This window comes from Strongylocentrotus purpuratus, unplaced genomic scaffold (assembly GCF_000002235.5).
Source record: "Strongylocentrotus purpuratus isolate Spur 01 unplaced genomic scaffold, Spur_5.0 spur5_scaffold_8, whole genome shotgun sequence".
NCBI lineage: Eukaryota > Metazoa > Echinodermata > Echinoidea > Camarodonta > Strongylocentrotidae > Strongylocentrotus > Strongylocentrotus purpuratus.
Window position 1 is genome coordinate 13,436,053 of NW_022145614.1, and position 72,089 is coordinate 13,508,141.

At 37.3% G+C, this 72,089-nt stretch overlaps 1 protein-coding gene and 1 long non-coding RNA gene across 3 annotated transcripts; one reads left to right on the forward strand and one right to left on the reverse strand.

Annotated features, from left to right (window-relative positions):
• Positions 1-747: 747 nt before the first annotated feature.
• Positions 748-17,374, forward strand: LOC115918362. Of its 2 annotated transcripts, none has more exons than XM_030975175.1 (3): positions 748-1,520; positions 9,257-9,453; positions 12,101-17,374. In XM_030975175.1, the coding sequence occupies exons 2-3, from the start codon at positions 9,295-9,297 to the stop codon at positions 12,824-12,826; spliced, it is 885 nt and encodes a 294-aa protein (XP_030831035.1). In that variant the 5' UTR covers positions 748-1,520; positions 9,257-9,294; the 3' UTR covers positions 12,827-17,374. The 2 variants fall into 2 exon arrangements, with proteins under 2 accessions (XP_030831035.1, XP_030831036.1); XM_030975176.1 differs by lacking the exon at positions 748-1,520 and adding an exon at positions 1,603-1,905.
• A 41,303-nt stretch (positions 17,375-58,677) lies between these two features.
• LOC115920327 lies at positions 58,678-70,810 on the reverse strand. Its single transcript, XR_004062336.1, has 3 exons — positions 70,800-70,810; positions 64,677-64,681; positions 58,678-60,598 (listed from the first exon to the last, which is right to left on the reverse strand). It is a non-coding gene; the product is annotated as an uncharacterized LOC115920327 (long non-coding RNA).
• Between the last annotated feature and the right edge of the window lie 1,279 nt (positions 70,811-72,089).

The following is a 72,089-nucleotide window of genomic DNA, read 5'->3' on the forward strand; positions in this document are numbered from 1 at the left end:
TCAAATGTACGCACTTTTATCTTTTTAAATAGCGAATTCTATTATATGTATAGAATGTTGTCCAAACCTATTAATGAATGAAATATATTATCCAGATGCTTGTAGAAGAGACCTGTAAATAATAAAGATTTAAATCTGCTTTAGAGTAACTTCTGCTCTGAAGATGGAAGCGTGAACCAATTAGTGTTCTGCTTTGATAATACATTCATGTTTTTTTTTGTTTATTTTATATTCTCTGCTGATGCATAATGCAACAAAAATTTCAGGCCTGAACAATTTGTGAATATTAAAATACACTTTGATTGCCTGTTTTAACGTGCCTTTAATGGCCTGCCACGTAGCCGCTACAGGCAGGGGAATTGATAGCATGATTCCTAATAGTTCCTGTTGTCATTTACGGCCAATTAAAATGTCTGACAAGTTGAGGGGACCTTCCCCTTTAGGAGCACAAGAGCATGTCCGCAAAGAGACACTGCACGTATGCATGCACCACACGACACCTTACCACACCACCACCACTCAGACGAAGTTACCCAGTGTGATAAGGTTGATTAAAGGGAAACGTCAGAGACCGACTATAATACAGTTAGGAAGTCAAGTCTGGCGCAATAGGCAGGTATCGCGATTGACTGCACCGCCAATGGCTATGGGAGAACTCTGATCGGCCAATAAAAATCCGTCAAATGGTATTTGCCGGTAAAGGGCGAGTCACGAGGAGAGAGAGAGAGAGAGAGAGGGAATGGTTTGGTAATTGGCCGTGTGCTTGTCACGTCTATAGGAAACCCTATAATATGCCAGCGCAGACATAATCACATTTTTGTGGGTGAGGACATTCGTGTACACAATAAAATACAACTCGTCGGAGTTTGACTCTAGCCCCGAGTCTGTCTGAATGACAGTGTGTACTACTACTGTGTGTATGCGTGTGTGTGAGTGTGCGCTGGTGAGAGAGAGAGAGAGAGAGGGGTATTGCGGAAGGCTTAGTGCACAATCTGTCTGAGCGAGAGGCCAGTAGAAATAAAGGAGAGAGAGGGGGAGAGAGGATCGCTGTATATAGGAGTGTACACAGAAGGGAGACGGACGAGTACACATTTAGCAGACAGACATACATAGAGCACAGCAGGGATTGACAATCGTTCGCAGCAGGAGGAGGGTACGTGTGCGGTGAAGGGGTTCAGCTCAGTAGCAGCTAGCTCGGTCGGTCTGGTCTCGCTCACTGCCTTTCTACATACATAGCTTCGTTCTTCCCCTAATGACACAACACATACGCGGCGACGGCAGACATTCTATCGGAGACTGTGATATCTATCTCTACAGTGGTGCTGCTACCTACCGTTGGTTGTCACTGCTGCCATCGCTAGTGCTAGGACTATCACAGACGGACTCTACCACCGCTGCCTTCACCAATAACCCGTGGATCGCTCTGCGACTACCTTCCACGGCCGGGCACATCCACTCATCATCATAGCCGTCTTTGCAATTGTCTCTTCCAGCCATCCCCGGCTTAACGCACAAACTATGTACGTATGTCGCGACGAGTATTGAATATCATGTTCCTGTCTGCTAGCTGCTTTTCCCTTTTTACTGGCCATCAGCCGACATAGGAGATAATGGTGCAATTTGTGTGTAGGATCGCGGTAGGATATAGTGCCTTCTGTGATAATATTTGGAAATCTGTATGATCTACATTTGCTATTCTTGGTTGAAACCTTGTGCCATGAATTCGGCTGGAAATATCTCTAGCAGACGACGGCGTATATATATATGTGTGCAGCCTGTGTTTCAGGATTGTTATGTCGGGCCCCTCTTTTTCTTTAATTTGCTCGTTTGTTTGGTGGTGCTTCTTTACACGTGCCAGGATATTGTCTAGTTGTTGATTTAATGTCCATACTTGTGGCAGACAAGGTATGTTTCACCCTTTATGTATCAGAATCTTTTTTTCTTCTCTCATTGTAAACGATAGATTGATAGAACCAACTTTGTGCATGATGTAGGTGCCACGAAACCATGCAAGTTGTTGATTATATGCAACCTTTACAGTACCGCGGTATTGGGATTAATTCATTAATTACAAAAAAAAAGTTCAGTCGCAGTTGGGCAGCGAAATATGTAAATTACGCAGGTGGAAGCATTCAAATTGCTGCATTCATCGGGGAAAATAACATGCAGTAGGCATACTAACTTGAAGCATGAAAAACATATTCAGATAGAAAGGTACAGTTCCTAGTAAGCCATGGCTTGACCTGTAGGTTAATTAGATTCAAGTTTGCTTGCTTCAGGCAACAATTCTTTGAAATATTATTTGCTCATTACCAGGAATAATCTTGTTGTTGACATGACTGACAAGATGTTAAGGGAGACTGGGATAAAGACTAATTAGTCAAGAACCTGAGAAAGAATTAAGAGTTTGGATTATGCCAGACTAATACTGCTGAACTTTATGCTTTGATTTGTTAAAATGCACCGCGGTTGGTTGGCTGGCTTGTGTAGGTACTTGAAATCCAACCCATGATATTATTGTGTCTGGCGAGGAGCGCTCACCCCCATTAGCTCCAGCAGACTTTGTGCATCTTATCAATTAGAGCAAATATTTGGTCTCCAGTCTCTACAATGGCATAAAAGCAGATAAAAAAAAAGAAGGAAAGAAGAAGAAAAAAGCATTTTCAGTCTACTGATGAACTCAATGTCCAGACTGATCTACTTGTGATCTGCAGGCCTAAAATAGCATTAGAACAAAGTCCAGATAGTTATAGATCATTGGAACATTTTTCCCCATTCTCCTTCATTCAGCAGATATGGATTTGAAATAGAAACAAGCGCATGTATAGGGCTTTTACCCCAAAATATCAGTGGATTGGTGTAAAAATGTAGACCTTCCTGTATGAAGGAAGTCATGTTGTTTCGCGTGTTTACAAAATGATTGATCTCAATCAGAAGCTCGTAAGAAAGTCGTAATTATAGGAGTGTCGTTTATATAGTCGCTGTTTTCAGTGCCGGTAGTGAAAAAAAATTGCATTCACGTTGCGTTACGATTTTCCTCACTACCGTTACTTCGTGAAAATAGGGACGATATAAGCAGGGTATTTTCAAAGTAGAGCATAGTTTGCTACCTATAGGCCTGTACAAGTATATTTAGATCTTTGAGTGGACCCAGTGGAACATATTATGTGCCAGACATGATGAGGGCCTTTGAAACTGGGGCAGTGTAACTGATCATATTTTGTCATAAATAAATATCGGTGTCATTCTGCAGGTCAACATTTATAATGCCAAGAAGTAAAGGGCCTATAATATATATATAAATATATACATTGGATTAATACTCTCTGACATGTTTTTATGATATTCTTCATTTAACTTGCACTTTATGAAGATTAATATTATTAGTTAGTATAGATGATATAGAAACTTAAGTTATGTAATAGAAGGTCGTGTCCTGTGTACTATAAAATGCCATGACATTCATGAGAAAGGACACTGTCTGCTAGCTAGCAAACTCATTAGTAGTATAAACAACATTTCTCTCTCTCTCTCTCTCCCCCAACCCCTTTTCTTCCATCCTCTTCTCCTCTCATCTTTCTCTTTTCTTTTCCTCTCCTCTCTGCTCTGCTCTTCTTTCTCCTCCTCTCCGCTCTGCTCTTCTCTCTCTCTCTCTCTCTCTCTCTCTCTCTCTCTCTCTCTCTCTCTCTCTCTCTCAGCTCAGACAGACTGGTATGGTATTCACTGCACTAGCGTAGCCAGACGGACATATTGTGACCATGAACTGTCTGTGCGTGCATACACAAAACAGTACCATCCCCTCTCTCGCTCTCTCTCTCTCTCTCTTTCTCTATCTCCCTCTCTCTCTCTGTCTCCTCACTCAAACTCTCAGATTTTTACATTCTTAGTTGACTGGTTATAAACCTGTTTACTTTTCTAGCTGTTAAGTCTACACTCTCTTTTCTATCTGTTTTTCATGTTCATGTATATGTTTAGGCCTACAGTACATGCATCTAACATAATTAAGTGTCACTTTCAGTCTTCTGTGCCAATTTACCATTTCTAATCTTTTACTCTCCATATACATTGCATTTGCCCAATTTTCACTCTCCCCTCCTCTCTTTCTCACTCTTTCTCTCCCTCTCTCTCTCTCTCTCTCTCTCTCTCTCTCTCTCTCTCTCTCCTCCCTCTCTCTCTATCTCCCTCTCTTTCTGGTTTTCCCTTCGTTTTTCTATCCTTTTCCTTCCTGTCATGTGACAAACAGAACTCGAGTCGATCCATGAATGTTTCTCAATATTGTGGCTTTCATATTTATTGTTGCTTTCATATTTATTGTTGCTTCATATTTATTATACAGTCGTTAATTGTGATATTCCATAGTACTAGTAGTAGTAGTTCATCTGGAGTTCACCGACACAGTTGAGTTTGGATGGAAGACTATCACACAGCTGCATTGACAGTGTACTATCAAATCAAATTGGGCTAAAACTCAAGTAATAATTTAGCCTTCTAATTCCCATTTTTTAGGCAAGATGATTCTCACTAAATACAGTATTAATTTTTTAAAAATAGAAATGTACACATTTTATCACAGTGACAGTTTGCTTCTCTATTTCAAATTATTTTGTTTTGTTTCGATTCTTTGAACCTTATTGAATATTGTTATTGCAACATGTTAATAATGAGCAGTGCATCTATTACTGCTAGTATTAAATTAAGACTCAGCAATCAAAGTCTGTGACTATATTACCTTAGGCCAAGTAATGCAGAATAATTAGTAAAAAGTGTTGATTTTGACCAAATTTCCCATTAAAGAGATGTAGTTTTTTTACCATCAGTGAACACAAGATGTACTAGTTATCAAAATGTGCACCATGGAGGATAATAACACCTTTTTTTTATAGCAACATGTGTACAGAAGAGTGACGTAACACGGTGTAAAAATGCTGGTTACTTCATACTTCAAGTTCGGAGAAGACTAAAGTCCTGCTTACGTGATTGTCTGCATCATATAGTTTTATTGTTTTTATATCAATTACAAACAATCAATAGATTTCCCATTACAGAGGTTTAGTTTTTATACTATCAGTGAACATGAGATGTACTAGTAATCAATATGTGTGCACCATGGAGGTTAATAACACACTCAGAAGAATTACCTAACCATGTGTGAAAATGCTGGTTATTTCAGACTACACGTCGCAGAACACAAAGTCCCGCCTACGTGATCGTCTGCATCATATAATTGTATTGTTTTCAAATCAAATCAATTACGAACAATCAATAGATGGGCCAAAAGTAGGTTGCATCGAATATAGATTTCAAAAGTTTGCCTCTGAACTGGATGTAGGTCATTGTCTGTATAAAGTACTTGAAGTTCTTGTTATCAAAGAGTGCCTGTAAACTTCAGATTATTCTGGGGTGTACGCATCTGTCTGCATGATTGGGCAAATCAAACAAGCAGAGAAAAAAGATACTCCCCCCCCCCCCCTGTTATTCTTTTCAAACATGTTCTTAGAAGCATTAGCGTGCAACAATAAGAGGCTCAAGTGCTTCGTTATGTCAAAATATAGATACTTGATGTTCTTATTCGTGATCAACAATATGAGTTGATGCGCGGAGACTTGTTGATAGCTTGCAGACTTATTTCGAAAAATCCCTGCCAGGAAATCTGATATTTTGCACACTAACATCATAGTTGGATAGGTGGGTTAGGTCTGCCAAGTGAATTGTGCACAATGGGAGCCTGTATTGATATCATAATGTTAATCTATGTTAAATGCCTTTTGAGCTTGTCTGTGTCTCTCTCTTCCTCACTCTCTAGACCCAGACAGGCCAGGGTAGTCTTGTCCGTGCAGACTTTTTCTTCCTTCCCCTTTCGATAATGCATCTCGTGGGTAGAAAAATGCCGTTTGAAGAAAATGTCAAACTGGTTATATTCAAGTCAAAGACTCATAGTGGAACATTTGTGACATTATTCACCGCTCTTTGTTGGTCGAAATCGGTCGTGCTAGAGTCCTGTGCCATGGCGTAGGCAAAAGAGGAAAGTGTCTGGTAAACAAGACAGTTGGAAAGTCAGACAGCTAGGGTTCTCTTCTTACTCGGTTTCACTTCACAATGATAGTTCCGGGTTGGGATCATATTTTCTTGATTCATAGAAGATCACAGCGGGGAGTACATCATGTTCTTCTACATCCCTTTATGTCCCCTTTGGCTTATCTTTCCTTCTCTTCCCCCCTCTCTCTCTCTCTCTCTCTCTCTCTCTCTCTCTCTCTCTCTCTCTCTCTCTATCTCACACTTTCTCTCCTCTCTTTTCTTTTGTTAGCCCTGCTTAGTTCGAAGTAGAGCCTTTCAAACATCCCTCCTTTCATTCCATTTCGTTGAAACCAGTATCAGTGACTGATATTAGTCAGAAATGTTATTCGTGAAAGCAGCATTGGTACATTTTCATGATTAGAATATCAAAAGGGTCTCTCCATGCTGTGTAGAAGTGCATTAAAAAAACAATTTAGGGGGGGGGGATTGTAAATTTTGTAATGTATGTGTTGGCCATGTTATTTATATTGTATGTTGTTGGAAGCAGAGGGAGACATATTTTCTCTCTAGTTTGGGGGAGGGTGTAGTTGGGCATTTTGAAGTTGAGGGGTATAGCCCCAAGTTTTATAGAATGATGCATGCTTTGCACTGGGCTTTGACACATGAATTTTAGCCGAACGTAAACATCAATCACGGACGGGCAGACATGTTATGTCTACGGAGGAGCATAAAGTCAATGTTTAATTATGTGAAAACGCACTCCGCAAATGTGGGCACGGGCGTTGGAAGAAATACCACCGGTTCTGCACGTAGAAGAATGAAAATAGCTTAACTGCTGCCAGCATGTTTCCAAGTGGATAGAACGTCTGAAATCTAAACCCAATAATTAGAATATGATTGATGGGTCTGTGTGCCTAACTCGTGCCTAACTGTGTGAATATTTATCAAGGGATTTTCTATGGTGGACTTTGCTTCGGAAGTAAGAACAAAATAATTGAAAAACCCTGGCCGCAAGATTCCTTTTTGAATGGCTGAAGGAAGTGGTTGTAAGCTAAGTTTCAGTTTTCACTTCTGCACTCATCTCTGTGTGTTTCTCGAGTAGAAGGTGCTCGTCGTAATGGATATTTTGTCTGGCTATTTTTGTGTCTCGTGACTAAACGTACTTGATAACAACAATGTAAGAGGATGGCCTTCAATCAAAAAAGGTTGTTTGGGGTTTAGTTTTCAAGAGGTTTCAGGTTTAGATAGCATATATCTACACGAGACAAGGGAAGATTTGAGTTTTTCATTTCTTTCACTTTAAGTGCTTCTTATAAAGCACCTTGACTGTGCCCAATTATACCCAAAACTATTAAGGGTATGAAATGAAGAGGCAATCTTATGACGATCGGGAAGTGGTGAATATAATGATATGTGAGCCATGAAATTGATGTCGCTGATTACATCCAACATGCCTAATTTGGCGACTTTGACACACAGTTTGTCGATAAAACTCACCAGCATTGACTTGCCATAGGCTGTTGTACAAGCACTTCATTGCGTCTGACTTTATGAAGTGCTGTTTGCATTCTGGCATCTGGCGATGAAAACGTGTGGATGGGACTACATGCGAGCGAGTGTGGGGAGCTGTGTTTGTGTGAGCCTTGCTCGTTCATGTGATGTTGAAGCCCAGACATGGACATACATACATGTACGAAACCACAGGGAGACCTCGACTTGATGTAATCTAAACCACATCATTCTTTAATCTCTCTCTCTCTCTCTTTCATTCTCGTTCCCTCTTTCTTGATCTTTCTCTATCTCTCCCTTTCCCTCTCCTCTTTCCCTCTCCCTCTATCTCCCTTTCCCTCCCTCTCTCTCTTTCACCATCTCTCCCTCTGTTGATTTCTATTTCTCTCTCTCTCTATATATATGCATGTAACACTCTCTCCATCTTCTCTTTTTTTCTTTCTCTCTCCCTATCTTTATCTCTCTGTATCCCCATTCTCCCCCTTTCTCCCTGCTCTCCCTCTTTCTCTCCCTCTTTCTCCCCCCCCCCCCCCACTCTCCCCCTCTCAATCTGTCTCTCTGCCTCCCCCCTCCCTCTCCCCTCCCTCCCTCTCTCTCCCCTCCCTCTCCTCCCTCTCTCTCTCTCTCTCTCTCTCTCTCCCTCTCTCTCCCCCTCTCTCTCTCTCTTCAACTCTTTAGTCATGTTTCTTGAACATGACCATCTGGTCTTGGGAGAGCGTTGTCACATGCTGTTAGCTGGAATCTTTCTCTCAGAATCCAAAACTATGATTCATAGTAATGTGGCATTGTCTGCGTCTTAATCCAGTTAAATTCCATCCTCGGTAGACTTTTGCCCTAAAAAACGAGGTATCACGTTCTTCTTTCCAGCCATAGTCGACAGTCTTCATTATTTGATGCATTGGCTTCTATGTTAGTGCATCAGTCATATGAAATGTATGCTCTTATCACATTGTAATGGTGACACATTCGATTAGAGATGCACTTGGTTATGATAAAAAAAGCATCAACAGCAACAACAACAATAATAATATCATGTATAATATATGATGCGTAATGCAAATGTTCCTAAGCGCTGTACTATTACATATATTACCCCAGCTTTAACCAAGCTTCTATTTTTGTCCTACCTGTCGATTTGCAATTTCTAGATATTCTGTCTGCTTAGAGCCAGAAGGGCTTTCACTCTTAATGAAATTGCAGTAGTAGTAGTAGAAGTAGTAGAAGTAGTAGTAGATAACGTTCGTGGATAACTTGTTGAACACAAGGCTATTCTGTTGCAAGGTTCTTCAGTTTTCTCAGCAGATGATCTACATTTGTGAGCATTAATTGAACGTTTTTTTCCTTCAGTTTCCTTTTTCCTTGAGTTAAATAGCATGGGAAATGTGGCATACCTCTGAATACCGTTTTATTGTTTTACCGAAAAAAGAAGAAGAACAAAGGTAAAGCCTCAGTCACAAATGCTATTATGAACTGCTACGAATGAGTACGAACAATTTTCAGACAATAGACATTCGGGAAGACAATGGAAAAACAGAGATTGGTACGAAATTATCGTTCGTACAAACCTTTGTGACCGTAGCATTAAATAGCATGGGAAATGTGGCATACTTCTGAATACCATTTCAATGTTTTACCAAAAAAAAAGAAGAACAAAGGTTAGATGAGATACAAATGTAAAAAACAAAAACCCTAACTATTTCTCTTTTCCTTCATTTTATCTCCTGTTCTCCAGGTGCAAGAGAAGATAGCACTAGTAGTGGTGCGTGGCACATGGAATATTTTGTCTTGGTGGTCCTTGCGCCATTGACTGTCGTGTGCTTGTGCTGTGTCATCATGTTTTACTACCGTCGCAGTAGCCGCCTAGCGTCACACTCGTCCTCCTTACCAACGTCTAGTTACTCCATCACCTCCGACAATCCTCCCGTATCGGTAAGTGTCGTGCGATCTTCTCTTCTACGCAAGAGGAACACTGTCTATACAAATATTGAATGATGATTCAGAATTCAGTATAACGGAATATATGCACCGTCAAGTTCAGAATTTTTACCCGAGCCTTGTTATATTTCACAGAGGTTGAAATATACTGGCTTGAGGGAAACTGAGTTTGGTGGTGCATGTATGTTACATTGCACAAGACATGCTTTCAATGTTTGTTATAGAAAATTAAGGGTATTTGTGACCTCGCGTCTCGTCTTTTGGGGGAGTCCCCGCCACTCTCGTTCAGTCTTATGGGTATTATGTGCCCGGTAAAGACGATGCAAACAATGGGTTACGTTCAGGGAAGAGTAAGCTCAGTTTCGCTCACTTTTATATGTGATTTACTGTGCACCCCCAAAAATGTAGTTCACATGTAACATAATGCCAATTGTTCAGTGATAGGTTCTGAGCTAACAGGATGCTGTCCAACAAATGCCTTACTTTATAGAAGCATAGAAAATTAGAAATACATCAATCGCGTTAGAAATCCTTGTTATTCATGTTTACACACATACTTTTATTCTCAAAAGCCAATCTTGAGGTGCGGTTAGTAAATTGGATCCCAATACCATATGGAGACTGTTTACTAGTACACCTAGTTGACAACTAAATTATTTGCAATTTAAGTATTTTGAAAATTTAAATTCCATCTAAAATTACACATTAAAGCTTTCATCTGAAAGTACTAAACAAACGACCTAGACTAATTCAAACAATAAACATTTCATTTATGAGTTAAGAAAGATAACCCCCTCCCCCACCCCCCCCCCCCCTTAAAAAAGACCCCCAAAAAGAATCAAATTTACAAGGAGTACTAATGATTTAGTTGTTAACTACATATTTTAGCCAGAGCTTTCTGATGTTTTTTTTATGACACAACTTATTACAACATTCACACACGCTTTGATAAGGAAATGTGCAGAACATACATGTAGCTACACATTATGTCTAGATCATGAGTACATGAAGAGAATGTCCTCAAATCTCGGCCTAAGGTTGCAAGAACATCTCGGCCTAAGGTTGCAAGAACATCTCTGCCTGCATGTGAGATCATATTGAAAGATAGTGTCCCTGGTTCAGCTCACGCGTTGCACCCCTGCAGTTTGACTGAAGGGGAAAATGAGATCCCCCGAAAGACCAACAACAAAAAATATACATCAAAGTCCATTTCTTTTTGAATTTTTTTATATAGATGCAGGAATGGCTCCGGACCTCCAAGATATTTAATCCAAATGATGCTGTACATTTATGCTGAATTTCCTGGCGTATAAACAAAAGGAGAGATATATAATGCAAGGGGGAATATATTCAAAAGGGCAATGATTTAGAGATCTTCAACATAGTCCTGCTATCAACCCCATGCCTTGTGGTTTTGCCCTGGTGTCGAAAGCACAAGAGGCGTAATCTACCGTCCTCAGACAATATCAAGATCATGAAGAATTCATAGTCTCAATGATCTCTCCCTTTTTGTGTCACAAGCAGGATCCATGTTTCATCCTGATCCTTTGTGCAACGCACCCCCTCTCTCTCATTCTCTCTGGTTGGTTACCCCAGCTCCCCTGGATCCCTGGTGCTGGGGTCAAGAGGTTGGGTCAAGGGTCGGAGTGGGGTACCCTGGAACATTGTCACATTTAATCTGGGGAGAATGTCGAACTCATTAAGGATACAAGCGTTATGAAATATGGCTGGTGATGATAAGCTGGTGCTTGATAGAAAAACAGAACAAAGTGTTGTGGCGCTTTCTAGTCTCTCGTTCTGATATCGTACAAGGTGTAGGAAACTGAACGATATGATGCAGGAAAAAAACTAGTATGTGGCCAGTTATGCTATGGTCAGGCTTGGGGAAAAAGTGGTAGGCAGTTTAGGAGAATTTATTCCATACTATTATTAATATTCGAGCAGCAAAACATTCTACTATCCTCTCTCTCTCTCTCTCTCTCTCTCTCTCTTTTTCCCTTTTCCGCCGCCTCTGTTAATTTTGACTCATGTTTTCGCACACATTACAAAAGATGCAATGGTTCTATAGGCACAAGTATAATCCGTGCCCACCTTTTTCACGCCTTTGGAGAGAAAAAATGGCCAGGGGGCTTGCATGCAATATAATATTTCCTGTTTGATTGACGAGATGATCCCTGTCAACCCACTACTAAACACAATGACACTTTTCTTACTTCAAAAGAATCAACTTCAAATCGTTAACGAAAGTCATGGTAATATTCTGGGAAACTTAAATACTATGCATGAGCTGAGACGTTCATGTCTCAACTAGGGCAATTTTGTTTGGTTATAAATTGGCAATCATGGGAAGTGCCTCCCCCAACTAATTACTTGAAATCTAGAGCTGATTAGGGCTTAACTCTATTCAAGATGGCCCTTTAGATTTCAGGTAGACACCCGAGATTTTTACATTTGTTCAATGAAAAATGATGTATTGCAGGACCCCCTTACCCTCTGGTATCGTTTAAAGTGCCCCCTTTCTTTAAAGGAATGTGTGGAAGTTCTCCAAAGTGTTAAAGTTTTGATAAGATGATTTGTGAATGATATTGCCTTTTCATTTTTCAAGATAGTTCTGGAATGTTTGTCTTTTGTCTCACTGCAGGTAAATCAGTCACCCCTGATAAGCAGCCACAGATTCTCAGCACAGCATCAGCAGGAGAGGCTACGGAAACAACGCGAGATGGTTTGTTCCCACAGCGAGTCGACGGAGAAGTTCCCCACATCAGTATGCCTCCCAGACGAAGACGAACCACCGCACATGCGCGACAACATTAGAATACACCGGGAAGTCATGTCGGAAAACGGCATCAGAGCGCCTCCCAATCGGACTGTATATGACAGCGAGAGGCAAGATTTGATGATACAGTGTCGTAGCAAAACAGAAAACCTTCAACGGCATCCGGTGAGACGGAGTGCGTCGAACGTCTCTCAGTCCAAACGGGGCGGAGGAGGTGGGAGTAGAGGCGGGGTCGGTGGAGGAATTAAAAACGGTGCAACAACGGTGACGACGACGTTACAAGGCGGTGACTTGGAGGCGATCGACAGCGAGACGCGGAGTCCGCTGAATCTAGTTGACTCTGACGCGGAAGGGCCGCCGCCGTACGCGAGCTTGGTCCAGAAAAACAACAATATTATCAATGTGTGTGAGGATAGTACAGTCAGTACATGTAACAGCACAGATGGTCTCCTGCAATCCCAACATCAACAACCATGCACACCACCACCCTCTTGTCAACCGAACACTAATGGAAGATTTCATGCCAGTGCTAGGGGGGCGAATAGGGGCAGTGGAGTCAGACTAAAGCATGAAGGTGCCGACTGTGTCTGACATAGCTTCAAGCGCTCCTTATGGACTCGTTTAACGTTTGTCGGGTTGCGTTAGGGTGCAGAAAAATATGAATCTAGAGTATATTGGGGGCGGGCATGGGGCTTTAAAGGGAAGGGGTAGGTTTCGTCGTCGAAGCACTGTGTAACCTGTCGCCACTTGTAATGACTTGAAACGCAGTCTCAAAAGTGCAAAATGGATAACAACGTGAAAATAACCCTTTCTTGCTTGTTGAATTGTGGAGTGGATATTTTGAAAAAATACAGATCAACGCTTCGCTGCCTTTTATTCGTCTCTCATGACAGTACCTGGTTTTAACCCAAAGTGCATCTTGATCTAGTTCTTGTCATAATGGAAGAAAATTAACGCATCTGGAATGGGGACAAATCTCTTACTGTTCAAAAGCTTTGTGAAATGTGCAAGCAGTTTATGTGCTTAAACCAGTGTACAATCAGCGTCGGAAACGAAGGATGATGGTATACCCACAACTACACACACGCTCACCGTCGTCACACCTAGTTATATGGAGTGATCCAAACTAAAAATACGCCTCTCGATGTTATAGTATATACCCTCGGACAAAGGATCTAGACCATCACCGTCACAGGAAATAAGGAAATGTTTCTCTTCTATGGTGTCTTCAAAGACGCATCAGCATGGAATGCAACATGGGCGTGTGCTGACCAGAGAGGTTTTTTCATCGCTTTTTATTATTGCTCGTCGTCACATCAGAGGGAGGAGTAGAGAAAGGCAACATCAGCTGTAAATCCTTGCTCGGTCTAACCATAACCTATTCATCAAATTGGCTACAACTCTTGAGAGATTGCATCACTTTCTAGCATTAATATCATCTGCCGCATCTTTGCAAAATAACAGATTTTGTCCTTTAAAACAAATATATGTCAACATTGTATTGCTTTTTGGATCCACAACTCCATTACTGTATTCAGTCAAAAATACAAGCATTGATTTTTTTTTGCTCATTAATAAGAATGTCTCAAATTTTTCCCACACAAATCTGAAAATGTCACTCATACAAATCATTGCATATCCTTTATCCACACTGGCATTTAATAGCATGTAAAATTACGAAGCCTTTGAAAACTATATTGAAGAATGAAAGCTGTTCAAATACATTTTTTTTTACGGGTTTATGGATTTAAAAAAAAACATGGAGGATATTTTTAATAAGTCTTGGAGTTGTCTCTGTCAGAAATCTTGGGGTATTAATTATTACTTCCTGAAACTTGCAGTTCTTACAATAACGTTTAAAAAGGCAGCTAAATTTATCACTGGTAGTCAAAACCGTTGCAGTTTAGGACCATTCTCAAATCGTAACCTTGTCCAAAAAAGGGTATTGAAAAATAATCTACCATCATCCACAAACTGTTAAAGGCAAAATCCACCAAGTTACATGCACCTAGAAATGGGAATAATCACTGGTTTAGAAGAAAACAAGATGCCTCATGTGTTTCCATGACAATCCCGAGAACTGTTTACTATTAAACACCTGCATAATACTATTATATTAGTTGTAAAAAATGCCAGAAGAAAGGAATTATTTTTTACTTAAATTTGCTACTTATGACCGAAAGTGAGAGAAAGATCATGTGGAATATTTGAAACTCAAGCAAGCTCTCTCAGAAAGTGCTCTGGAAAATTGATTTGAAATGTAATATGCTCTTATATTTTGGTCAGAGACCACGTGAGGAAGAAGAAGATAAAAGTCAGCAACAGAAAGCCAACTAAACTTAAGTGTGTGAATTTGTATTTTGTAGGATTCCTCTCAACAATGTTATATCTCTTTGTTTTCTTTTGCATTTATCATGCTAGATATTTTGTCTACCAAAGCCTGAAGACCCTAACTTATCTGTTCACGTTTTGTTTTTCTATTTAAAGGAGTTATTAACCCTATTGTGATTGAATCTGGTAGAGATAAGGAGATTATGTTTTCCAAGTTTGGGTGCATCTGGAGTGAAAGAGAGATAGATGAAATGAAACGGAAGCAAGATTATCCTGACAGACGAGCAAATGATTAAAACTGAGAAAATGACACGGCCTGGTTTACCCAAACTGAATATTTATGTGCTTGTAATAAACTGCTCGAAGCAGTATGCAGTCTCAAGTTTGAATCTTCTATTTTCATTCTATTCATTTTGTTAAAATGCCAAGAAGATGAAACATCTTACTTTCTATAGGCTTGTTTTTGCTAGCACCTTACTGAAGGCATGCCAGTATGGTACCCCACCCCTCCCTCTCCAAAGAAGAGAAAATAATTGAGACTGCCATCAAGTTTTACTCTTTGATTTTGTTTTAGGGTTATTTTGCTTATCTCTCTTTTATCTCTCTATCTCTCTCTTGTACTAGGAATTGGAAGATAAATAATTGGAAGAAGAAGATGGATGAATGTACCAGCCAAGAATGTATACTTAATACGTATCGGCCTAAAGAACCGATACGTCGGGAGTTTGCAAGCAGTGGGATGTATTAAACGTAGAGGGGGGGGGGGGGGGGGGGAGGATAGCAGGCTTGTATTGGTTCACTTCACCCTCACTCTGTGTAAGAGCGGGTGAATCTTACGAAAGGAGAAAAATTATCTTTATTTTGATAAAGATTTACATAGAGCAATCTTTCGAAAGTTCCTCACCATTGAGAACTTTTTATGGGCAAGTTTACATTTATTTGAAAGAACATTTTAAAAACTTAGCCCCCAATTTTGTTGTACTCTCGTCTCTCTTCGATACTACAGCTAAGGCTGTGTAATTTGGTGAGAATTCATTTGAAATAAATAAATGAATAAAATAATAAAAAGCACATTTGCATTATTTTAGTTTTATAATAATTAAATGATTTTTTTGTTTAAGTTGTCAGAATGAAATTTCATTTAAAGAGAAATTCCAATAATTACTATTAATTCTTTTTAATTTTCAGGAGAACATTCAAATTGTTCTACCCCTCGGCAATACCCTATTGAATTATGTGACAAATTTTAGTGAGCCTTTTGTTGGGGTGGGTGGTGGGGGGGCAGGGGGGACATCCCATTATTACCTTTGATACATCCCTCCGCTTGCTACTCCTTCCTTGTGCAATCCGTGTATTCTTGAACTGGCTTTAGTTTATTTTTCAATCATTTGTATTTTTTTTCTTCTGTTTTCATTCATTCATCTATCCATGTGGATAGGAAATAACTCTGTATCATGTTTACAATGACGTTGTAAAGTTACAGACGTCGTAGGATTTCTAAGATGAGTTGAATAATCATGATTATTTTTTTGTTTACCATGTGCTCCGGTATATACTACTGCCAAGCAGACAAAACCATGAATCTTAAGGCATGAAATGAATTGCCTGTGTCTTATATGTCATCTTCTACCAAGTGTGTGTTCAGAGAATGAGAAAAGGATGTGACGGTAATGATGTGTTTATAGGCAAGTTAATGTGTTTGAAACAAACATATATGCCCTAGAATCAAATTTATTTTGCATTACTGAAATTAAAAGCTTTTTTTCCTCTTCTTTTGGTTTAAATCTGTGATGGAAGGTATATTTTCATGATGAGCATAAAGCAAAGCAATTTGACTCCCCTCCTCTCAATTCAGTACCCTCGTTTCTTCCTTTTTGATTTTCATCATTAAACTATCGGCATTCACAATTGGGATGTCACTTGTCTAGAAATTGCAGAAATACAAATTTTGTTTTCATTTTTCTACGAGATGATAAGCTTGATGTAAGTCTAGCGACCAAAGAATAACTTTAAAAAGAGGTATAATGATAACCCACCAATTTGTTCATTTTTTATAATGAATCTGCTTTATTATGTCAATAACTGTACATGGCTATACACAGTGAAATTTTGTGTAAGCGCCTTTCCCTTGGTTTTCAGAGCAAAGTCTTCGGATGTTTTATGTGTGAAACGGCTGCAGTTTACGTACGCATGTGGTAAGGTTTCAAACGCGTGATCAAAAAATGCTACAAAAAGAAAAATGTCGGCGGCTCAAAGTTGCTGGAAGATATGTAAATGTTTCTGTTGACTGACACGCATGGTAATCTTATTCTCGGCTTTGTTACAATGGAAAAGAAATGGAAAGATTTTTTTATATTTTGGTCTAAGCCTATCTGTAATGTACAACCTGTTCTGTACTAGCATCAGCAATTGAAGCAAGAGAGAGAGAGAGTAAGTAATGTGGACGCGTCCGTTCTAATGTCATAAACTTTTTTCGTTGTGGAAAGAAGAAATATATGAAGTTATTAATTATCAACGATTAATGTGGTATGTAATTTTTTCTTCAATTTTTTTATTTGTGTATTTATTCATTTTTGCATGCCATGAAAATTGTTCTGTGATGCTGAAAAAATGTTACGGTGATATGACGAAGAAAACCGAAAAAATCTCTAAAAGTCTTGTTTGAGTGTATTACAAGGCTGAATGGCATATAATTATATTGTTGTTTGAGCCGTTGTCTTTAAGGATGAAAAAACAGAGTTTACAGTTAAAAACTGAGCAGCAATTGATGATAAATAAAAAAGAGTAAATATGAAGATGCTTCACGTACATACCTGTGTGCCTCTTGAGATTTTCTTCTTGTAAATTGGCGATATATTGAGTGCAAGAAGGATGTATGATGGGAAGAATGAGTGTGTTGGTCTTGTCGTAGAGCGGAGTGGGTTGAATACGTATGTATCGAGGGGAATGCGTACCGCCTTTCTACTTGTAAAGTGGGGATACATTGAGTGCAAGAAGAATATGTGAAGTGACGTTTAAGTTTATTATCCAAACAAAAAGTACATCAATATAACAATCAAATGTTAAACATTGAAAGGATAAATGGGACCAGAAAATAGTGTTAAATGCTAATCGTGTCTGGTACCACTAACACACAAAAGTATCACACGAATGAATGAGAATGTAATGAATAAATATGAATATGAATAACTTTTGAATAGGTTCTTAAGCTACAAGATATTCTACATCTAGGCTGAAATATGTTCTGTGTTTTAACACAAAGCTTTGGTTTTTCACTGAATAAAAACATAAAGAATTATATAACATAATATTTACAAAAAGGCAAGAACCTCGGTTCAAAGTTCGAAACAATTTTTCTATTAACATTTGTGGTATTAGAGTTCTACGAAAGCAAGACTGATGCTTTCTCCCGTACAGATATGATATGTTTCGATTGGAAGAATGAATGAATGCATGACTTGTGTCTGGGAGTTTGAGTGGATGTTTATTGGCAAGTCTTGGTGTATATAAACCAATGACAGTAAAATGAACAGGCATACAAACAAGAAAATCATTGGTTTAGAAAGTAGTTTACTGCTACGATGATATTGATATCGACAGGGATTGCACTTTGTCGCCAGAGTGTAAGACCAGCTAACAATTTAATGTATGTATATCTCGCACAATTTTAAACGAAAGAAGCCTATTTTAAAAAGAAGCAGTTGTTTGTAGTTTGTCCGGCATGCGAAGTAGGTGTTACATTCAGCTGGTACATACATGCTACGTACATGTTTGTAAAAATACTGTGGTTTGTCTTTCTGGGAAGAAGAAACAAATTCTAATCTCTTGAGCTATATTTAGAACGCTTACCCAGAAGAAAGATTTGTAATGATACACCGGGGACATAGTTTTTTGTGATGAGACTTTGAGAAGAAAGAGAATGAGTGCTTAATTATTAAAGGGCAATCCTACCTTTGTAGTAAGGTGGTTTGTATGAAAGCAGAAAAATAACAAAAAGACTGGCAAAAGTTTGAAATTAATCGGACCAATAGTAAGGAAGTTATGAATGTTTGAAATATGAGATCACTTATTTTATGCAAATCTCAAATTGGTAGTTTGGTCAGTAGATTGTGATAGGACGTGAATAACTCGCCCATTTGCCATGTACAAAATATCATTAGTATCTGTTTTCTCGAAAGTTCCTTCTCCCTTGGGGCACTACTCAAAATATATCTCCTGAGCAATGAATTTTTGAAAAATTTAAATTTTAGTCATATTATAATGTTGGAACAGATAAGAAAGTGGTACGGCACTACAACATTGACATCACATTGACATTACCGCTTCAGCCACTTTAAAATACCCATACGTATAGTGATTACAACTTTCAACATTTCATAACTTTTAAAAATTTATACAGATTTAATTGAAACTTTCATCAGTTTGCTTCTCTGATTTTTCTGCTTTCTTTTATTTTATAGTTGGTCTATTTGGGTTGGATTTCCCTTTAAAACGATGGAAATACAAACAGTAGGAACATGAAACCGAGAATAATAATTGAACATGTAGACGTGGGGGAGGGGGGGGGGTTGAGATGATTGTTATGAAAGAGGGGGGCATTGAATTGAGATGTTATGGAAGAAAGATGGGTTTGGCAGATACAAATTGAATAACGAGAAACATTTTAAAGGCTGAGAATTAGAGGTAGTGTGGTTAGCAGATACATGTTGAGCAAGACATCCATTCAAAAAGGCTGCGCGAGAATGGGAAAGCTTAGCGGAGAGGGAGAGGAGGAGGGGGGGGGGGTGGCACAAATGGATCATTTTGTTTAATGATGAACTGAATCTGAATCCATTTCCCCCATTTTCCAAGGGAAATCGTCGTCTGTTGATATCGGCTGAATGAAACATCACCCGATTGAAATTAAGAGGTTGCGTGTAATTCAAAGCAGAATATTCACATCATAACTTAGGGTATAGGGAAGGTCGAAACGCATTAGGGTAGGCACCCTATCGTAAGCCCACAGGCCTGTCAATAGTAATCTACGGGAAAAGGGACAGTCCCTTGAATGAAATATGACGTCATCTATGACCTAAAGAATGTCAACTTCAGTATCATGATCGAGGGGGCTAGGGCAGGTATAGGGGCTAGGTCAGGTCCCACAGGGCGGGTCTCCCGGGGAGGGACCTTGTATGATTAAGGTACTCTATTAATAGATTGATCAAAACCACGAGTTGTCAGTAAGCTTACGAGGATCTTTGTAGCAAAAAGTGTTTATTAAAAGATAGAGAGTTTATACTTGTAACTTGTACAAGTATAGGTGGTACGCACTCATTCGTAGATTATAATGAATCACTGTCATGTTATGCCATTGTTTTTGTTGTAGTATAATGTAGCACATCGATATTGTTTCCAGGTCATAGGTTAAAGGTACTATGTCCCATTTACAGGCCCCAAAAATGAAAAGATTAAATTCCAACGGCATTTGAAAGATAATACTAATTTAGAACTTCCCTATGAAAAAAGGTGGGGGGGGGGGCTTGAAAATGTCTTTAAGTCGGAAAATGACGACTATTAGTTGTCGAATCGACTTAAGAGCTATAGAGCCAGTAAGTAATAGTCTGATTTTCAGACTATTGAACCGAATGGTCGTCCGTTTTATGCTGTACAAAGATTCAATCAATTTAATTTTGACAAATACAAGAAGTGGGTTTATTGATGTAAAAAAATGCTCATGTACCCTTTACAGCTCAGTTATGTTATTACCAAAGAAGAAGAAAAAAGCCAGTCAGTCATTCAATAGTGTCTGACAGTGAAGTCTAGCAAGTAACGGGTTTCCGTGCATAATTTGAATATTACGACACTGCTAACGTTTGAATTTCACAGATAGGACATACATGACATCTTCATAATTCCTGCAAAGTTCTACAGAATTTGATGTTGGCTGCAAAAGGGACATAGTATCTTTAAAGGGGCCAAAAAAAGAAAAATTTGACTTACTTTACTTACTTTAAATTACTCCAGCAATGCTATAGGACTATGCCTGTTCATCGATCGTAGATGTCTTCGACAGCGGTTATACTTGACTTGTACCTTTAATTCTAAAATTCGACTATGATCCCATTGTCTAAAAGAAAAGTAAATGGACATTTTCTCGTAGCGCAAACTCTCACCTATTACATATCAATATTGGAAGAAAATCGAGTCGAAACAAGTAAGACACTGTCAAAAGTACATTAAGTATATGACGTCATTGTTTAAAACTATAATAATCTTATTTTAAATTGCAGCATGATAACGTCATAGCATCTGTTGAGCAAACATGAAGCATGAATATCACATCTATATACGTTTAAGCCCTTTCAGAAAACACAATTAAAAAGTGGGTCACCTGCCATTCGCTGGAGCTATAAAATATTTAAGTTTTGCAAATTTACCATTTTGTGGGCCAACTTTTTTTCCAAATAGGGTCAATCGGTGAGAATATCGATGAATAATATTAATCAGCACAATCACCCTTTTAAATACATACATGTAGGCCTATATGCACTTACTTCATTAACAAAAAACATACTGTCTTCATGAGCATCCTCTTCCGCGATGGCGTATCCAGGAAAAGGTAAGCTGATGTACGCCCCACCCCCTCTCCGATTTTAAGAAAAAATTAGTATAACTTGCATTGGGTCTATGACAAGCGGGACTAGATATCGCCCCAATCATGTGGATATATTACCACCCCTACTATTCATGAATTTGTGAATGAAAAATTGAGCTCCCCCCCCCCCCCCCACCACCACCCCCTCGCCTCTCTTTGAGTAAGTATTAATGGCATGCCGATATAATAAAGGTTCACACCGCCACTATAACCATGGAAATTAATTTTTGGCAGATATGTAAAAACTTAGAATAATTTTTGTTTTAATCGACAAATGTCAAAGGATATCTATCCTTATCTTTTTTTGTAGTTTACAATTCTTCGCGATACGATTGATCAACACTATAATATAGCGAGCACAGGTCCACAAAAGCAGTTCCTATCATAATATTTGATTGAATTGATTGATTGATTGGTTGATTATATTCATATTCCATTCAAAAATTACAAAGCATAAGACACTTTACAAAACATTGACATATCTTAAAAAAATACATGTACGGAAATAAATAATCCTGAATCATTTAGTAATTAATAACATGAAAGAATGTTCAGGAAATCATGAAACACGGAAATGAAAAGTGAACCTACTTAAAAGCTAGGCTTGTTGCATGTATTGTAGGTTCACTGTATTTTACATGTACAGACAAAAATAACAGAATACACAATCCACTAGACTTAGCCAAAAGATAAATAAAACGAAAGACAACATGTTACGGCTAAAAGTGGTAGAGAAATAGAGGGGGAAAGTGATGTACTATGAACGAAATACTCATGGAAATATCGTGCATTTTCAAGACATTTGGGGGGAAACAAAATGTGTCATTGACGTCACTTTGTGTCGCCTCGTGAACGCTTGAAGACATTTTATTTCTTTTATGTGCCAAGCAATCGTCATGAAAACAAAAACTCGACAAAATTCTGTAACGAGCAGAGCCTTGGAGTGTGAAGAGAAAGGAATTATTCTTCAAACCTCGCGCTTATTCCTTCTTTCTTGTAGAAGGACGTTTCAACCACTGTCTTCTCTTGTCTGCCTTTGCGAAAAAAATAATAGTGGCTTGATCTCTTTTGCCTCGCCTTTTCGATAATGCTGTCTGACTGTTATATCAGTAGACTTTTAGAAAACGAAGGTGAGATGTAAACCGTGATGATAGTAGGCGCGGGGATCAGAAAACAGATGAAAAAGTCGAAAATAATAATTATGCCCGAATCGATTATTTCAGCGCTAATATTTATATATTTATTTATATGAATATTTGAACTACTTACGGATACTTTTTCTCTATTTATAAAAAATGATTATCCAAATGTATTACAACTGTCAGTGTGATTGATGTTTGGTAGGCTGCTAGGCCTACTACGAAAGCCCCTATTAAAATTATGTGCGATATGTCAAAGAGTGTTCTCAAGTAAATGGGTTGAAACTCAACGACTGAATTTCTTCATTTTTCTTCACGCCACTGCTTAATTAATCCAATATTGACATTGAATTTAGATGGCACTCTATACTTGTTCAAATGCGACCAAAAACATGTCGAAATTTCGATTAAAAGTTCACGTTTGACAATTTTTCGTTTCACAAAAATGTTACACGGCACCATTGGGATTGTACTAAATTGGTAAAATTATATTTTTGTGTGGACCTGACTATACTACTGAACGCCTATTTCATGCTTTTCATGTGCCATTTTGATTTAGTCTTCCGTCTTATAAAATTCAAAGATTACAAGTGACTCAAAACTCAGCAGCACGACTCGTAACATGAACAACGAAACATGCAATAATGTCCCCAGTCTTAAAGGTACTATGTCCCTTTTGCAGCCAACCTCAAATTCTGTAGAACTTTGCAGGAATTATGAATATTTCATGTATGTCCTATCTGTGAAATTTAAATGTTAGCAGTGTCCTAATATTCAAATTATGCCAGGAAACCTGTTTACCTGCTAGACTTTACTGTCAGACACTATTGAGTAACTGACTGGCTTTTTTTCTTCTTTGATAATAACATCCATAAAATGAGCTGCAAAGGGTACATGAGCATTTGTCTACATCAATAACCCACTTCTTGTGATGGCCAAAATTAAACTGATTGAATCTTTGCGCAGCATAAAACGTATGACCATTCAGTACAATGGTCTGAAAATCAAGACTATTACTTATTGGCTCTATAGCTCCTAAGTCGATTTGACATCTAATAGTCGTTATTTTCCCACTTGAAGACATTTTCAAGCCCCACCTTTTTTTAGGGAAGTTCTAAGTTAGTATTATCTTTTAAATGCCGTTGGAATTTAACCTTTTCATTTTTTTGGCCTGCAAAAGGGACATAGTACCTTTAAGAGAATGGGTATCTTTGCCTCAGATTCTAAGAAAAAAATCCCGGATTTGCTCATGCTGCAATCATCATCATAAACTTTTAGGTCAGTCAGGACTGAGGAAAATGAGTATGTTAAAAACCGGTCACTCAAAGATTTTTACTTTTTTGAAGCACGTCATGATCATTTTGAAGCGCATTTTTTAGGGCTTCAATATTACACCATATCACAGACACTAATAAAACGTAGGGCCGTGCATCTCAGATATGTAAAACTGGAGACATTGTTAAACAATGCCTTTAATAAAATTTACGTTGGCTTCCTATCCAGTGTCGTATCCAGTTTAAAGTAATTTAATTAACTTATCAATGTTTCCATCAGTTTGCTTTATCATATTTTTTAAATTGAATTTTTTAATATGATATGAACCAGAAAGAACGATATGTTCCGGTAAAAAGCCTATATTTTTATGTCCCACAAACAATGAAAAATCTTCTGGAGAAAGGCTATGTTATGCCTTTGTATAATGCGCTATACAAAAACGTTTAATTATTATCATTATTAGGGACTTTTCAATTTGCACGTCGACACAGTGGACTGCTACGTGTGACGTCATTTTAAGGCACTGCCAGTGCCTTAAAAGGACTGTCTCGAAAAGTTCGTGAGGGTTCTTAATTTCCTCGCGCGGGTCGCAGGGACTTGAATTAAGAATAAATTGTGAACAAAAGGCGACATAACTACGACACTGTGTGACTAATTTCGACAAAAATATCTGCACGACATTCGCACGAATATCTGGTCGCGTGATTATATATGCGAAATCCAGGCGGCGATATACGCAACATTGTGTTGTAAGTATTCCAATTCAGTGTGATTCTAAACGAAAATTGTCACTAATTCGTGTATTTTCCCGAAATTTGGTGTCTCCAATTAGTAGCGATATTGAAAATTGAAAAAGATCTTTCAATTGAATCTCGTTTCTATAATGATGTCGGGGGAGGGGCACCCAACCCTTTTTTTTTCTTCTCTCAGTTGACCTCCAATAAGATCGGTTCAATTGTGGACGTCTCGTTTCGTCTGCGAAGAATAATTACAAGGCTTCTTAAAAGAGAGGAAGACTATATTTTGATGTCGCATGGATATAATATGGCCTTGTCTATACTGAGAGGGGGGTTAGCAAGTACTTTTCTTTTCTTTCGGAACAAAAGAAAAGAAAATTCGGGTATGATGAAAGTGCGGTCCTCCGTCTTTAAAATCCTGACTGTAATAGGATTGCATAATGTTGGCGAGGTTTTGTAAAATCGACCTTGTAACTTTGCATAAAGTGATTGGATCTTTTACAGCAAAGTAAGTTGATTTCTGGTTGTGTAATAATAAACTGTCTGGGAACATTTGGGACATTTTTTCTTCTTCGTGTTGTATATAAGAATTGATGCCTACTGTGATTTTGTTTTGCTAAGATCATATTGAAAAGGAAGATGGCTCAGATCACGTGCAATGCACACACACAATCTTTGGTCCAAAATTTCAGCTCTTTCTTGTCATCTTTTAAATGATTATGAGAGCATTTATAACCGATTTTTTTTTTCTTTCTTCAGGGGACCTTTTGGTGAGGTATTCTTCCAAACTGACATGAAAATAATAGAATCCTGAGAAATTATGTTTTATTTGTAGGCCTACAAGAAATCAGCATTCTCTTTAAATCCAACATATCAGTTGAAACTGTCGAACTTTACAGACGGGTTTCCTTGTAATTACAGTGATATCGTTTCAATTTAACCAAGAAGTTCTTGATTTAACACAGCAAGATTACATTTTTTGAGTAGGGAAAGAAAGGAGGAAAAGAAAATACTTCTAATTCCTTCAAAAGAAATGAGGTATTTTTGTCCTACACGTTGATTTTTTCTGTGGTATAAATTTTCCCATGAAACTATAATTAATATTACTGTCACCTTGTAACCAGATGTCTAGCATGTTTTGCAAAAGCTATTGATTTTTGTTCGGAAAAAACAAGACAAATGACGTCTCTATATTTAATGTAGTGGGCAAAACTGATATATCGAGAACAGTAATCGATTGATAATGATAATGATAATGATGATGATAGTAAGAAGAACAACAACAATTATATTAATGATACTGATAATAATAATGATGATAACAATAATAATGATAACAATATTTATGATTTATGATAATAATTAATAATGATAATAACAATAATAATGATAACAATATTTATGATAATAATGATAATCATCATCATCATCATCATAACGATAATATCAATCATAAAGGGGGGGTGGGGGTAAAGAGCAAAAAGGGGGAAACAAAGAGAATGAGAAAGAACATAGTAATGAAAGAGATAGACATAGAATACAGAAACAAATATGAAACAGAATTGTCATAGGAGAGCTAGATCATGGTACAAAATAATGGAATCTAATGATCATGAAATGCCGATTGTTTATTTACTGATTGCTTGCATTCAGAACGAATTTTTTTTTAATGACATTAGAACGGACTCGTTCACAATTACTCTCTCGCTTCAACTGCTGATGCTACAGGTTGTACATTACAGATCGCATTAGACCAAAATAAGGAAACAAAGAAAACAAACGAGCCCAAAATAATATGTCAGAATTATACCAAACGCGCTCTTTGAAGATATTTGTTTAGTCCTTGTAATTTTGTATAGTGTAATAATTCGTCGAGATGATTATATTTGGACACAGGTTGGGGCATGCAAGTAACTTTTCAACTAAAAAAAAAGAGCTACGAGCCGATTATCTTCCTCTCAAACATTGATTATTGGTGTAAGCCCTCCCTCCCTAAACAACCCCCCCCCCCCATACCCCCACTCCTGCATATCTCTCTCGATGATAGCCTCTTGTCGATGGCCCTCGCTTTGTTGGAGTCCGTAAAATCTGGCGAGCGAAGCAGGCTTCGCGGCGTGATTACATCCCCATCCAAAACTAAAGATTAAAAATAGTTAAAAACAAAAAATGGGGGTAGAGGGGGGGGGGGGGGGGGGGTTATCGACGCGTTTGCCTATTCGATCTACTAAATGTGGATATAATTTGTTTTTAATAATTATTATTATTTTTATTTTTTTAAATGTTATTGTGGAGGAAGGCATTTTTGCCCCACCTGTTGCACTTTCCTCTAGATCAGTCAAAGACGTAGACATTTGCTCTCGCATAACAATACTTTAGCTTTTACCATACATGGGGAGTGTTTCACAAAGACTAAGATCGACTAACTATGGCAGGCCGTTCATGCAATTGTTTGTTCTCACCATTTACTGGCATTGGACCTACAAAATCATGGTCACAAATCTACAGAATTTACATTTTTGATAATTCATTATTGAAGGAAGAAATATTATCTAAAGATCATAATGGTGAGAGCAAACAGTGGCATGAACGGCCTGCCATAGTTAAAACCAACTTAAATTCGATCTTAGTCTTTGTGAAACACTTCCCATGATTGTGTAAGCATAACTTATCAGACCGGTTTGTAGGGAAGTAATTATACTTGTTTATAAGGGCATATCGTACCGAAATATCAAGCAGTACCGATTGATAGCCATTGTGTCAAACCACACATCAGACATGCCGACATAAATTTATGCGTTATTTAACTCCCGATTTTACGACGAGGCGGGTGATGGAAATGGGAGCAAAGGCCCACGTTTTCCATAATCCATTAAAACCTTGGGTCAGATTATATCATTTAGTTATGATTATTTTGATAAGTTCATTCACAATACTAAGCTGCTGAATAATTTGCTTTCCTTTAAATGCATTTAGACTTACAGAAGAAACCTGAACGAAGAGGAATCTTGTATTCTAAATCAGGGTTCAAATTATTCTTTGCTTTATTTTTATTTTTTACACTTTACATTCTCTCTCAAAATACAAAGTGGATCACAAAGAAAATTAGGCTTTTCAAATTATCTATCTTCATCGAAGGGAGGAACATAGTGGCGTTTCCATATTTTGCTCACCGGCGTGGAAGGAGAGTGGGGGGGGGGGGCACTGCATGTCGTAAACACACTACAAGTTATCATAGATTTTTCGGGAGGGGGGTTGAACCGGGCCGGGGGGGGGGGGGGCGTACGTTACTATGATAGTGGCTGGGCCCATGAATCATAAATGTGTTTTCTTATTAAAATCTTGCCATTACAGTAGTTTACTTAGATCTTATTTAAATAATCATCATCGTACAGCCACAGACGAGGTTATTGTAACAGCTCATCATTCACCATTGTCATTTAAAAAACATAAGCATAAGTATACGTGCGTGACGAGTCTCAATGCTGTTCGACGTGCTTCGAAAGCGATAGATCTATTTTCGTCCAGACAATACTCAGACTGTGACCACGTGACCGATCATTGTGACCGAACATACACTATTGTTCTTCTCTTTGCTCATCATGATGATGATTATTTTTTTCTTTTCTTCTTTTGTTGTCAGTCTACCCGCGCTGTTGACACAATCAGAAAAGATGTTACCGCCCCAATGCTTGCCGACACAAATATGGTTTACACAAACTAATCATCGTAGTGATTCCAATAGATATCGAAGTCGTCATTCGACGCTTATTAAGAGCCCTAGAGAAGCAATCATTCTCTGCACAACAGCGTTAACGATTAATTTGCGTGAGAAAGAACACATATTGTTTCGATAGCTAATCATGTATCCAATCGAATTACGGTAAATAATCTCTCTTTTTTCCTTTATTATTTTTCTTTCACACTTCCTCATTTGCTCTCCTGTGTATTTTTCTGTTTTGTTTCGTCTTGTCTGGACGAAAGTATCATAGTGTCAAATACATCATCAACTCAATAAAGGCTGAGAATTTCAATGATGTTATAGACTTTAACCTAATTGTTACCAAAACAGAACTCGATACTATGTATCTGACGATAAAAGCAACTACACTGGATAAGAATTTTAAAATATACATATAGATGAAACTGAATCTGAATCAAACACTAATTCCGTTTATTCATGCATTATGGGTGGGCGTTAAGATGGGTAATGAGGAGAGTTCCCTTTTCTGTATTATTTTCTGACTCACTTTGGTTTTGTAACTTCCTTTAAAAACCTTTTTTTTTTTTATAAAAAAAACACAATAACAACACATAATGAATATTTAGAATTATGTTATATTGAAAGATGAATCAATAAGTTCAATTAAATTCAAGAGCTTGAAAATGAAGGAATTACATTTTCACTTCTGAAATATCAATTCCAGTTTCGAATTAGACTTCTCTTTACTTATTTGTATTTCTTTGCATTTATTCTCTGTCCCCTTACCATAATTTATCTTCGCTTCAGAAATGAAAACGTTTAATAGACATATTACGTTTATTCTAAAATAAACAAATAAATGCAAACGACGATTTCATTCTTTTCCCCTTTCAATTACATGATCCTTAATTTTTTTAATTCAACTTGGGTACTCATTCTTTCATTTCATAAATTAAGTGTTTTATATATATATATATATATATATATATATATATATATATATATATATATATATATGTTATAATGAATAATAACGTTATACAGTAGGCTTGCGGGTGCACCATGTGAGAGAGAGGGAGGATTGAGGAGTCCTAAAAAGGGCTCTCGGTAATCCAGGCGCGGATCCAGGATTTCTTAGGGGAGGGGAGCCAACTTTTTTTTTTGCTCCCTAAAATTTGGTCAGTGGGGGGGGGGGGGGGTAGTGAGCACATTTTTTTTTTTGGCCCTCGAAAATTTGAAAATTTAGGTAAAACTCACGTGTTTTTACATGTTTTTTTTTCCAGGGGGGGGCGGCCCCCTCCCCCAAGATCCGCCACTGCGGTAATCTTTCTTGAGGGTATGTAGTCCTGAAAAGGACTGTTGATGTAGTCTTGAAAAAGACTGTTGGTTATCTTTCTTAGCTTATAGTTCTAAGGAGAACTATAGCGCTTGGAGAGGATGGGTGACGGGAGTGGACAATCACCCTCTAGGATGATTACCCCCAGACAACCACCCTCTAGGACAACTACCCCCCGGACAACTACCCCACCCCTTAGGACAACTACCCTCTAGGACCACTACCCCTCGGACAACTACCCCCACACAACTACCCCCAGGATAACCATCACCCAGGACAAGTACCCCCAGACAAGTACCCCCTAGGGCAACCGCCCTCTAGGACAAATACCTCATGGACATCATCCACCTATGGTTACCACCACCCAACTACCCCCGGACAATAACCACTTAGGGTAATTATCAATCGGGGGGTAGTTGTCCTAGAGGGTGGTTGTCGTAGGAGGTAGTTGCCGGGGGTAGTTGTCCGGGGGTAGTTGTCGTAGGGGGTAGTTGTCTGTGGAGGGGTTGGTTGTCCTAGTGGTTAGTTAGATGGAGGTAATCATTCTAGGGGGTAGTCGTCCTAGGATGTAGTTGTCCTAGAGGGCGGTTATCCGGAGGATGGTTGTCCAGGAGGTAGGTGTCCTAGAACCCAAAAATCAATCTTGGTTTACATAGTTTATGTCAATCATTTCATTGAGCTGCCATATCAACTTTTGTCATAGTCTGATTAATTTGAACAAAAAATGTATTATGTCTTTGTCATTCAATTTCGGTTACACAAAACACATGCATCAGCCCCCCCCCCCCCCCCAAAGAAATATATTGTATCATAGTGAGCGGCAATGCAACACTCTATTTAATTGTGCGTAAAATGCATTTGAAATGACAAATTGCGCATAGAACAAGTATTTGTGTTGCGATATAGATTACACAAAAGATATGTTTTCATTTTGAAATCGTTTTGAAATCGGTAGAATCGCTGAGTGATTTTTATGAACATTAGTCATTTTGATGGTCCCTGCGTCATTTCTTTTGTTCGTTTGAAAACTGTGACAACAAGAATAAATGATGTGTGGTTCGTAGCAATAACACGGACGTAGACGGCTTTGTCTAAGGAAAGTGAAACTTATGAACTAGAGGAGAGAGAGAGAGAGAGAGAGGGAGAGAGAGAGGGGTTAGGTGGGGGGGGGGGGGGGAGTTGAAAGAAAATCAATTTCTAACGTAGGCAAAAATTAACAGACTGTGAAACGCACCAGACTTGAAAATGCAGACAGTGGAATAATAGAAGGGGAGCGGAAGGGACAATGAGTTTGGTAATGGCGTGAAGAATAGTATGTGCTTAAAAGTTATAAGTGTAGTGATTGGAGAAACGCCAGAGGAAGGGAGAGAGAGAGAGAGAGAGGGGGGGGGGGGGGGGGTAAATGGGAAGGGGAGCGATAGAGAGGGGGAGAGATAAGTCGAAAGGTAAAGGGAGAGAGAGAGAGATATAGGGGATGGGTAAGAAATGGTGTATAGTAAGTGGGTGGCTAATAATTACTAGAAATTAGAAAGACATCAAATATACAATGTGAAGACACAAAATCATATGTTATTGGTAAAGTTTCTGCATTTTACTTTATATAATTTTTGAAATCTAACTCTAAAAGAACTAGGCTGTCATATACCTCTAAATCACTTTACCAAATTAATGTATGCTGCATATAAAAATTTCCATTACGAGTATCGTGTATACAAAATAAGTCATATTATTGGACCTGTGAACATTTACACAATACAACAAAGAAAAGAAGGTCGAGAAAAGAAAAGAAAATAAAAGAAGAAAAAAAGGAAAGGAGTAATAAAAAAACGAAGGAAAAATTCAAGAAAAATAAAATTAAAAAAGAGAGAATATTGTAAAGTGATTTGAAGAATTTATTGAGATATAATTAAATCATAAAGACAAATCACGGAGCCGAGAAGAGGTATATGAACGGAAGAGGGCGTTGGTCCTCTTGTTAACGGGGTTTTTATTATCTTGCGTGTCTTCCATCTCGCAGTTGTTTGAGGCGGTTGTTATAAACGAAAAGAGAAATCAAAACCTTCACTGCATGAATCATAACATTTGTGCAAACAACGTTGACAGGAAAAATATTGAGGGAGGCGGTGGGGGAGGTACATAGAGAGAGAGAGAGAGAGAGAGAGAGAGAGAGAGAGAGAGAGAGAGAGAGAGAGAGAGAGAAAGAAGGGTCACGACTAAAAATAGAGAGAAAGGATAAATTCTATGTGACCTATAATTCAAAAAAGTTGAAAGAGGGAGAGAGAGGGAGAGAAGGGGGAGAAAAGGAAAAGAGAAAAAAGAAAGAAAGTAATGCTGGGACGGAAAAAGGGAAGAGAGAGGACGGGAGAGAGAGAGAGAGAGAGAGAGAGAGTCAGAGAGAGAGAGAGAGTCAGAGAGAGAGAGAGAAAGAGAGAAGGGGAGATCGGGAGAGAGGTGGTTAGAGAGAGAGAGTGAGAGAGAGAGAGAGAGGGGGGGATTGAAGGATGGTAGGGTTGGGTGAATGTTGTGATTTATAATTTCACAAAGACTGATTGACGGGTTTCATATTTTCAATCCTTATATGGGAGGGCACTATAACCCACAACGCCCCGAGCGCCATTATTACACATACAATAAGTATGTGGTTCATGGGCGTCTGACAGCATGTAACTGCTAACATTTTCATGTTTATACTGCTACCCGGTTCTTTGAAAAGAGAAAAAGAACAGGATAATAAATCTAAAAAATGACATTGGAAAAATTGATCGCCATTGGCGGTTTGCAAACTGAAAGGACGTGCAGACAGAAGGGTAAGAAGGGAAAGAGAAAGAGAGAGAGAGAGAGAGAGAGAGATAAAGAGAGAGAGAGAGAATGAGTGGAGAGAGAGAGAGAGAAAGAGAGAGAGAGAGAGAGAGAGAGAGAGAGAGAGAGAGAGAGAGAGAGAGAGAGAGAGAGAGAGAGAGAGAGAGATGAGGGGAGAGAGAGAAAGGGGGAGAGGAAGACAGACAGGAAAGTTGAACATCAATCAATACTTCAAAATGATGAAAACAATGTTAAAAACTTTAAAAAAAACATTATTTAAAACAACACAAATCAGACAAAAAGGCATGTTTGCCGTTGTTCCTGCTATGACAAAACTCTACTTGTCTGCTTTTCTGTATAATCTGCATCCCCCCTCTCTCTCTCTCTCTCTCTCTCTCTCTCTCTCTCTCTCTCTCTCTCTGTGTGTCTCTCTCTCTCTCTGTCTCTCTCTGTACCCCTCCCATTGTCACATTAACGTAACAATCCTTCCCCTATTCATTTCGGAGACTCCTTCATCTGATCAGAGAGGCTCCCTGATCTGATCATTATGATGAAATATCGGGGCAGGGAAATAAGAGAACGAGAATCGACTATAGAAAGGAACGGCGAGCTAGAAAATGAAGGGAAAGGCATACACAAGAGACTAAATTCAAAAGAACATAGGCACATAATAGAAATGACTATGATTAGAGAGGGATGGAAACAAAAGAAATAGGTAAGTCATCAACTTGTTCGATTTCATTTGATGAGTATCAAGATAAAAGAATTCTCAAAACCTTCATGATTATCTTAAATCAAGGGCAACGATATACACATAAGCAAGCAAAACAAAATTCTCATATAATTATTATGGTTAATAGATTATAATATACATTAGTCTTGGCTTTCTCTTCTCTTTGTAACTCCTGTAAAAATGTTGGGCAACGGATAACAAATCGAATACAAATCAAGATCTTCCGTATTTATACAGCGAACATTAACACGTTACATCATGCATTGATTATACATATGGTCTTTAAAAAATCTTTTGTGTCTGTTTCTTCTTCTTCCCTATTTTTCCCCGCTTTGTACTTGTAGTCGTCTGCAATAGAGATCACTTCAACGAATTTCTATATGCGCTCCCGATGATTAATGGTATTCATTCAATAGCGATCAAAACGTGCACTAAATATTCAACACATTAACCAAACAATGGCGAAACGGGGGCAATGAGACATGATGTGCTATCCCAATAAGCATGTCTTTGACCCGCCGTGTTCTTGGGAAAGTACATCATTTTTTATTTGTTCCATTTCAGTTTAATTGTTACAGTGTCAATGACTGCGTGGAATTGCATGTCAGGGAGTGAGAGAGAGGGAGAGAGAGAGAGAGAGAGAGAGAGAGAGAGAGAGAGAGAGAGGGTTGGAGTATGGATTGGGGTTTAAGGGTGGGGAGGTGGTATGCCTTAGTTTGGAGTTGAAATGACGTCAACAGGACATCATTTCGATATACATTGATATTTTACACTGATGTCTTCGAAACAACTTTGGGGAGTAGACAAAAGTACAGAAACATTGCCAGATTACAGACCTTGATAAACGGGTTATAATACTGCCTTCGAATACAATGAGTACTAAGCTGGACACGCATTTACATTTATTCGATATTCAATATCTTCGAAGAATCAAATGGGCCTATTTTATTCTGTGTTATTTTGGTCTGAACTTGAATATCGAACTTCCGATTTGTAAATCATCTGCAAAATACGTTTTTCCTATCTCCATTTCTCTTACAGGGAAAACTGCTCTTAACACAAATCTACATAAAACGTAGTTTGCACCAAGATTTATAATGTAAAGCCTTAAAGCCTTCAAATTTACATCGTTATCAGGGGGATCAGCGACGTCGTGATCATGCACGTAATTGTCAAAAGGCGCCTTGATCGAGTACGAGGTTGAACGCTCGGGTGACAACCGGAGAGTTCAACAATCGGGAGCCAAACCAGTGTCTCCTCGCGCAAGGCATCCGAATGGAATTTGTTTTCGTGGTGATTGTCTATTTCGCAGACGTATTCAAAATAGCAGCAGCGTCATTCGTTGAACTACTCCCCTTCTCATCCGCAGTCTCTCAATTTATCCGACTACTGATTTCCTCGTGAATGTTATAACCAACCATTCTACTTTATTATGTCTTACATAAGCTAAGAAACCACAGACATTGTGTCTCGTCTAGGGGCGTCGCTCAAGACTAATGGGCGGGCGAAGGGGGGGGGGGGGGGTGTAACAAAAAGATCTGTAACTGTGGTCGAAATTTATTTTCCTAATATTATAATGGTTTGAGAATTTTGTGAAAGGGATCTTCTAAAATCTGACGATGTTTTTAAAGCAGTGTCGACGAACATGAGAGTATATATGAAAACTCTCCCCCTCCTCATCATTGAACAATTTCTACCGCGGCACCCCCGTTCCCCTTTCATGATTTCCAAGTGGATTACTCCGATAAGTGGAGGCATCGAACTCGGCAAAGCTATTTTCATTCCTTTATAAACAGGATAAATGAAATATGGTAATCATTGTAAAACAATGGCAGAGGGTAAGTGGATGAAAGTAGGGAGATAATGATGGAGAAAGAGAAGAAGAGGGGGGGGGGGGGAGAACTGGGGTTGTAAAAAGGGGAGATGGGGTGAAAGGTTGCGGGAGAGGAGTGCGATGGAAAGAAATTTTAGGGACATGCAGACAGAGGACGAGAAGAATAAGAACACAAATTGGAGAGGAAATATGGAAATAGTAAAAATTGGAAGGAGGGAAGGAAAAAACAGTTGGAGAGAATAATGAGAGGAGGATAAGAGGAAAAAGACACGGTAAAAAAAATAGTTAAAGGAGAAGGAGGAGAAGAGGAAAGAACTGTTCTGCAATAATTTCAAATCTAAGTTATTGAATATTATTGTACATTAATGTTAAAAAGAGAAAAAAGAGATATGCCGCATTTCAGGCCAAATCATAGATGTCAAGTTTTGATACAAAGATTCTGGCTTCAATAGATTTCTTAACCCCCCCCCCCCCCCCGGTATTCATAGCAAATACAATCGAACCAGAATGTGATGGTAATAACCTTCCATTTTGACTTTTAGAAAAATATTCTATTTAGCGTTTATCATTTCCACGTTAAATTGCAGTGCACGTTTGATTGATATTTTTCCACATCCCCCAAAATGTCAAATGTAGCACCTTTCAAGAGTTTGATATACTCAGCAAAATTTTTGTACATTTCTTGGCCTATCTTTTATGGAAATATTGTTCCTCCATGGTTCAAGGGGAAAGCAGTACGTGTGGGTCACTACTAGGGCCATTTCACAGCCTGCCATTTCCCCTTGTGCTCTTTTGTTCTTGAACTTTGTTTTTCTTTAATTTCTGAGAACGCTTTAGAATGTACTACCCTCTCAAGTATATGAACAAAATTCTTATTTCATACTGCAATGCAATCATTCTCTCACTTTACCTCAATAGTCATTGTCTTTCATTTTCATTTTCATATTTTTCTCTTAAAGCCCCACTGTCCTACTTGTAGCTACTTGCTCCCTCTATATAGAAAACTTCCCCAATCGGTGCCTGTTGGTCCCCCATGATCCTCTTTTTCTTATGTTAGTTGAGAGCTGAGTTAATGAGATAGCCACCTGTCAGTGACCTTGCTGTGTGGTCTAATCCCTTCTGGCCCAGTAGTAATGACGGTCTTTAAACAGTGTTTTTTTTTTCTTGTTTTCATTACTTTATTATTTGTTTCTGTTTTTGTCATTTCGTTTTATTAATACATTTTATTATTTCATTTAATTCGTTCTGTTTCGTTGGTGCCCATTTCATATTTGTTTTCTGACATATACATCTTCGACATACATGTTTATGTGAAATTTGCGGTTATCATTCAGCATATTTCTTTTTTCCATGTATTTTTAAACTTATAATCTCTTATCTGTCTTATTTTGCACTCAAAATGTGAACTCCATTCTTTGTTTCCTTATTTTCTTTTATATCCTCTTTATCAATAATCAGATGACGATGTTTTCTCATTTGCAATTTTCTTTCTCGCACTTTTAGTATTTTCCCTTTAATTTAATATTTTAGTTCCGTTCCCACCTCCACGTTGTCATATTGTACGCCTTACTCTCATGTTTGTTATGAGATGACGTTTTGTCTTTGAAATATAGCCGATCAATAAACACTTCATGAGGTTTCTCACTCGTGATTAAATCGTATGCATAATGCTTTAATGCAAAATGAAAGTCATTTAGAGTGACGAATTGAAGCAATTGCTTATTTTGGTGATCATATTTTCGGTAGCAATTTGCTTGAAGATTCATCATTTTCACCCACTCATAAGTCCAACTTTGAATCCTTTAAAGAAAAGAAATAAAACAATATTGCCAACAAACTTTTCCTCGATTTCAAAAAGGGCAACGACTTTTTCTAGACGGACAAGATATAAAGGACATAATTCGTTATTAATATATTTTCTTGTATTGAATTAGAGTGCCAATAAATAGTATTTTCTTGATATACTAATTGACAAGTGTAATTAAAAACGGTAATATATGATATTGATATAAGACGTCAACCGAGTAGCCTTTATAGTAACATAATCCTTTAGAAAACTGAATGATCTATTCCCGCATAATGATTGAAGAGACACAAGTGATTTCGTTGATGTTTTTTATTTTCTTTAATGCTGAGTTGAATGACACGGAGAGCTGTTTCACTTAAAGGCACAATGGCTAAAACAAAAATCATTTAGTGTAAAATGTAGACATGTAGACACAACAACATGAAATACGATCTCAACTGCTTTCGAAAAAAAAAATCTATTTCAAATTTCAACTGTGCGACTTTGACAATGACGTACCACGTAAAAGAACGTATAGAAATCGCTATAGAGTTGATCTTTCGAAATTTGTTACGATTATGTACACAACAACAAGAACGAAGGGTGAGCGTGCCCCACAAAGTGCCTCTGTATTAAAACTCACTTGAGAGGAAAAAAAAAGAACAAGCAATCAAACGATCAACAAAACAAAACAAAACAACCGACAAAATTAGTAAACCATCCCCGACCCAAAAAGAAACAATATTAAACCAGATAAACAAACAAACGATAACAAAAAAAAACCCAAAACAACATAAATACGTGTGGTCGGAGGAATAGTACACAAAGTACAATAAAGGGAATGAGTACGGCAGATTTACCGACTGGTTTGAACACCACCCCCCTTTTTTTAAATAAATAATCTTTACTTTTCTCCTTTTGCCTGTGTGAGATCGTTAATGTATAATTAAACAACCCAAAAAGTTTCATCACCCCCTTTTATTATCATTTTTTTTTTTTGGGGGGGGGGTTGGACTTTCCTTTTGAGGTTTACCTGCTTGAAAGAGATAGAGAACGAGAGAGGGAGAGAGAGAGAGAGAGAGAGAGAGAGAGAGAGAGAGAGATAAAACGTTATATGGAGATTTGAAAAAGAGAGGAAGATAAGATTTATACCACAGATAACAGGATGTAATCATGAAGAAAGAAAAGCAGCAAAAACAGACAACTGACTCTATTCATATACGAAATTCTATTAATAGATCATTCAGTGAATGCACTATGTACGGGATAAAATCAAACTATCATAATAACTGTAATTTTATTTAAAAAAAATAAGCGACACTTGGATTCTGCGATCTCAAAAAGATTTAGGGAGAAAAATAGATGGGGGAGAGAGAGAGAGAGAGAGACAGACAGAGAGGGGGGGGGGGTGCAATTTTGGTTATTATTATACCGCTATTGTGATTTCAATGTATTCCAAAGCCGTTTCATTTTGCCATTACGGCTTTGATTAGTCTAAAAGTGTGCACGCGCAAAGTCAATTTCACAGTCCAATTTCCCCCCTAATCTCTCCGAACACAGAACCTCTAAATACAATCAATTACGCTGATTGTGATTCCTTTTATTCCCCAAACGCGAATAAAAACAGCCGTGGTCAATGACATCAGGCACTCTCGATAACAACGCCATTTGCTGCGGTCACGTGGTCACAGCTGCTTATTTCGCGCTATGTTTTGGTCTATTAATTTCTGCTATTGCCCACCGAGGTGTTTTGAATGAGTATTATCATTTTTGTCAGACAGCCTTTGTCGTATCTGGACGCCCCCCCCCCCCTTCTTACAATTTGAAACGTCAACAAATCGTCGCTGTTTTCACGAAGTGACGGTAGTGAAACAAAATTGCATTCACTTTGCATTACGATTTTCCTCACTACCGTCACTTCGTGAAAACAAGGACGAAATGTATCACAATATTATGTATTCTCGTTGTCTGCAGACACGGACGTGAATATCTTTTTCTAGACCTGCATGTTTAATCAAGTGTTCTTGTTATTCTGCACTATGCAGACGATTAAGAAGCCGCTAAATATTACCCCGCCCTTCTGCTATACACATATCCCACAAGGATGACTGCAGTCGTACATGGATCTAGCTGCACTTTTTTCTTTCTTCACCTCCTCAGTTGGAATAATAACTATGATTGAATTGAATCCTTTATTACTTTTTATTCGCTTCCGTTTGTGCACTGTATACTGTTCCTGTTTATAGCCACATACTTGTTTTAAGTGAAGGGGTAAAAATAGATTGTCCTTGTGTATCAATAGAAGAACATCCTACATTCCCTAAATATTGTCACGTTTGGCGTGTGTGTTTTGAGAAATGCGACAACATTAATGATTTATTATGAAAATATATCGAAACTGGCACAATTTTGTACAGCGATACATGTTTTTCACATCTCTTAACCATTAACTTATTTCATAGATTGTTATGAATATTGTCATGTTATTCAAGAATTGTCTCCCTTTGTGGTCCTTTCCATTCTATCTATCTATGCCTGATGTATGTACGTATGACTTCTATCTATCTCTATCTATCTCTCCGATCTATCTATCTTTCTATCTATCGTTTTGTCTGTCTGTCTGTCTATCTATCTATCTGATGTATCTATCTATCTATCTATCTATCTATATATATATATAATTATGTATGCCTGTATCTCTGTCTGTCTAACTATCTATCGTTCTGTATGTCTGTCTATCTATTTGTCTATCTATTCATTATCTATCTATATCTCTACATCGTTCTGTATGTCTGTCTGTCTATCTATCTATCTATCTTTCTATCTATCGTTTTGTCTGTCTGTCTGTCTGTCTATCTATCTATCTATCTATCTTTCTATCTATCGTTTTGTCTGTCTATCTATCTATCTATCTATCTTTCTATCTATCGTTTTGTCTGTCTGTCTGTCTATCTATCTATCTATCTATCTATCTTTCTATCTATCGTTTTGTCTGTCTATCTATCTTTCTATCTATCGTTTTGTCTGTCTGTCTGTCTATCTATCTATCTATCTATCTTTCTATCTATCGTTTTGTCTGTCTGTCTGTCTATATATCTATCTATTTATCTATCTATCTATATCTCTACATCGTTCTGTCTGTCTGTCTGTCCATGTATCAATCTACTCACCTCGGTTCACCTATCTATCCTTCTCTCAATGTTAATGTTCCTACATTTGTTATCGTTAATTTCAAAGACTAAGTTCTGTCCCTGACAGCTATAGGTACTTCCTTACTTTGTCTCCACCTTTTGTTATCGATATTATTGCCAATTTTCAGGTCCATCAACTTGTCAAGCCTCAGCAGGCTTTCAAGGATGTTCCATTTTATTCCTCTTATTATGTATCAACCCATTATATCATTACATCTTACTTTCAAAAATACTTGTATGTATCTTAGTTAGTGTATAGTTAGTCATTTTTTAATTTTGATTTGGGAATAAATATGATTGATTAACATTTCTGTATTTTCACTCTTTATATTCATCGTTATCTTCCAGAATATTGTCTGCGATTGACTTGTTTACAGGTATTACCTTCTTCACATTTTCCCTGGTATAGAGTGCCCCTGACTTCCATATCCTATTGTTTCTTCGAGTCATTATCCATCCTCCGCACGCACCCTTCTCTTCCCCTCCTCCACCATCACAATCATTAGGCATAGGGTATTAACCTCATTTCGAACACCCATCACCACCTCAGCTCATATTTTAATGACGATTCTCTAGGTAGGTTTGCTTTTCTGTTCATTTTGTCTGCAACTCACTTCGTATTTCCTCGTTCCCTTTCTCGCTCTCTTTCTCTCTTTCTTTAATGTCTTTACTCTTTATATGTCTGTCTCTTTTTGTTTGTTCTCTCAAAACCTAATTATCTTCAACTTAATTCTTGCTACCATGCACTATTGAGCATTTTCGACTCTTAAATTGTTCAAGTTTTCGACCTCCCTCTCATTTTCTTCTTCTTCTTCTTCTTCTTCTTCGCTGTCAGTCATCTTTTTCTCTACTCATAAACTCTGACCCCCCCCCTCCATGTCACACATTTTGTCTGTCTGTCTGCCTTTGTATCTTGTTGCGCGTCCATTCCTCTTACCCACCCCTCCCCTTCGCCCGTCGTCCACCTCTTCTCTCCGTTGCACTGTGTCTGTCTACGTCGATTGTCTCTCTACGTAATCATTTCCTTCTCACCCTATGCTTTCTGTCTTTCTATCTTTCACCATCCTTCCCCTTACATCATCCCCTCATCTCTCTCTCTCTCTCTCTCCCTCTCCCCCCCCTCTCTCTCTCTCTCTCTTATCCCCATTACCGAGGCCATTTACCCTGCCAGATCTCTGGCACTGATCTCCCTCTCTCTCCCTCTCTCTTTATTCTCAGCTCTTTTAATTCGATATCGCGGCAATCCTAAATTGTAAAACCCAAATGAGTATTCCATGCGAAATGCATTTTTTCTCCCCCGCTTCCAGATAATGATATTTATGGGTATAAAGAGTACATGTGCCTCGTCTCGATGCTTGACAAAAGCACTCTTGTGTGTATGGGGAGAGGTGAGGGACTCCTCTCTAAATGATATGGAGATGGGCACTGTTTACACCAGACAAGGCCTATAGGTCTGGGTCGTCTGTAGTCGGGTTCACACTAATTGTGAAAATATATGATGTCAGGTACAGTCTAAGCAGAAAGGGAGAAGCAACAGAGAGGGAGAGCAAAGATCCGAAATTATCAATAAGCGTACAAAAATATCAACAATTCAATTAACAAAATACTTGTACATTCAAATATGATAACCGCCCCTTTTTTGTGTAGATGCAGTGCCCCCCCAAAAAAAATAAAAAAAATAAAAAATAAAAATAAATAAAAATAAAAATAAGAAAAAAAAACATTTTGATGATATCTAAAGAAACTTAATCTCCTGGCAAAACGCGTAGATGAAGAAGGTACAAATTACACTGAGGCAAATATAAAAGCTAAAGATGAATATAACATATATATGAATATCAAAGTGACAAGTCTTTATGTTAGATCGAGAGCTGATTAGATTAAATTATATTCGATTCAATTCAAAATCATTTTATTCTTGAACATCAAATAAAACATCAGATTGTACATTCGTAAATAGTTACATTTGAAAAAGAAAAGGAGGACAACAAAAAGTATACTCTTGAAAATAAATTTGAATTGAATTGAATTGAATTTCATAAATTGGAGTAATATTGGAAAAAGTACGAAGTTTTTCTTAAAATTAGAAAAATATAATAAAGCACGCTCTAATATTCATTGCTTGAACAATATGAACGTTGTTTTAAAATTTGAACGCTGATGTTAACAATGAAAGGAATATTCTAAACTGTTTATAGCCCGATATCCGTCACAAATTTGAAAGTGAAATGACTTTAGATGTATATATATATATAATAAAGAACAAATAAGACCCCTGGAAATAACGGGTTGTCTGTGAAATTCTATTAATGGTTTTGGAATAAGATGGATGGATTTACTCAATAAAGTTTTGAACTATAGTTTTAAAAAGAGGTCAAATACCAACATTTCAAAGGCAAAACATCATTACTTTGATAGCAGAAATGAAAAAGGTCAAGACAAAAATATGATTGAAAATGATCGACCCACTTCTTTGATTAATGTAGATATTAATATTGCCTCAAAAGGTCTTAGCTGAGAAGATGAAGCAGGCTTTAGATGACCCAATAAATTCACCCATTAGTTGTTTTTTTAAAGAAACGAAACATTGGAGAGGCAATCCGACCGATTATGGATATGTCATTTTATACCAGACTGAAAAGTCTGCCTGATGTCATTATCTGTCTGGGTTTCCAAAAAGCATTTGACTTACTTAATCATCTCTATTCTCCTCAAAATATTGACCTCTTTTAATTCCGGTCCTAAGTGTATAAATTATATTCAGGCGCTCTTAACAGACTTAGAAAGCTGTGTCATTTAACAAGTACTATATGCTGGTTAATTCTCTGTGAAGAGAGGTGTCAGACAAGGATACCTCTTATCCCCATATATCTTTATTCTAGCCATAAAAATTTCAGCATTAATCATTAGACAAAGTAAGGAAATCCCAGGAGTTAAGCTAACAGATTGTGAAGAAATTAAACTAACGATGTATGCTGATTATGTTACACTCTTTATCCCTGGTATTGGTTGTTACATTTAAAAAAATGTAATATATCTCGCTCAATTTGATATGACTGGGACTTATGTTCATCTTAAGTTAGTGACTAGTTCATCTCTTGCAATATCAATATAACGAAATACAAAGCAATACAGGTGGGCTCTCTCAAAGAAAATAATGTAACTGTTGGTCCTTTTCCCTTTACTAGCACCTTGCATGCTCTTGGGTTAGACATTATTTAAAGGAAACCAAAACCTTCATACTAAGTTACTTTTATTGTAAAGTTTAAGATATTTGAAAAATATCAGTGAAAATTTGAACAAAATCGGGCAAGGAATAAGGAAGTAAGAGCTTTTTAAAATGACTAGTCACTAGAGGGCAGTATTCAATTTGATGACATCATGTGTGAACAACTCTCCATGCCTTTTGTACATCAAATTTCATGTTTTTCCTTCTTTCTTGTGATTGAGATAATGTACTCCCCCGAAAGCAAGATATAGAATGCAAAATCATATTCTACTTCACATGTTATGAAGTCGGATCAAGAACACAAATAAATATGAAGAAAACAAAACAATTGTGAAATTTTATGTACAAAAGGCATGGAGAGTTGTTCACAGATGATGTCATCAAATTGAATACCGCCCTCTAGTGACTAGTCATTTAAAAAAGCTCTTACTTCCTTATTCCTTGCCCGATTTTGTTCAAATTTTCACTGATTTTATTCAAATCTTTTAAACTTTACAATAAAAGTAATTTAGTATGAAGGTTTTGGTTTCCTTTAAGGTTTACTAACTTAATAGGTCTTTTTAAGCGCATAGTTTAAAAATGAAAATGAAATTAAATATGTGGAAATGCGTGTTATCTACGCCTCCAGGTGTGATGACCACCTGTTACAATACCACAAACAATAGCAACATATAAGTTGCTATGTCAGACATGTCAGACTAAACTAATATTCTAGAATAGACAATGGTATGTAATTTCCCCCAGCTTAGCACACGTTCATAATAGAATTGCATTCTTCCATATATATGTATATTACATCATCATTGCCTTTGTTTTCCTGGTGATGCTACAGCATGTCTGGCATAGCAACTTGTATGTTGCTATTGTATTTAGTGTTGTAACAGATGGTCGACTTCGGCAAAGATATATACCACTTTCTCAAGTTAGCTCATTGATCACTGACAGATGATGTCACAAGGGAAATGAGATCTGGAGGTTTTTGGGGTGGAGCTTAGCAAGTTTGAAAAACAAATGTTTAAACAAATATTTAAAAATCTATGAAACAAATTCAGAAGTTTACATATCAAAATATGAGATGTATGCAGGACTGCACACCAACAGGAATACACTTGTATTTCGATGTCATGGGCCCTTTAAAAGGACGTCAGTGCCTTAAAAAGATGTCACACGTAGCAGTCCGCTATGTCGACGTGCAAATCTAAAAGTTATACATTGGTATTTTAACCACCTGACAGTCTTTAAAAAAAATTCTGAAATGCATGCTACAAGCAACCAGATCATTTTGAATGATAAGGAAATCATTTTTAATACTGAATCAGTTTTTATATGTGCCTTGTTTGAGAAAGGAATACGTAACATTATTGACACATTAGATGAAAATGCAGTTGTTTTTAAATGGCTATAGACGTTAAAAGAATTGGTGTGTCATATACAGATTATACTTTTTTTTCTTTTTGCGAGTGTCATAACAGAATGCCTAGCAAGTAGGGGGAAATTCATAGAAGAAAACTTCAGGCAGCATTCTAATGATATTTCAGAATGTTCGTGTCTTTTTTTACAGGTAAAAATAAAACATTATCTCTTTGGTGTTATAAGTAGTTGTAAGTTGACAGAAACTTTACAAGACCTATGTATAGTAATCCCTCTATATCAAAGGTATTTTCTCAGTTTGAAAATGATGATGGCCTTATTCATCGTGGAGTTACTCAACTATTTATGATACCATGAAATGTTAAAATCGACTCAAGGTTGAGAGTACTCCATACTAAGATTTTCAAAAGTTTAATTCCTACTATTTTTTTTATCAAACTGCAGCATTGGAAAAGAAACAGAAGAGGCGGAAGGATGCACATTTTGTTAAACAGTAGATGCAAAAATGATTCATTTATTCTGTTAAATATTTGTTTAAATGGTATGATATAAGTATTTATAATCGCATGGGTATTCCCATCTGATTATCAAATGAGGATCGCAATTTGATCCACGACCACTCGGAGACGAGTATTATCATTTTGTCTCAAAGCCATATAACGGATGCAATGATTCAGAGAAAGAAAGAGAGAGAGAGAAGGAGAGAGAGAGAGAGAGAGAGAGAGAGAGAGAGGAAGAGAAAGAGAGAGAGAGAGAGAGAGAGAGAGAAAGGGGAAATGGTATGATTATTAATTAGAACACTAGATTGTGATAAAACTGTCAGCGTATAAACATTATAATCCATAACAATTAACTATATTAGAAACAAAATTGCACCAGACAAAAGAACTAAACTGGGACAGAGAACAGGGTGATTTGATAGAAGTAACATAAAATAGCTTACGTCATCAAAACTGACAAATGAAATCTATTAAACGAGGTCTTTATCACTTTTGATAATGTCACGCATCAGTCTATATCACGATTAGTGAGTTCGTATGATGAAAAGGGATCGATTTTAGAGTACGAAGCGACAATTCGGTCGTTGCCCTAGCCTCGGTGCAACCGAACCGTAACGATGGGAGCCAGCGGCCCGAGCCCCTGTGACCTAGCACGAATGTTCGCTTGCACTCTTCCTTCGGGCTTGGCGGATAAAAGCTGCCTGCGAATAGTTATCGTTTGGAGGTACAGAAAATTAAAGAAGGAAAAAAAAGGGGGGGGGGGGAGGGGACAAAGGGAAAAGACAAGAAGAGATAAGTGCATCATAGATAATTTGAGAAGATGACTGAGAGCCATTGAGATAAGGTTTTGGTTGACATGAGTTTCATCTTTATGCTAGAATCAATGGCAACATAATCCCATATCATATTGTGTGCTACGTCGGTGCAATTGGAAGCCATTATTGTTAGAGCTGGGTTGGTGCTTTTGGCAATGTGGTTGGTCCTATTTCGTTACTTAGTCATGGTTTGTTATTTTTCCCAATCAAAATCTGGATGTTGTTCTCTCTCGGTCTCCAAAACCCTTTCCTACAAAACAGCTTTTTGCCTATACAAAATACCCCCTCCGCTCTTAACTCTCCCGCGTCTTTGTCTCTTCAATGTTTTCTCTTTATAATAGACCATTTGTCCTTTATTTTGCCTACACAAATATTATCGAGTCCCCTTCTTTAATTAATTACTAAAAAAAGATCTAACCATTAACATGAGGTGCCTGCGAGGAGCTGGAAGGCGGGTGCAGCCCCCCCTTCCCCCGCCCTGCAGCCGCCGCCGATGAAACTATCAATATTGGGAAAAACTTTACCTCATAATATAATGGGGGAGTGGAGTGGCCTCTTTGTAAACTTTTGCATTAGTAGATTAAATCGAAAATGAAAAGAAAATGGATAACAAATATATTTGATCGTGAATGACATTGACTTTAAAAGGTTACCCAATTGCTTAGCGCACTCGCTGTTTTTTTTGATATTTTTATTTAGGTTTGACACATTAACTGCATATGAAAAGAATTTACAAAGTAAGGCATATACAAGGTAACAAAACATGTACATAATTATAATCGATAGATACAACAGTAAAAAAAAAACGATTTAATGGCAAGTAATTACTTACAAATGATGCTAACAATAATCTGCAGTAAGGAGGAGGAAACCTTGGACGCATTATGCTTGTAATTAAGGTTCCCTTTAGTACGCTTGCTACATAATATATAAAACAATATTTGACCAAATAATATTCGGACAAGAAACAGCAGCCTAATAGGAAAATATTATCATGTCCGTACGCAAATGAAATTGTTGCCGTATGTCAGTAGACTACAGTCTATCTCCGAAATACATTTTACTTCTTGTCTGGAATTTATGATAACTTTTGTTTCCATTCTGTACCTGCATGTTTGTAAACATTTTGACATCATGCCATGAATTATGTTTAACATTTTGGTGTCGAATCAAACCATTTACTTTATTTCTCTGTAATCTTTGTTTTATATATTATGTAACAAAATGTATTATGTAAAGGGAACCTTAATTACAAGCATAATGCTTCCAAGGTTTCCTCCTTATTACTGCAGATTATTGTTAATATCATTTGTATTTAATGACTTGCCATTAAATCGTTTTTTTTTTACTGTTGTATCAATCGAATATTATGTACATGTTTTGTTACCTTGTATATGCATTACTTTGTAAATTCTTTTCATATGCAGTTAATGTGGAAATAAAACCTAAATAAAAAAAAAAAAAAAATAGAATGTCTGTCCTTGTGCAAATAACTATTACTTCTTTCATCTTCCTTTTGTTCCGAATTATAATAATTTGAAACAACATAACCTACCAAAATAATAATGACAATGAAAACGTTAATTACCGATTTTACCTCCTAAAACGAGCATTTTCAACACGGCTAGTTTCAAACAATAAAGGATCATTGTTTCTAAAATCTATAATCGTATTGAGGTTTATCTTACTACTTTAAACAGCAACACATATTTGATATTAAAAGTCAATCTAAAGTTAGGGTAAATTATATATCTCTTTTACATGCCTTTCAAAACAACTCCCTCTAGAATTATTTGAAAATGATTCCTAATTTTTGAGATTTATATAACATGCCTGATCGTCGTGGAATATGCATATGGCTTTTGATTGTTTATTTTGAATTTTAATTCAAAGAGATAAAAAAAAGTAACGAATTTCTGATTGAAAATAAGATTCGGAAATCAGATAGATCGTAACATAAACATATGATACAAAATGGCAACAAAGAACGACAGAAATTCTTCATAATTCGTTTCAACAACATTTCCATAATTTTGGGACCGTCACGCGAACGAATGGTCGAGAAAGCACCCTGTTGGGAGAAGGCGAGTGCGCCAGTGATTATGGCCCAGACTTTCGCAGGGAAGGCCTCCATTATCACGGACACCTGGAGCTAGCAACCAATTTGTTTTGATTGTGAAGATAAACATAGTCAGTAGTGCGATAAGATATCCTGCAATATTTAAATAAAATTAGTTTGTAGTCTAAAAATATTTTGAACTCTTAAATTAACATTTTCCTTCCATTTAATGTTTAGTCACATCGCTTCAATATCCTCTTACCTATAGTGATCTATATTTGAAATTATAATGATCTCAACTGTAATTTCGATATAATTATAGTTCTCGCTGCTACAATGATCTGTTTCTATCAGGAACTCTACAATATCATGTCACGTTTCCGGACCTACGATATTTCGCCCTGGAGGCAAGCAAAAAGGAAAGAAAGAAAGAATAAAAAGGGAAAAAAGAAAAAAAAAAAAAAAACATCAAGCAAACAAGAAACAATCAAACGTGGTAAACAATTAGTTGTCATAATTATGTTCAGCTGAATTGCTATCGTAAGACTGTATACAAGACAATCGATTTTGTTAACGTTTTTTTTTTGGTGGGGGCCTGGGGGGCGACGGGAATTGTGGTACGTGTCCCCTATGCACTCTGCAGTATCTAGATAGGAATGCTTGCCTAGAATATTATTAAGGAGTTTCACTTAGTATCTCCATGCCATTATCCTCTTTGCAATATTGATATGATTGTGCGTGAGCGCTAAGCATTCTGATCATGATATGGCAACAACAACAATTATCGAACGCGTCTGGAATTTCATTTCACATTTCTAATGCCATCCAATTTATATTGTTCCTTAGTAATGTGAGCCAGTATTCATCTCGTCATGAAAGTGAACTCTTCCACTTTAAAGTAAAAGTGATGGCTGGTCATGTGATTGAAATTTAAAATCAAACTATATTGGGAAATATAGGTTATTTTGTACGTAACATTAATATTGTCAGGTTTGGGAATCGTCTTGGAATCATCAACATTAAAAAAGATATTGTTGAAAACTATGACAGTTTCGTATATATATATATATATTGAATGTATATTCAGTTTTGTTTGTACAACTAATAATTGAAGTGCCTTGAGTGACTTATTTTGTCAGAGAATGGCTACAGTTTTTTTGTATATATTATTATTATTATAATAATCATTATTAAAACCACATGTGATGAAAAAGCACTGCACACAAATATGGGTAAGCCTATTTGGGACTGAACACACCTGTGATATCACAATTCGGAAGAAAGTTTTTAATTAGTTTTAGTCATAATAATTTGGAATATGAGGCCAATTTAAGAGGATTCCATCTTAATATGTTGCACTTGTTACTCTACTATATCCTTCGCCTTAATTATGAAGAAAAAACTAGAAAGCTTACGAATTATTTTCCACTTTATAAGAAATCATCTTTCTCTTATAGCTCTCATAGCCTTGGCTCTTTGTTTTTCCGGAAAAGAAAATATTTAATTGCCCAAAGAGTTGCAATAGTCCTTGCATCATACTAAGAAGTTAAAACGACAGACGTATAAATTAGAATTTGTTGTCAACAAGTGAAATTATACACCTCGAGTAAAAGAAGAAAAAATAATGGCTTTACAAATTTGACATATGATATATGAGAAGGATCGATAGTGGATGACGACCTTCAATGAAACCTCTTTCCTTAAAATGATCTTGTTACTTTATGAAAACGGATCACAACAAACTTTTTGGTAAATATTGTTGAAGAATCTGTTAGCTAGCTATAAAGTCAGAGTTAATTTGCTTGAAGTAAAACCAAGATATGGTTATGATTTAAGAAACATCCCTATAATTGTCTTTTATTTCATCAGCTTTGAGGTATTGTTAATGCTTTTAATAATACCCGACACCAAATGAAATAAGCCGCGGTTCCTCCCAAAACTCCTTGGCAGAGGTTGCAACATATTGATGCCGCAGTGTCGGGCAAGTTTTAGGTAAAATAAAGATGAGTCACGCAATTTCAATGTTGAGAAATTGTCTAAGAGAATGTGTAAAAAGATTGATTATGTAATATGTAGGAATTTATGTATAGGCCTACTGTAAAGTTTTGGAATAACCATAACGACAAAAATTGGCTTGCTTTTTTCAATATTCCAAGCATGTTGGAATAGATCTTTGTAAATTTTGCACATTTATATTATTAATCAAAAAAACGAATTCTATCTTTATGAGGAAACTCAAAACTACCATGCTATTTCAAAATAACAAAGGCTCTTTAAATGGTGATAACTTTAGAATATACAATGTTAGATCCGGGCTGTATTGTATGTCATAATTACGTGCATGCTTTTTAAAGGTATAATCTAATATTCGACTTTGTCTTGAAAATGCCTTAATTATTGTTTTTCAAATCATGGCTTAGAATGTAAGAAAATTAGTCTTTAAACATTTTACGTAAAAAACAATCATCGTTATTTTAAGAGCGGTGTAAATCAATGTTCATTTTCAAACTGAGAATCGTATTTGTAACCACGATACAAACGACAATTTAAAAAAATATCCGTACAACTAAAAGAGTACTTTCATGATATTTACTTCATATTGTCTCAATCACTTTTTCTTAACTTTTGATATCAAAAGTTGGCTATTTTTTAGAGGATAATCAGGATATTTGCGCCAATCATAAAGACCTAAACAAAAGGTTAAAAAAACTAGAGAACAGTGTGACCTTGTTCCTTTTTTAAAGATCAAACCATCAACAACAATAACCAATAAGTTGAGCTCCATTGCATTTAAGGATATAAAATTAATTGCAGAAGAAATAATAAAACAAATTATGACGGCCAGAGACAGATATTACTTTCACTTCTTCCATGTTCAACATTCAACTTTCGGAGAAAAATCTTGTCAGCATTTTACAATAAAATTGTAAATGTTTTGCTATTTATCAACCAGCGTAAACAATATCTTACGAAAATTGTTGGATGTTTTACAAAAACTAGACAATGACTTTAAGCTAGATTTGAAACGTTTCAATAATGAGGGTCTGCGGACGTGTCGTTACGTACGGGTTAATTTCCTAGCGGTGGTCTATGAAACCAAGTCAAAACATGGAATATCATATTGCATCGAGTGTCAGGTTTTACCCATTCATCAACTGGCACATACATTGTGAAGAGAAAATAATTAATTTGAAAAAAAGGGAGTCGGTTTTTCGTGTATGTATAATTCTGTAGAAGAATATGGTTTCCGCGTTTGTGATCTACCTAAAAGGAGGAGGACTGATGGAGGATTAAAGAAAAATATAGATGTCGAATAAAATAATTTGATAAAATGAAAACCCAAACAAAACACCAACAGATTGAGAAAGATACATTACATTAAAACAGAGTTAGCAAAAGAATGTCAAATGTTGGATATTTTTTACAAAGCGTGAAGAATCGGGCGAGTCCGGGGTATTTATTTAGTTTGTGTCGAATATGCTGCTAGGTATATAGAAAATAAATGAAAAGTAACGGAAAACAATTCCTTTATATATTTTGGTCTGATTTACGCATGGCTTTATGAAGCGCCTCTTGATAATATTACTTGACTGCACTGAACAGTACGCGGGAAGGAAAGGTAATATTATTAGCTTCCTCAATTTCATAAAGACAAATACATAAAACCATTTCTTTGCAATGCAATACTTAACAGAATTTACAGCTATGAAATGCGAAAGAAACAAAGGTGTTACTATAAAGTCGCTATAAAGGATTTTTTTTCATCGCTCAGTAACTTACTACTCTTCTTTGGGAGAAATCATTCTTAACGCAGCTTAAGACAGTAGCGAACTTTTATCGCCCCAAATAAAAACAAATCTGAATCTTTATAATATTTTGGAAGCTTATCACATTATGTGCCTGAATAAGTTGATCTTTTGAAAATGAGAATTCATAAGTCTACTAAGCTCTCAAGCAGGTAAATCAAAACTAGAAAGAACAGATGAACAGAACGATTGTTTGGATAAAAATTGAAAAAAAGAAGTGGATTAAAAGAAAGTACTAGTAGGGATCAAGTCGTAAACTGATAGGTATATTTATGCCGATCTCCAACGGCTTGTTCAGCATGTCTACAAATCCTAACTATGTTGAAAATGAGTCCAGAGACTCTCCTATTCACTTACACGTTCGCCCTTTGTTCTCTGCGCTTCAAATGACAGTTCAGTGAGCATCTTTATGTTTCATCCCGATCTTTTTCTCTCCAAACTCTTCTCCATTTCCCTATTTTTCCAAATTATCCTCTGTTTTTTCCTCATGAACAAAATGTTCTCTCGATGTAAAAAAAAAAGAAAAAAGAAGGTCTTTTTCGCGCACGTCTGACCCCGCACGACCTCGCAAATTTTTCGTACGTACGTGCGCGGTTACAAAATGTCGTGTTTGCGAGGGGGCTCTCTTTTTTTTTCAATGTTCACCTAAAATATGGTGGAACAATGCGCAGGTGACGGAATCGGATGAGGGAAAATAAGACCAAGAGAAAGAGATACCTTTGAGCCGTATAGACATATCGAATTATAACCACCGCTGGTTTCACAAAAAATAAAAACAATGGATCACTGTGGACAAGCATGATGGATTTTTAAAATGCTTTCAAGAGCTGTCAAAAGCTGTAGAAAAAAAAAATCGTCTCTCCCTCGAATCATTCCTCATATTCGTTCTCTGGTTAAGTATTTCGTTGTGCAAGAGGTTTTCATAATGTATCTAACTGGCGAGGGGTGTAAATATCAGATTTTAAAAACATGTGTTTGCAAGGGATTCGCTAAGCAACTTATGCCATGGAGGGTGGGGGAGGGGGGGGGCGGATGTGTGGACTAAATTTGCCGACGATGTTGCTGAACATTTATCAGCAAGAAAGATAAAATGTTTCGAAACTTCAGTATTTCCGAGTAGTTCTGGGATTGTCAAATTAGTGAGACAGAAGTTAAGACTAGGTGTGTGTGTGTGTGTGTGTGTGGGGGGGGGGGGGTGGGGACGGGGTCAGCTCTTTTGATAAAGAAGTCTATTCATATTGCGTTAAAATTCTCATATTTGCTTATGATTCACATTTAGAAAGAACAAATGTATCACCCGTGTATGCTTTAACAATTAATAAATCACCATTTTAACCTAATAAATCGACTGCCATATAGGGTAAAGAATATCATACACTTATAACCATCTTGCTGTCTGATTCACCATATAATGACAAATGTTGGTTAGACTGAACGGAAAATAATTGACAAGGTAGAAACAAAGAAATCAGAGATTCTGATTAGTTAAAGCTGCATAGGTTAAAGAAGAAGAAATATATGCCATTGTTAAAGTTAAATTACTAAATAGAAGAGAAAGCTTCCCAATTTTATTTCGATGATGGTGTGTTATGTCAAAAATTTGGCCACTTTGTTTTCATTCGTGATACTCTCAGGTATCTAGAAATATATTATATTGGGTGAATATTTTCACGGAAGGACTGGTAAGCATACTGTATTGTATTTTTACCCATGATGTACCACAAGAAAAATGTCAGTTTTTATCATGAAACTGAGAAAAAATAATATCATGAGTAATAACAAAATGTTAATAGTTCTCATAAAAACGAAATTCACCACAACTTAAACAAAAAAAAGCTTGAAATGCAATAAAATTCATTCTTCCTCCAAAAAAATCCCCCCAAATCGTGTTGATCAAAATTATTTAGATAGTAACAAACATATCTTTGTGATCAAAGTCATAATATTTTTCTACCTCATGTGGTTATGGACAATGAACGACTCGATGATTGTGTGATAAATGCATTAATATGACATTACATGTTTAATTAGGATGTTTTTCTGCAAAAAATAATCTCTAATTTTAGAAAAAGGTGGGCGGTCATTTCACGATAAGGACTATTATTGTCTGATTGTTTCTAAACATACCCCGCTGATTTGTCATCGTGACTATTATAAAATGATAAAAATAATATCTTTTTCATAAGTACGTGCATAACATGTGTGATAAAATGAGAAAGGAAATCAATGCTGCTATCATAATTAATCCATCAACGAATTTACGTGACCATTCGTACACTTCTCACAAAAACCAGCGGGTATACATACGTGTGATCATCATACGTCTTGAAAATCAATCTTACTATGTTTTTCGTTTGAAATGTTGAATATTAAATTTAAAAGGCAAGTATAATTATTACAAAAAGTTATCTTTTAAGGTAATCAATAAGCTGATCGTATAGAATGTCTCTGGGAGAGCCGTAATATTAACAAGGAGAATTAAGAGGAAAAGAGTGTAAAAAACAAAAAAACAACCCGGCCCAAATGATGAAAAATTGAGTTTATGATCTGTTACAATGATTATTCAGTATACTTGTAATACGAGTAGTAGTGTCAGTAAATGTAGCAGCAGCAAATTTGCAACTACCAAATTGTTGGTAACAGTCACCTTACAATATCATTTGAACATTGAGGTTTCGCCTGAATATTCCTCATCTAATAATTTTTAGTTACGAATTCCAACGCTGTAAATGGATACATAACATGATGCTAAAATAATCTGAGATTGTCACAGAAATTTGCTCTCTCGCGCCCGTTGCTAACTTGCAATCTATTACCGTAGAAAATGGAAAGCTGATACATGAGCAAAAACAGCCCCCGCCCCCGCCCCCCTTGCAAACGAAAAAGCCCTTACGCCCATTTTGTAACTAACCAGTATAGATTATCGCAGCTCCATCGATATGAAAAGCTGTGAAAATATTTTCAAACCACTGAATATACACTGGCTATTGTCGATTTCAATGAGTAATCATATTTTTTATAAAAAAGCAGCAAGTTTTTTTGGCTACCTTCCCCATTTTAATGTTCTTCATGCAGGCAGGACGGAAAGGTTCGTTACCACCGAGTGTAACGACCGCGCGCCGCTGCATCGGGGCTGTTTTTTTCTCTTCTTCAAAACCAACCGTCCTTTTGCTTTAAATTGAATATCATTCGATCTAATTAGATGCCTTGCGAAAATCGGTGGGAAAAGGGAAGCGTGTTCTTCGATACCCAATTAAGGTTTCAACAGGAAGGCGAAGTTTGTCACGAACATTCATATTGTTGTGTCTTTTGTGAGCTAATGAGAAAATGAAAGAGAGAGAGGGAGAGAGAGAGAGAGAGAGAGAGAGGGGGGAGGGGAGGGAGAGCGAAAGAATAAAACTGGGTGCATGTGTGTGTGGGGTGGGGGTCTTTCATGGAAGAGAGAGATAGAGAAGGAGAGAGAGAGAGAGAGAGAGAGAGAGAGAGAGAGAGAGGGGGGGAGAGAGAGAGAGAGGGGGAGGGAGAGAGAGAGAGAGAGAGGGGAGGGAGGGAGGGAGAGAGAGAGAGAGAGGGGGGGGGGGGGGAGGGAGAGAGCGAGAGATATAAAACTGTGTGCATGTGTGTGTGTGTTTGTGTGTGGGGTGGGGGTCTTTCGTGGAAGAGAGAGATAGAAAGGGGGCACAATGATGAAGAAGGAAGACAGAGATAGACAATTGGAAGAAAGAAAGGACACGAGTAATTTTTTATTTCCCGTGAATTTTACAATCTAATGTGTTGTATATATTTAGTGATTGTAATTCCGTGGTTTTGCAGGATACCATAGGGGGCTGAAGTAGCTTGAGAGAACATTCATTATGTAATGTCGTGTCTTTAAAACATTTGAGTAACTGAATATTTGTCATGAATGTGTGTGTGAGAGAGAGAGAGAAAGATAGAGGGGGGGGGGGGGGCAGAAGAGAGAAGATAGAACGACAGGAAGAGAGCAAAAATCTTTGATCATAATTCTCTCATTTGTTGGCATTGTCTAGCTTTCTTCATCATCATTACATGTACATCACCACTACCCCCACCACCACCACCACCATCATCACCATTACCACCATCACCATCGTCATCATTGTAATTATCATCATCATCATTACCACCACCACCATCACCATCGTTATCATCATCTTAATCATCCCTCCTCACCCCCATCACCATAGTCATCATTATCACCATCATCATCATTACCAACACCACCATTACCACCATCACCAAAGTTATCATCATAGACAACAATGGCACCTTTGCAATCATCGTCTCCAATGTCCCACTCTATTCATCTTCAAATAAAATAAACAAAACAGAATCACAACGGAATCTTCCTCTCAGATAATTTTGTTTCAAACAATTATTCATAATAAGCAGAGACAGAGTGGTAGGGGCCCGGCCCCCCCACTCAGTGTTATTTAGGGTACGCATATGCTCGTACCCTCTTTTTGAAAGCACCCCCTATCTGAGGACTGCCAAAATTTCCGAACCCCCCTTTCGCGGGCTTTTCGCAGGCTTTTCCTGCCTTGGAGACCCCCTAAATCAGGAAAAATGCTCAATGTACCCCCCTAAATTCGGAATAATTTCTCAGGAGTCCAAAGAGATGAGAGAGAAAAAGAAAAAACACCCCTTTTTTAAAGAAATCTCCGGGTGAAAAGTCAAATACACCCCTTTTTTTACAAATCTCGGGCCGGACTTTGTCGCACGAAAAGTACCCCTTTACCGGACATTTTGGCAACACGCATGCGGTCATTCCGACCTCTGAGTGGAAGGGCCGGGGGTAGGGGTTCCCTTCTGCTTAAAGTACTGAGTTACTCGTATTTTGATGTGATCAAAAATCGAAAAATGTTGGGTATACATTATTTGATATATAATGAATAAATAAATCGATGTTATTTTATTCTTTGATTTACCGGTTTTTTGTTATTAAGTGTTGAAATTGGCACTTTTCAGCCAACACAGCGTTCAATTCTGAAAAGCTTACTAACAGTCACGTGATGCAGGTCGGGGATGTGACGTCACCTGCAGTAGTGTTGACCGCCTGCTGATCTGACAGGTCAAAATTACCCGCGAATTACACTTACGAACATCACGATACATCTTCAACTCATCAAGGCTAGCATCTCTTTTTTTTAAAGTTTGGGAGGAATATTATACAAATTAATGTTGTAAACCAGTCCAGATTTTGTAAGTTTTCATGTACTATGACATTGCGAACACATTGTACGGATAAATTGCAACAGCCTTAGTATAGGTCGAGTACTGTCCGTGACGTACATTGTAGTATGCCGAAATTTGCATATAGAGGTCACTTTGATCGTTTAACGAAGGGGTTGGAAAAACGAATTGGGTAGTGTGAGAAACCAAATTATAAACTCTAATTTAACAAACTTCCCGATTGAATTTTTTGAAAATTCAAAAGGCATATTGATAGTAAGAACATCATATATTTCTAATTTATAGAATAAAAACCATGATTTTTTTACAAATCACTCAGCACTTTGAACTAACCTGGATAAACTGCTCTACTGCATATACCAGCAATTTACCAGGATTTCATTCAAGTGCAAGGTTTTATACCACAAGCACATTCATAACACGCAAAAGCTTTAAAATTTCAACATTCACCAAAACAATTACATACAAAAAAACATGGCACAACATCTGTTCACTGCGAATGCAAATTCATGCATTTATTGATATATGTCTTTTTCATGAAAAAAGAAGAAGACAACATACACTTGACACGATTCGTTCTGTTCCAACTAAGTGTTTTTATATCTGCTGGATTTTCACCATCTGGTGGATATGTTTGGCATTATAAATGTGTGCATTATTATTATTATTATCATTATATCCTTTGTCTACCCACTCAAGTGATGATGAATGATGCAAACATTAAAACATATAAACTAGACTAAATTAAATATGTTCTGGTATCCCTTTTATTGACAATGCAATAATAGATATCATCTTCTACAGATTTTAATTTGGAAAAAAGAGAACACTCATATTACTGACTATACCATATAATTTACACAATTGTATAATTGCTTTTTACCATTCTGTTTTATTTCCATTATACCGATGATTTAATTGTTGATCATGCTTGTTCTTCGATCAGTTGATAGGGTTGCTTTTTACCTCATTACATAAAAAGGAATAAATTAGAACGACAAAAAGAGCTTGCATTTCATCATGAAAGAATAACAAGTGAATCAACGAACAATATAGAATATACTCATAAGTTAAGATTTAAAAAAATTTCCATGGTATTTCATGAAGGCATATTCTGGTCTCATGATCTACGGAAAAAAGATTTTTTGTTGTTGTTAGGAGCAAAATACTGCATTACTACAGGTGTTTGTCCCAGGGCTTGCATTATTTAAAAACAGAACATAATGGCGTGGTGGTCTTAGTACATTAATGACCGTTAACACACATATTCAGAAGGGGAACATTTCTTGTAAATTCTATAATGTTTTAAAGGGATCCGGTAACTTTGTCTTAGATCCTTTAAAAAAAAATCCTTAATTTAGCTCATGCTGCAATGATGATTATAAACCTTTAGGTCAGTCAGGAAACCCATGACTTTTACAAGCTGATTGCCTGTCTGATTATCAAGATATTTATGATTGAAAATCTAAATCAAATTTTGCGTTTGCCAAACGGTTTTCATAACACTACTGTCTATTGGGGAAAATGAATATGGTAAAACTGGTCACTCAAAGGTTTTACTTTTTTGAGGCACTTCTTGATCATTTTGAAGCGCAATTTTTTTAGGGCTTCAATATAACACTATGTCACAGACACTGATAACACGTAGCCGTGTATCTCAGATTTTAAATTGTTTAACGATCCCTTTAATACATGATACTCTAGTCTAAAAATGAACCTTAATCAAGCAAAGAAATGTATCAGCCTAGATGTATTTTCCAGGTCTTGCATTTTAACACAAGTGATAATAGCACATTTTACTATTTCAAACTCTTTTCACTTACAGCATAAACCTGATATACCATACATTTTGTGCCAGAACCTGCATTAAAAAGAAAACGACATCCCATATCCAGGTGAGAATATCTACTTGTTTCCATGGTAACTTACCATTCCATACTCTATATTTTTTTAAACAGCAAAATATGGCATACGTCTAGATACCTTGTACCATGGTTTTACATCCCAATGACTTGCAGATAAAAGGGGTGCCACGCTAAACATCGTTGGCTTCCAAACACTTGAATCCATGAGAATTGATTATGGCATTACTCAGTCTAGACACTTCACGTTTGTCAGACTAGATCTGTGTGAAACCCGATATGACAGTCAGATGATTTAACGCTGAGGGGTACAAAGCATCGTGTTTACTCCGGCAAACATATCGCTTTACGTCCTACTAAAGAGAATGGAAGTCAACAGATTGCGGATTTTTATGATGAATTGAAATGAACTTGGCTGCTATGAAAGCAAAGGTAATGCTTGTGAAGATCAATTCTAATCTGATCTGATCTAAGACGCAATTAGTGCCTTTTCCTTGCAGTTGAAAAAGCACTTTACAAAGATCTGTGGACGATTTTGTGTCTAATTCGAGGAATGTAATATTGACATGAGCTTTGTGCTTCACATCAGCACTGTTAATTTCATGTTAAATGTGACTGATTTTTTTACTAATATTTGATAATGCCAAATTTATATTATTTACATCTCCATGAGGTATATACATGTATATCAAATCGGAGCTTAGATATTTGAAATTTCAATAAACACCATTCTTGTACGACAAAAAAGTGTCACAAGTTCGATACACTCTTTCTATAAAAAACAAAACACTACTGTCTTAGTGCCAGAAGGGCATTATGTCTGTGTGACATAATACAAGTACCTTTGGAATCACAAGAGCATAAACTGTGCATAAAAAACAAGTACTTTGGAGCGAAAGAGCAGTAACTCCGCATTAAATTATATGAATCTTTTGGGAGATTAAAAAAAGCATTAACAACAGATGATCAAGTATGGGATTTTTGAGCCAGACAGACAGACATAAATATTGGGTTAATTGTTATGAATTAATAATCATCTCGGCTCCCAGCAAGTTTTGTGGAGGGAAACACTCAACAAAAAAATTGTTGATTATCGCTGGAACATTAACCATGGCTGGATATTCTAAAAGACCCCCCTTAATGATTTTCACAGCCTTGAAAATCTGCGCCACCAAAAATAAAATCTCTCTCTCTCTCTCTCTCTAGTTCTCATTACTGATGATTTGAATTACAAATTACGTCTGATTGGTTCCATGGACTTTGGTACCTTGGGAACAAAAGGTTTGATAACTCACCAGCATTTCATAATATTTAGAATCCGACAAATAAAATCCAACGACGACAAAAAACGAATGTAGGGCAGGTTGAATGAAAGCAGAGACTCGGAGAGTGAGTCAACAGTCGGTTGGACAGCATAAGATTAAAAGCATCTTTCTAAGACAGTTTGGTATGATTCAGACATGCTGTTTGAGGCTATGAGATTGAATTCGCACAGAGGTCACATTTCATTTTTCTTTTAAAGAAGGAATGTCAGAGGAGTGTATAAATGAAGGCTAGTTTTAGGGAGTGGGGGGGGGGGGGGGGGGGGGGAGGCGACCAGTTATGTAATGATGGCACTCCTTTCAAGCATAAATATAAGGGGACCTTGGCATTAACAAAAAAAAAATCATCTTGTAACTCCTAAAATAGATTGGTTGCATGTTAGTCACATTGCAACTTTTTCTAAAAGAAGCCCCAGCGACCCTTTCTTCAAAGTACCCCAAAACATCTAGAGTCAATCCATTATATCGACCAAGCACACTGTTTTTCTCATTTCCTTTTGAACATCCTTTATGCATCGACACCGCAATGAACAGAGTCACCGATGCCAGCATGGGTCGTTGACAAGTCTTTATCTAGGTTCCAAACTTTTTCTGTTGGAGGGTGGGTGGTAACTGCTCGAAGATAGCCTGTTGGGGGCGCTCTACCAGTACCAGTTGCCCAGGGTCTTCCAGGGTCCCGACGAACATGATCGTCTGGAAGGAGAAGGGAAGAGAGAGTGAGAGAGGGAGAGGGGGGAGGGGAGAGAGGGGGAGGGGAGAGAGGGAGAGGGGGGGGGGGAGAGAGAGAGAGAGAGAGGGGGGGGGGGGGAGAGAGAGAGGGGGAGGGAGAGAGACAGAGAGAGAGAGAAAGAGAGACAAAAAAAAAAGAGAGGGGAGGAATAAATTATTAATTGATACATCAAAGGTAAAGTTTGATCACAAAATTGGTTTGTGATCAAATTGTGTAGTGAAAAATAGTTTTTTTAAATGACACACTGAAAGGCATTCATTTGCTTAAAAACTTCATAGCTGTATTACACACACAGTCCCAGAAATGAAAATTGACTTTCTAAACTGAATGATTCCACTGGATAATACATACAACTTTCCTTTAAACTTTCTTCAGCAATTTAATAGGCAGAAGCAATATAAGACAACAATGCTAATTTGAAATAACTTTTCAATATTTGATTTGATTGTATTTCTGCATTTTTCCTGATACAACAACTGAACAACAAAGAACATATAAATGTAAGGTGTCCTACAAAATATACAAACAATAACAACTTCATGTCAACATTTTATTTACATATATACATATAATAATGAACTTAATATTTCTGTAACATATTATGATAAATTTAAAGTATTATCCAAACTATCTGTGAGAAAAGTACAGGAAACTGCAATCATAAGCAATGCTATAGACTAGGATTGGCGACCTCAAATAAAATTTGAAATGAAAATGTGTTCATGTATATATTTATAAACAAAGACCTTAATTTGCTCTTTCCAACTTAACATGGAAAATCCAGAGGCTACCTTCCCCCTTAAATTTTAAATGCATATATAATATAAATTTTAAATGCAGGTAAAAAGAACTAAAAAATCATATCCTCATGTTTGACATCAAATCCATCCTTTTCTAATGTTAAAACAAATTTTAGCATCATACACCCCTGCATAATGATGTCTATATTTTCTCCTCCATTTATCCGTTCATGAAATAAGAATGATCTAAATGTAATATTGTATGTAGTATGTTGGTACCTTTACTTAGAAAGCATACTTGCATCTTTTTTAAAACCAAGATAAAATTTGATTTGATTTTTTTTAAACATACGATAGCAGCAATATTAATATACAGATCAAAATACTTTAACAAAATTTGTTCCCCTTTCATTTCAAGTTATTTTGGGTCATTGGATAACTTTTTAAACCATACTAAGCCAAAACTATACTCCGATTTTGTTGTGTTTGTTCCTCTTTGAATCATATTTTGTTTTGGTCCATTAAATGACTTACCCTATCATTTTGCAACTTTTACAACTTGATCTGGGCCATCATATTAATTTTATCCAACAACATTCAAATTGTTGTGGTCTTCTTTAAATCATAACAATTTGTTCGGGTCCATCGGAAGACTTTCCACTTTCCAGATTGTACTTGTACTTTGTGCACTTGGACACTTTTAAACCATTACCAGGAGTTTTTGGTTAATTAGACAATTTTTAAACATTGCTCCGATATTTAGTGTTTGGTCCCTTTTGACTGTTAAAAACTGTTTCGGGCCATTAGACGAGTTCTCAACCTTATACCAATATTTCTTTGATGTTCCCTTCAAACCTCTACAATTTGTTTTGGTTCATTAGATGACTTTTCAGACCATAACCCCACTTTTGTGTGTGTTTGGTCCCCTTTAAACCATTTCAATTTCTTTTGTGCCATTACATGACCCTTTCAATTCATACTCCTTTAATAATATACTTTTTTGCATTTGGTGATTTTAGTCCCCTTTAACCCATTACAATTTGTTTTGGTCCATTAGAAAACAAATTTTACACCTTACTCCAATGTTTTGTATTCAGTTCCCTTTAAATGGTTCCATATTGTTACTAGCCATTATATGAGTTTTCAACCTTACACTGCTATGTCATGTTCGGTCCCCTTTTTTAACCTTTACCATTTGTTTTATGCCATTACATGGCTTTTAATTCTTAATCCAGTTTCTCTTCTCCGGGCCTTTTAAATTCAATTCAATTCAACTTGGTTTATTAAGAGATACAAAGTAAATATAGTAATCAGAGGACTAATTGTGCAATGTTTATAAATAAAAAATGGAACATAAAACGGGATCCATGATTACAAAATTGTTTGGGGCTATTATGATACTTTTCGAATGATACTTCAATTTGTTTGTGTGTGCTTGGGTAACTGTTCTAATTTGATATGGGCCATTAGACTATTCATCTAACTTTTCTTGTTTAGTGCTATTTAAACAGTTACAGATTGTTCAGGATCATTGAATTGAATTGAATTGAATTATGATAAACAATGACAAATGTTAGAAATCTATAAATTGCGAACATCGTCTATACTGTGCTGCAAGCGCTCATGATGTGTTTCAAGATGACTTTTCAAACCTTTTACCCTAATTATCCACGTTTGTTCCCCTTTAGAGGTACTATGTCTCCTTTGCAGGCCCCAAAAATGAAAAGGTTAAATTCCAACAGCATTTGAAAGATAATACTAATTTAGAACTTCCCTACAAAAAAAAAAGGGGGGGGGGGTGGGCTTGAAAATGTCTTTAAGTGGGAAAATAACGAATATTAGTTGTCAAATCGACTCAAGTGCTACCAAGTCAGAATTTAATAGTTTGATTTTCAGACCATTGTTCCAAATGGTCGTACGTTCAGTGCTGCACAAAGATTCAATCAGTTTAATTTGGCCATTACAAGAAGTGGGTTATTGATATAGACAAATGCTCATGTACCCTTTACAGCTCGTTTTATGTATGTTATTACCAAAGAAGAAAAAAAAAAGCCAGTCAGTCACCCAATAGTGTCAGACAGTCAAGTCTAGCAAGTAAACGGGTTTCCTTGCATAATTTGAATATTAGGACACTGCTAACGTTTAAATTTCACAGATAGGACATACATTACTTATTCATCGCTCCTGCAAAGTTCTACAGAATTTGATGTTGGCTGCAGAAGGGACACAGTATCTTTAAACCATTACAATTTGTCTTTGGGTCATTAGATGACTTTTCAGACCTTTCTCTCCGACTATCTCTGATTATCTTTACAGTGCGACCCTGTCACTCCCAGAACATGGGTGATACATGTCACAATTGTAAATGTTTTCACATAGCCAAGAGCCTTGCATGTGAAGACCATGTGATTATGTGAAAATTTCACCCATTGGATACAATTGTACAACACATATTTCCCAGAGACACGCTTCTTTGGCTCAGGGAAAAATATATTAATTTTTTTTCGGGGGCTACTTTTCAAGCTTGCTTGCATGAAAATAACAATATTTAATTTGTTTTGCATTGACCTCTATGCAAAGTTGGGGGGGGGGGGCTCTTTTATGACTTTCGGGGGCTCTTTGGAGCATTTTGGGGGCTACTTTGCCCAGCGCCCCCATGTATTTTTTCCCTGCTTTGGCTCATGATTCAATGGGATATAAATTATTAAAAAAATAAAAAAGCAAGGGTTTGTTTACATCCCACAGTTTTACCTTTATAGATATGATTTTGAAATGTTATGATTTGTGTTAAGAGTCGTGAATGATTTACTAAAACAATCAAACTGAATGAAAATCAATTCCTTTACATCTGCAACAATTCACCAACTTATAAAACAAGTCTTGTGATAGATGCATATTAATTCAATTTTGGGCATGACTACAGTACATACTTTTTTGTTGTTGAGGGGGGGGGGGGGGGCAAAACATAGTTTCAGTTATGAATTAAATGAGAGTTAGAGAAAGTTTCCACATAAAATGGAAAAAGGATAACAAAATAAAACAGGAAGAAAATGAGATGGCCAGAGGCAAAAATTGAGCAATTTCAAATATAGTGTAATGATTGAATTGCCATGAAAAACAAAAATTGAAATAAACAAGAACAAGACCAAGACACAAGATACTGACCTATATACGAGACATTGAAGACTCACTATTGACCCATTAGTAATGGACTAACTTCATTCAGATATATCATACGCTTGACAGGTACTTGAAAAAGCGTAAAAAATGCAGTTGAATGAATGAATTCTGAGATGATTACCTTGTCTTCAAATCACATAAATCCTGTCTAGACACTGTTTGAATGTGGGTCTGGAATTTATCATGAACTCGCATCATGTTTGAGTTCGTATTCTCCTGAATCATCCGTACTGGTATTCAAAGATGGAGGAAGAGGAAGAGGAAGAAAAAGAAAGGGGAGAGGAGGAGGAGAGAAGAGAGGAAAATGGAGAGAAAATATATGAGAGAAGAGAAAAGAAAGAGAAAATGAAAAGAAGAAAATATATGAGAGAAGAGAAAGGAGAGAGAAGAGAAAGGAGAGAGAAAAAGAAAAGAAGAAAATATATGAGAGAAGAGAAAGGAAAGAGAAAAAGAAAAGAAGAAAATATATGAGAGAAGAGAAAGAGAAGAGAAAGGAAAGAGAAAAAGAAAAGAAGAAGATATATGAGAGAAGAGAAAGGAAAGAGAAAAAGAAAAGAAGAAATGAGAAGAGATTTGAAAGAAAAGGGAAAGAGAATAGACGCAAAGAGGAGAATGAGAGGGGAGAGAAACGGGAAGGGAGGTTAGAGAAGAGAGGAAAAGAGAAGAGAGGAAAAGAAAGGAGAGGAAAAGAGAAGAGAGGAAAAGAGAAGAGAGGAAAAGAGAAGAGAGGAAAAGAGAAGAGAGGAAAAGAGAAGAGGAAAAGAGAAGAGAGGAAAAGAGAAGAGAGGAAAAGAGAAGAGAGGAAAAGAGAAGAGAGGAAAAGAGAAGAGAGGAAAAGAGAAGAGAGGAAAAGAGAAGAGGAAAAGGGAAGAGGAAAAGAGAAGAGAGGAAAAGAGAAGAGAGGAAAAGAGAAGAGAGGAAAAGAGAAGAGAGGAAAAGAGAAGAGAGGAAAAGAGAAGAGAGGAAAAGAGAAGAGAGGAAAAGAGAAGAGAGGAAAAGAGAAGAGAGGAAAAGGGAGAGAAAAGGGATGAGAGATAGAGAGAAGGGGGGGGGGGGGGAGGCAGAGAGACTGAAGAGTAGAAAGACAAGAGGAAACAAAAGAAGCTACATGATGGGTAATAAACCCATAAGTAAAGTACCCTCATCTCCATATTACATTGCACTGAGAAGCTAGGATAAATCTGTAACCATATATAGAGATAATATCTGCATACGTGCAAAACCGCAACATATGGTCCTATAAAATATACTGTCATTTTAGAGAGAGAGAGAGGGGGAGAGAGGGGGAGAGATAGATAGAGAAAGACACACACACACACAAAACAAGAGACAAAAAGACAGACAGAGAGAGAGAGGAAGAGAGAGAGAGAGAGGTACATAAGATAAGAGGCAGAGAAAGTGACAGTGAGAGAGAAAAAGATAGAGAGAGAGAGAGAGAGAGAGAGAGAGAAAGAGACAGCGAGACAGAGAAAGAAAGAGAGAGGGAGATAGTAGAAAGTGGGGCATATTCATGACCTATGGGTTCGTGGAAGAAGATCATTTTCCAGACATTGAGACGACAATACACAGGTACAACATAGCATGGGAAGGTTACAAGCGAGATACAACGGCTAAAAATTAAATTGCAAGTGATATCGTCGCTGTTCATCGCATTTACTTGCCTTCCCCAAGCAGGATCTTGCTTGTTTTAATCGTGGCACAGACTAAAAAGATTAAGAAAGGTTAGGATGTATAATAATAATAATAATAATAATAATATTTAAAGGCATTTCTATAGCGCCGTCTATTTGGAAATTCTATTCCGAGGCGCATTAATTATTACCCCAGCTTTAGCCTAACTGCCATTACAGCGCTCCAGCATTTCAAGGAATTAATTTCTGCCAGGTACCCATGTACCTCACCTGGGTCGAGTATGGCAAATGAATATTAATGCCTTGCCAAAGGACATGAGTGCCGTATCAGGCTAGAAAACTTGGACAGAACTCACACAAGTATGGCACTTGTTAACTACCAAAGGAGGTATAAAGCCAACCTGGGGAGTGTTTCACAAAGACATAGACCCCTGTAACAGTGAGCAAAAGGCGCGTAAACTAGCACTGTAAACGCACAAAAGGCCAAATGCGCGGCCAGTTTGGCCTCGCATTTGGCCCTGCTCTGGAGGTAGTCTCGGCCGCGGCCTGGCCCAGCATTTTCTTACTGTAAACGCACGCAGGGCCAGGCTGCGGCCCAACTGTTACCCCGGAAGTGAAAGGCCCTGGCCCTTTTCTCACTGTAAACGGGGTCTAAGATAGACTTAAGTTGGACTTGAACTATGGCAGGCTATTCATACCACTAGTTCCTGTAACCATTCCTGGCATTGGTTTCTCAAGGGACGTACAAAACGTGGGCACAACTCTACAGAATTAACATTTTTTGATAGTTCATTATGGCAGGAAAAAATATTATCAAAAGATCATTTATAATTGAGAGGGCAACTAGTGGCATAAATGGCCTGCATAGTTCAAGTCTAACTTCAGTCGATTTTAGTCTTTGTGGTACACCCCCTGGAATTATAAACTCTGTGTCACCAGAAAGTGCAAGTAATACCTTTATATCTGTCGGGTCTAGGTCTTCTCCCATCTTGATAATGTGTGACACTTTATAGGATCTCATACAATAGTAGCTGAGCAATGAAAAATTCCACCCCTAGAGTTTAGTTTTTTGAAACGCTGGCAAAAACTTAAACATTTTCTGCAGTGTAAATGCTCGCTCTCAAAACATCGGCGAATCATTCTGGTTTTTGGTCACGTGACTCCTCGCTTCCGTGCTAACGCATGCAGGGCAGCGACAAGTGGCGCAACCGGTGTGTTGGCTTAGTCAGTAGAGCGTCCGCCTCACAACGGGAGGTCGTGGGTTCAGACCCCGGCCGCGTCATACCAAAAGACGTTAGAAGACGGGAGTTGCTGCTACCTTGTTTGGCGTTCAACAATAAGGGGATAGAGCAATGTCGATCTGGCGCTGCTCAGTGGCTGCCGGGCTCACGATCAATGGGCAAAAAGAATTTCCATTTTCGGTTTAACTTAATAAAATTTGGAATGGACTTTAAAAGATTACTATTATTATTATTATTATGTGCTGCACTCACAACCCCTCCCCCCAGACTTTGTAAACATCACCAGTTTCTCATGGGTTATTCCAGTAGCGTAAATGGCAGTAAAAAAAAAAAAGAAGACAGATATTTCAAAATGTTTTTTTGGCTGTGTAAATGGTCCTAAAATTGTGAATTTGTTAGGAGAAAAGAACATAATGAGCTCTGGTAAAAGCATTGCAGTCACTACTACCTATACCAAAAGAATAAGGAAAGCATCTTTCATCGGGCCATAGGAGCGCTGTTAGAGCTGGCTAGCTTCTAGTGAATCGCCTATCAAAACATTGACATTGGAGAGAAACCCACAGTAATTCACTGACCCACTTCCCATATTCTTAAAGGTAAGATTTCACATTTTGACATGGGCATGGAGTTTTTTTGAATATCGCATCATTTTGTATCAGACTTAGAGTTTTGAATAAAACTGAAAATGATAGATTGGAAATTTAGAAATGAAATATACAATAGTTTTAGAGGTATAATGCTATCGTACTTGCTACTTCCCTCATTCTTAAAGGTCTGGCTTGACATTTGACTTGGATAAGAAAGATGTTTAGTTCTTAATGAATATTTAGCTCATAAGTCTTCCTTGAAAAACATATACCGGTATGGAAAATTGGACAACAAATATTTCAATTCCACATTGTACAATTGATACAATTCCATGAAAAGTCAGTTAAAAATCCTTCAGTACGAGTCAAATTCTCAAACCATGTTTTCATCCCTAAACCAATGTCTACATCCAACTTCATATTTCATGCCTGCAAAAAGGATACATCACATTTAATGGTTGTAGCATAGAACAAGGCCAGGTCAATGTCAATAGTAAGCAATGTCATCATAACTGCCAATTCTTAAATAACCTAAGTAATGGTATTTAAAAAAAAAAAAATTTGTAAGGAAATGGCTTTTCGTCACCATGCAAGGACCCAATAATACATACACGTCATGGACACAAAATGAATTGTAAAAAAAGATTATAAAACATTGAGTATCTTGCACACTGTGGATAGGTATTTGTGTGGTATGATGTATTTTTGTTGCTTAGGTTACTATTGTTATAAGAATGATGATGATGATGAAAATTCACAGCACTTACACGGTGCAATATTTCTGACAAATGATAAGGAAATGAGATATGATATTTGGAAATCCAATATTTGAAGATGTAACAAGAGTTGCAAAATAAAGGCAAAAAAGAAAGAAAAAGAAGTGAAGGCTTTATAATAAAGAAGCAGTCAGGTAATTCTACATCTTTTTTTGCTAAACAATATGATACCATATAGGGAAGAGAGAAAAGAGGAGAAAGAAAAAGGGAGAGAGAAAAAGGGAGAGAGAAAAAGGGAAAGAGAAAAAGGGAGAGAGAGAAAAAGGGAGAGAGAAAAAGGGAGAGAGAAAAAGGGAGAGAGAAAAAGGGAGAGAGAAAAAGGGAGAGAGAATAAGGGAGAGAGAATAAGGGAGAGAGAAAAAGGGAGAGAGAAAAAGGGAGAGAGAAAAAGGGAGAGAGAATAAGGGAGAGAGAAAAAGGGAGAGAGAAAAAGGGAGAGAGAAAAAGGGAAAGAGAAAAAGGGAGAGAGAAAAAGGGAGAGAGAAAAAGGGAGAGAGAAAAAGGGAGAGAGAAAAAGGGAGAGAGAAAAAAGGAGAGAGAAAAAGGGAGAGAGAAAAAGGGAGAGAGAAAAAGGGAGAGAGAAAAAGGGAGAGAGAAAAAGGGAGAGAGAAAAAGGGAAAGAGAAAAAGGGAGAGAGAAAAAGGGAGAGAGAAAAAGGGAGAGAGAAAAAGGGAGAGAGAAAAAGGGAGAGAGAAAAAGGGAAAGAGAAAAAGGGAGAGAGAAAAAGGGAGAGAGAAAAAAGGAGAGAGAAAAAGGGAGAGAGAAAAAGGGAGAGAGAAAAAAGGAGAGAGAAAAAGGGAGAGAGAAAAAGGGAGAGAGAAAAAGGGAGAGAGAAAAAGGGAGAGAGAAAAAGGGAGAGAGAAAAGGGATAGACATCCCAAGAATAAAACAGAATTGTGGATAAAATGTGGAATAGAGTGAGCAGAAACTGCGAGGAAAGCAAGTCAACGTGAAAATGACACAACATATGTTGGGCAGTCGCTTGGCATGTAATCGCTAGTCACGTCATGACATGTGCAGCAATAAAATGAGAGGTTCAGATAGATAATATCTGTCTGTCTGGCAGGCAGTCATTCATACACCTATAATAGACGGCAGTTAGCCAGCCATGGTATTCTCTGTCTGGTCTGAGAAAACCAAATCATGTTTGGTGCACATCGATACAACATAGATGAAGATGAATATATTGATAGAAACTATAGCTTCGGCAGAGATACGCATATCTGCTCAAGGCAAGGATGATGTGAGCTAGTATCGTTCACATACCTATAATATTCATACTACAGCCTTGGGTACTCTCAAGCTACCTGCCTGATCGAGAGAGCTGAAATGTCGCGTTCACACTAGACCCCAGTTCACACCAGACCTATAGCTGGGTATAGACACGCATGTATATGCCTGCTCAGGGCGAGAAGGGTGTCAAGTTGGATCATTTAAAGCCCCACTGTACTACTTGCAGCTACTTGCGTCCTCTATATAGCAAACAATGCCTAATCGGTGCCTGTTGGTCCCCATGATCCACTCTTTCTTATGTTAATTGAGAGCTGATTTGATTAGATAACCACCTGTCAGTGACCTTGCGGGGAGGTCTAATCCCCCTGGCCAAACTAGTGCAGATGGGCTTTAAACATGGCTTTAACACCAACATAAACAGGTAGCTATAAGAGGGATCTTCAGCAATGGTACTAGCAAGGTATCAGTCTGAAGGGGGCAAAATGTTGTGTTCATATTGATACTTGAAAGTTGAATGTGTTTACAGAAAAAAAATACATGGGGGCTCAGGGCGAATTAGCCCTGAATTGCCCAAAAGAGCCCCCCAAAACTGCATAGAGTTCAATGCAAAACAAAATAAAGAGTGTTATTTTCATGCAAGCAAGCTTGAAAAGTAGCCCCCGAAATTGTTAAAGTATTTTTTCCCTGTGTGTTTATCAACATTATAACTGGGCAGATATATACATATCATATTATAAAGGTCCTAGCTCTAAGCATTCTTCTCCGGACTGCAAGACATTTCTTGCTACTTATTTTCATTCACCTTTAAAGGCAGGCTTTACTACTTCAGCTAGAAGGGATTAGACCACCCAGCGAGCCAGCGAGGTCACTGTGACAAGTGGCTATCTTAACTCAGCTCTCATTTAACGTAAGAAAAAGAGGATCATGGGGGACCAACAGGCACCGATTGGGGAAGTTTTCTAGAGGGAGCAAGTAGCTACAAGTAGGACAGTGTGCCTTTAACAGAAATATGACCTTCTTGGAAATGATATCATCGTCTATAACTTTGAGAGTTATGACGATTTATCTTGAATAAAGGAAGCAGCAGAGGAAAGCAATGGAAGATGCCAATAAGAAATGAAACATTTTATTTCATTTCATTTTGTCTTTATTTAAGGCCTTAAAAAATGAAGAGGGACAAGCAGAAAGAATCAAATTACACTGCCTATACAGGTCTGCAGAGAGCCAGAAAGAGTTCGTCACTTATACTTTTATACAGAGATTAAAGATAACTCTGTCTCTCAGCAGAGTCAAAGAAGAACATGCATCAGTGTGAACACACCCCCACAGATAGAAGACAGACCCAGACACAATAGACACACGGTGAATCAGGTTTTTAAGCCAAGCGTATGCAGCGCTCGTCTGTCACGAGAGACACCCAGACACAACACGCAAGGTATATCACCCCGGTGGTGAATCATCGACAGTGAGCGGCAGGCAGGCAGGCAGCCCATCGTTGAAGCCGGAGCAAGGTAAAGGGGGGGTATCATGGGTAGTTATTGGCATGTCGAGACGCGAAGCGAGGCGCGGATCGTGCGTGGGCCGGTGGGTAGCTAGCCGGGATGGATGGGGGGGAGGGGAGGAAGTGGACCCAGTGCAATCCTCGTTTCCAGCGGCTCCCAGACCCTATCATCTCCGTGACGACTTTCCTGTCAGCGCAAGGGTCTCGAGCTGTCAGGTTTCAAGATGGAGAGATTGCTCAGACACAAACACGGGTTACGGAGCAGCGTTAAGCTACGGCTCAATTAATGCCACAATCTTTTTGTAGAAATACACCGTAACGGAGCAAGCTGCCTGCTGAAGATGCCATACTAAATTGTCACTCAATTTTGCAGAAGAAAAACAAAATAGATGACAGGAGTTTACAAAATGCAAGACAGAGGAAACTGTCGAATGTCATTAAACAGTTTTCCCCTGTTGGAAAAAAATTGACAGATCTGTAATAAAATACCCCATTTAATAAATATTAGAGAGACTTCACACTTGCCCTTTAGCTATTAAACTTAAAGGGCATGAGCATGCCAGCC

What these genes read in the sequence shown, in the direction of transcription:
- LOC115918362 (XM_030975175.1), top strand. Translation starts at nt 9,295, where the DNA reads ATGGAATATTTTGTCTTGGTGGTCCTTGCGCCATTGACTGTCGTGTGC. An exon ending in CCGACAATCCTCCCGTATCG is followed by an intron (nt 9,454 to 12,100) that starts GTAAGTGTCGTG and finishes GTCTCACTGCAG; the next exon opens with GTAAATCAGTCACCCCTGAT.